Genomic DNA, 54358 nt, shown 5'->3' with positions numbered 1-54358 from the left:
AGTGCGGATTTCCCCGATTAGTCGGGTATGAGGGTGGAGGAGGCAAAATCCACCTCCTTCCTACCTCGTTACCATGTCTAGTTGTGTGATAACATTGATGAAAATGAATAAAAAAGAATTTCATAATTATGTTAAAATCATTATTTTTTGTTAAAATATATTTCAGAATAATGAGAGGCATAATTACTTATAATAATGCATTAATTGATATAAAATCAAATATGAATTAATGTTACACACACTCACGCAAACATGCGCGCACACACATACGACCTCCAATAAACTAGATATAACGTATACCGTATTTTCTTTTCATCATAAGAACATATATATTTCGGTTGACGAATAATTCGTTGTCCCTCTCTCTTTATCTATGGGTGCTCATTGCCCTTTTGTGTATGTATGTGTTTCAAAATTACAAGCGAGAGACTGTTAACTACAAATTCAAGCACTCCTAATGTTTTTTATCTATTAACTACAAACTCAAATACTCCTAATGTTTTTTATAAATTAACATGTCGTCAATCTTAAAGTTTTTAAGATTTTATGTGTTATTCTTAATATTTATTTATAAACATTTACTTAACTATGGATTAAATTTTCGTAATATAGTATATATACAAACATGTCTTTGTATATATTAATTATAAATTCACCCGAGTTCGATTTTTTACTCTAGTTATGTGCATAAATACTTTTTTGAGTCTTAATTAATCCACAGAATCTTTAAAAGAAATAACCCTTATAATTTAAAGTTCAGTCATAAACCCTTATAATGGGGACATGTTCATCGAGACCAGTGATCACTTGGTTTTATATGTGTATATATAGGCTCTAAGATGACCATTTAGTATATTTGACTTCACAAAATCCCCTTTATTAGTTTGATGTCAATTTCTGTAATTTAATTAGCTAAATTTTAAACTATATATAAGGACGTCTTTGTAATTTTCCATGCTCTGTCTTTTTTGTGGTGTTATTGAGCTTTCCTAATTGTTAAGCCTGTTGAGAACAAGTTGTTCTTTATGTACAAAATTGTCACTGTCAGTTGTAACCTTACCTTCATGATTCCATGAATTGAGTCTTTCTTACAATGTGGACTTGATTGTGATTTGTGACAGGGCAGGACCGATTATTTGGCAATGGAATTTAGTATTATATGGTCCAAACATTTTCCGCTGGATTTATGTTTGATCCATTTCCAAGGAAATTTTAATCAAAGAAAAAAATGAATTGCTGCTAAAACAAACGTTCAGATCATTAATTACGGATTTGCAAGTCAAACGAAACATAATATTGAAAGTAAAAGAAAACATATATGGAATCGCTATTGAGAGAAATATTTAACTTACTAAATATGGAATAACTTCATTTAACTTGAATAATATTTAACTTCAAAAATATTTAATTTCCATATTTAGTAAGTCATATATGTATTTAATATATTTTCTCAATTGTTGAAAAGCGATTTAATTGTTGAAAAGCGATTCAATTGTTGAAAAACATATATGGATTTATACCCGATCCTATGTAACTCATATACTAAATTGTTTACAAATGAATAACTTCATTTATAATATTATAACAATTTTATGTATTTAATATTTTTTTTTATGATTTCAATTTTAGAGTTAGAGACGAGCTTCAAATTATGAATGTGGCTACTATGTCATGTTACATTACATATGTTGAACATTGTAACATCGGGTATTGTTGATTCATAGATGCACGCGTATGTAAACTTTTTTCAAGTTATTATTGATTGTGTTTTTTTTTTTAAGTTCGTATGATAAAGAAATTACAAATTGTTATTGATTGTATTTTTTTAATTTTCGTATCATAAACAAATTATGATTCAATCGATATGGATTATTTTTTTTGTTCAGATACTTGAGAACACTTCTTCTGTACCAAATTAAATAAGTTCAAAAATGTTGTGTGAATTTTATTTTGGAATTAATTAAAGAAAATGACAATGCTTGAATATATGTCTATTGAATATTGTCACACTATGATTTTATAATTTTCTTAATGGACATTTAAATCATTTTGCGTATTGTCAAAAGTAGTCATAAATGAGAGACATCTTTTTTGTTTAATATTATATGGTTATATAAAATTATAGTTGCAAGTACAAAACTCTGATTTTAAATTTAGTACAAAATATTGTATGTATGTATGGAGCATGAACATAAAAAAAGTGAGAATTTTTTTTTTAAATAATTATTTTAATTGTATATTTATTAAGTCAGTTGATCAATAGAACCAACTTAAAAAAGATGATTTGTTAAAGATACGTAAGTCGGTTAAGGTGAACCAACTTAATATAATGAAGTTATGTTAAGTCAATTCATGAAACTAGTTAAAAAACATGTTTACTAAGTCAATTGTTGTTAACTTTAACTCGACACTGACCTAAAATATACATTTTAACCGACTTAAAAAAGTAAATTCTATTATTTATTAAATTTTTGTTGTTAACTTGGACACGAAACTGACTTAAAATATATATTTTAACCGAGTAAAATTCCACACACACACACACACATATATATATATATACAGCAAAATTTACACATACTAAGCGCGAAGTTTGAATATACACTCAACTATATTAAATGTCAATGTAGCTGCCATATAACTATATTAAAGTGTATTAAATTCAACAATCGATATCACCATTGTTTTTCATTAAATATTGTGTTAATTAATATCACAAGAGATACCTTAATGGTATAGTGTTATAATTGTTTTGGAAAAATATTTCATGGACACTTGTACTTTGGTTGAATTTTTTTAATATTATTTTTCTATTTAAAATTATTTATTATACTATATATTGAAACTTATATATTACTAGGCGGGGATGCGATTATATAAATGATATTATTTATATGATAGGAAGTCGTGGAGATGAGACTAGCTATTGCTTTTTTATTATTATTTTTAAAATAAATGATTAATGGTTAATTTAATTGATAAAAATAAAAATAAAAAATAAATTATATTAATGAAATCAAACAAAATATATTTAATGGAAAAAAATAATATAAAGTTAATGCGGTTGAGTAGATTTACCAAAACAAATAACGTATTATTATAATAATTTTCTCATATTTTGCAGCGATAGTGTTGCCAACACGTGTTATATTATTTTAACAACTTATTCCTGTCTTGCATATAAATTATTATTTTATTTTGTTAACAATTCTCTTATATTTCTTCTTCGGATCTATTAAATATAAAATAATAAAATAGAATGAGATTGTGAATTTATCTACAATAATATGTACATCGTTTGTTTTAACACATCTACTCAACTATAATAACTTTGATAATTTTTTTTTCATTATATGTATTTTATTTGATTTTATTAATATAATTTGGTTTTTTTAATTATTTTTTATTAATTAAATTAACAATTAATTATTTATTATAAAAAAATAAAAGGCAATGGTCGCATTTGAGGGTGGTCGTATCACTACCTTGCTACTACCTTGCTACTCTTAGGTAAAAAATAGGACATTTTAGTATATAAATTTTAATATAATATATAATATAGAGTTTTAAATAAAAATAATATATAAAAGTAAAATATCTCTTATATTCTCACATAATACCTAGAGAGAAAATAAATAAAGAGTGTAGTAATAGATGTGATCTGTTTATAATGCGATAGAGAGAGAAAAATAGAGAAAAATTAAATAAAGGAACAAAAAAAAGTTAAAGATGTTCAAACACCATTATTAGTTATTTTAACACCCAATAAAAAATTGGATTCTATACAGATGCACCATACCGCATATACCATTAAGATTTAGACAAGGATTTTTTTTAATTGTTTATTCCAAAATATGATAATTGAGATGTGATATTTAGAAACACAAAAGTTTGGACACTTTATAAAATACAATTGATGTATGTGGTGTAAGAACTGAGGAGAGAGAAAAATAATATAAAACTTAGGTATATATACATGATACAATGTTGATGTTTTCAACAAATATTTCTCATAACAATTGTATGAGTTTTTGTCTTTAAACCTAGCAACCTCTACCATACAACAACCTGAATCCAAATTTCTCCAACAAATCAATAAAATGATTTATTATATTCATGTTTTTTATGTCAAACTTACTAAAATGCAACATATATAATTACTAATTTGTCAAAATTTAACACTTGAAGGATTTAAGTATTTAAAATTAATTAATGTTTTTCAGTCGAAGGAAGATTGCTTAATATTGAAATAATTCATAATTCATTTCTTGTACTACTATTTCGAAGGAGAAATGATATTTTGGTACAAAACTTAACATCAACATTATATTTTTGTACGGTTTTTTGAATTTAATTTTATATTATACTTTCTTTTTCTTTGAATACTTTTTCTTCAAAATTGAATTTAATATTTATGTTAATTAATATAAATACAATGTGAAATATAATACTCATTTTAGTGTATTTAAATAATACATTTGTTTCCAAATTTCCAATTCCTAAGTGGCTAAGTCAGGGTAAAAGTGTTTGCAAGTGAGCTCAAATTAACGTGTCTCCGACACCTAGACACAATTAATTACACCCAAAGCTTGAAGGATTTGATAATTCAATGTTTGTTTAGAAGTTAAAACAACTCATGTGTTATATTTCAATACTTAACTAAGGAAAATATTACAAGAAATTAATATATATTTGACTTTATTAATCTTCTAAATACTCTTTACTCAATTAATTAACATGAGATTTTAGATCTCATAAATACAATTTAATTGATAATAGTAAAAACATTGATATATAAAAATTTGAGTTTGAATGATAAATTATCTATTTATCTACCTTTAAAATGTGTGAATATAATTATTAGACTAATTAAAAAAGTAAGACTTAACATTATAAAAAAATTTAAAATTTGAAATTTTTTACAAACCATAAGTCCAAGTTAAGTAAGATTATTTCTAATAAACAAAAAGTGGAATTCAATGTACAAGATTAAAATCTAAATTTACTATATTCAGAAAATTTAAACTCAACACTTTGTAAAATAAACCTAAATCCAAGAATCACACATGCAGATAAAAGTTTGTTACTTGTATTGATCTTCACACAAGTTACGTACATTTAGTTAATAATGTATATTAATTATAACTTTTATATCTCTGAATTTTGTCTCTCTTTTTTTTTTAAGAATAAACTTCATCTACCATATATTAACTTGAATGTTTTATTGTTTAAATTAGTTAACCATGCTATACATAATACTCCCTCCAATATCCCATATTTTATAAAAAGATTATAATATACTATTTATATCTACTACGTACCTTGCATATTAATTAAGTTAAAAATATATATTACTAATAGCTAACAGAATGATAGAAATTAAAAAATAATAATTAACATTATGTTAAAAATGACAGTTAAAACAGGGCAAATTTCTTACTAAAATGATACACATTTAGGGAGTAGTACTAGTAGCTAACAACTAAACTAATTGGTTAACAAATTAAATTGTGATGAATTGAATTCCAACAATTTGATTATTAATTATATTGCTTAGATTTTCTTTTGACAATATATATATATATATATATATATATATATATATATATATAAATGATATTGCTTAGTTTTGATTTTGTTACGGATTTGATTAACTAAGTTCCAATATGTATTACGGATTTATTAACAAAATGAAAGAATTTGAAGTACAAACTAAAAAGGACCTCTTATTGGACTTAATAGAAAGTTCAACTTTGAGACAAGATCTAATATATATTCATCAATTATTCAACAGACCATAATTTATTTGTACAAAATAAAAATTAATTGATTAAACATATAAAGTTTATTAATGATATTGCTTAGTTTATATTTTATAAAAAATAAATATTAATAACTAACTTAATACTATTCAAGTGTAACCAGAGATAAATTTCAGATGTAAATTAAACATTACAAAAACATAAAAAATGAAAGCTATGACAGTAAATACAAAAAAAATAAAAATATATATCTACCATTTATTATCTATATCAACAATTGATCTTATCTTGTTTTGCAATAGAACTTTTACAGTGAGCAATTGCAGCTTGAATAGCAGCTTGTAACTCTTCCATGGTACTATCATTATTATTATTACCACAAGGAATAGCACCACTTGTTGCAAGCAAAAGTCCACTATTTGTTGGTGATGTTCTCATTGAAGCTGGTGCTGAATATTCTCCTCTGCTTCCTCTTACTTCTGGCTTATTTTTTCTTATTAAGTTCCCTGAACGTGAATAAGCTTCTCCATGGAATCGATTTTTCTCTCTTTTTCCTCTGAAAAGTACTAGTGGCTGCACCATTCTTAAGTATTTTTTCAATGCATGAATCATATCATACCCAAGTTTCTTTTTTTGTTTCTCTTGATGACACCCTTTTGAATTTGAATTTCCTTTTGTTAATCCAAACAATGAGAAACTACTACTTTTGTTGTTTGATTTGTTGTAACTTTCTTCCTTTGTTCTGTTATTGTTGTTTTGTTCTCTGTTGCTGCAGCTTCCAATGTCTTTTCTTGTCTTTTCATCTTCTAGTAATAAATCTTTGATAGGGAGAGTGAAACTGTCCATGGAATTAGTCGAAAATCGAGGCGATGAAGGGAAGTGAGAGAGGAGGTGAAGAGGAAGTAAATGACCATGGAAGAAAATGTCATCAGCTGGTGATAAATCAAGTGCAAGAGAAGAAGGTTGAGGTTTGGATTTGTCATGGATTGTTGTGGAAGAAGAGTGAAGAGAGATTGTGAAGGAGAATTCATGAGAAGGTGAAGAGGAAGAAGAGGGTGATGAAGAAGGGTGTTTTGGGGATTCTAATAATTGGATTGAATGGTTGTTTTTTTCTCCTTCAAGTTGTTTTTCTATGATATTTTGTTGTTGTTGTTGTTGTTGTGTTTCCATAACGGTATTGAGGTTTTTTTTGTCTTGAAAGAGTGACAAGATTTGATGAAGTGTGTTTGAAATTGTATGGCTCTCTATAATGTTTTTTCTTTTTGGTGTGGAGAGAGAGAGAGAGAGAGAGAGATGGAAAGGTGTTGTGAATTTGTGTTTGTTGTATGGATGTTGAGAAAGGTTTCTAGGAGGGATAAGAGAACCTGAAAACAAGGAAAGGGAATGTCCTTGTCATAACTCTATTTGGACTTGGTATGCCTTTTTTTTAATACATTAGGCATTGCATCAATTAATTGATTGATTTATTTATTACTAAAAAAAATATTTATTCACATTCACTTAAATTAGTAGATATTACATTGACGAACAATAATATAATTCAAAATCGTTTTAAAAAAATAATCTATAACAAATTTATAATATTAAAGTTAATAGTAAAAAACTACAAAATATTAAAAAATGTGACAAATCTTATATATATATGTATATATGACAAAATTGTATAATACTTATATTTTTTAAATTGTAAGGTTGACGACACCGAAATCATTGATTGAATGTACATTAGATCGAAATTGATTTATCAAAACAACGAAAAAAACGTCACACTCGAATATCAAAATTACAAACAAAATGAGAGAAGAAAAACTAAATATATATAAAAACTACTTATTTAAATGAAATGAGAAAAAAAAAATAAATTAAAAAATGATTTCAGATAAAAAATAGTTTCAAATCACCTTTCTCCCATTAATGAAAAACAAGAGTTACTAAGAAGAAGGAGAAGAGGAGCTTGAAAACTAGGTTTTTTTTTTCCAAGTTAAATGTTAGCGTTTAATCAAATAATAATAATAGTAACAACAACTAATAACTAGGTTATTATTATTATTATATTTACAGGGATATATTAAGATGTAAAAAAAAAACTATGTTTGAATCCTCTATGGTATTCTATGGTGTAACATAATTGAGAATTATAAGATTAAGAGAGGTAAACTATCTCAATTTTTAATCTAATAGTTTTCAAAAATGTCAGTACCACTATACGACAGCTAGAATCTAGGTCAATAACATGTGATTAAAATGTTTTCAAACGAGTTAGTTTATTTTATAAAAAAAAAATTATTTATTGAAATAAGCTTAAATAATTTAAAGAATTTGATTTTTATAACTTCTCTAGTGTTTATATTATAAGATTAGATTAAGCAGTGAGATATTTTATCTAATTTAATTTTTTTTTATTGATGTGTAAATTTTGTGGGCAACTGAGAAAAATTAACTATAGTAGATATCAAAATTCTCTCTTAAATTTTTTAATACTATCGTATTTTTTTGAACATGATTCAAACTCAAGACATTTGATTAAATTAGAAGAGATTAGAATCATCTCATTCAAGAGTAATCTTGAATAATTAATTTAGATCGCCTTCATAGTATCTAACTGATTGTTTATGAATTTCTTGCGAGCACAATTATTGTATACGGACATTTATAACCCTCATTTACATTGTAATTATGTATATAGAAGGGTGTTGTGGGGGTGAGATTAGATTGTGTGTTAAGAAGAAGTTTGGTTAATTTGTTTTGTTGGGTCCATGTCAAGTCCAACAGCAATTGTTGTGCTGGTTTTGTTTGGAAATGAGGTCACAAAACTCCAAATTTGGCTACTAAAGGTAGACGCGATTGGCATGGCAGATTCCACTCAATTTTTTTGGATGTTTTTTCCCAATCAGTGATATGGTTTTCAGAGAATGAAGTTTCCATCATTCCATGTGATTGTGATGTACATTTATTTACAACAAGAATTAGAATAAATGAATCTATCTCAATTCATTTTAAGCCGACTAAGTGTCACTCAAGTGGTAGTTGCAAGTTGATAAACAAAGATCTAGATTATTTAAACCAAATTCAAAAATATATTATAACTAAGCTTTTGAGTTTCAATCTTGAATGTGCACCAAAGTTACACAATTCTTTGATTACCTGTATCACAAAGTTATAGAACAATACTATCTATCAAATTAATTTTAAAATCTTTCACTTATGAAAAAATATGTACCTATAATTTCATCATTTTTTATATTATCTGTAAATTTCAAATAAGAAACTAATGGGAGTAGTTTTAAAAATTAAGATGATGAAGATTAAATACCAAAAGTGCAATTCCTTTAATAAGTACAATTCAATAGAAAAAGGTATGTAATAATCCAAAAGATATCCTAAAATAATTCACCACTGTGCAAACAAATCCTAGTTAAAGGAATATACAAAACAGGATAAAGTATATATAATCACCCAAATAAATGCAAATAATTTATTTATTTACTTTTATCTATAGACGAGATAATAACTACTACAAAAAAATTTATATACAGAAGTGCGAACTTCAACTTAACAATATCATCATTTATCAATCAAATTAAAATTTGAATACCACAAATATTTTATTTAGTTTTATAAAAAAAGAAGAGAGTAGGAGCCGGAGGACCATCACTCATCGTCCAGCTGTTGGGAATTATTGACTTCACCCATTCACAAATCATTCATTGATGAGCACGAAAGTTCAATGAAACAGAACAACTAATGTCGTTTAGGGGGAATATCATGTGATTGTGAGCCCCAACACCTTAGTGTGTGTATATATCAACCTATCTAAATCTCTCACTATATATGTATACATGTATGTAATTCCACAAAAACATATATATTGACTACTAGTCATATATAGACCTGAAATTTAAAAAATGCGAATGAAGAAAATATATGAAAAAAGTAGTTACATCATCATGTACGTATAAATTTTATTGAGAATACAAAAACGTTTAAATGAAATGGATCGAACCTTTTTTAATTTATTCAGAAGTTTTAGATTTGAATTCAATTATAAAAAATACAATAATTAAAAACAACTCTATTCAATTTAAGAGTATGCATAGATGGTAATCAATATAGAACGATTAAAATAGGTTCATTGTAGCTATATAGGTTGTGGGGGTGGTAATAGACCCACACACACGTGTATATACGAGAGTGGTCCATTGAAAGGAATTTTGTATATGCATGGCTAAGGTCAACATCTTAATCATGGAGCCATTATTTGGTTGGATTGAAGTAACCTCACAACTTTCATTGCTCAAATATAATAATTGTTTTCTAAATTTTTCATCTTTGCTTTTCGTGACCGGAGAGATATAAAAGAGAACGTGGTATAAAACAAATATTTCACGATCGAACAACATAGAGATTCTTTTTTGTGGCAAAATTAACAAATTATTTTCTGTCTTTCATATTAGCCATTTAATATCTTTGATCAATCCATTTTTCCTCATAAATATGGCCAGTCTTAGGACAAACAGTCAATCAGCAAGCACATCAACAATAACCTTCTTGGGTCAATTAATTTAAGAGTTTAATTGATGGTTCACTTTTTTATACATGCATTTAGTTATATCTCATCACAAAGATACTTGTAGAGAAATTTTATGAACTACAATAAAGTGGCGTAATAATGAGATATTATTAAATGTACATGTAATATTTTTAATATAATAGATCATTTCACCTTACACTTTCCCTTCCACATTTTTCTTTTTCATTTTAACTAGCTGTGATCTTTCTCATAATTCGTTAAGAAAATATGATTGCAGCTTCATCTCGTATGTGTGCACATACCTAAAAACAATCATTGACTGGAATTACAACAATTGCTCTATACATAAATAGATCCATAAATCCATCGAACAATGGGCCAAATGAAAATTAATAATAAATTTTACATAGAATTAAATTACAATTGTTATTTTTCTAATTAAGAAAATAAAACAAAATAGTTGTATAATATATAAATAAATAAATAACATGATACATGATGATTATTAAATAATATGTAATAGTGCGTAATATATGTAATAATAGTTAAATAATATATTTATAATAAATGATTATTATTATAAATTAATATAAAGCATATCTAGGTAATTTTACATGAGAGAGAGGGAGGGGCTCAATCCATCTAGGGGCTCACCGGTGAATCTGTCTCTAAAAAAGATCAACAAATAATATAATTAATCGAACTCTTAAGTAAATAAGTATGACGTAGGTGTACTTGGAAGCTTCTTTTTCTATCCTCACATTTATTTTAGGAGTACACTTTTAAACAAAAACACAATTTTAAACCGTGTGAAACGAACACATGTAGTTTTCTAAAACCTAAAGGAATAAAAATAATTTCCGATGTAGAGTAGTTAGCTTTGTTGAACGTGTGTGTTAGCCATGTGCATCACATGTAAAAGTCCAAGTTAACACGGATATATGCTAGAAAGAATTATGGAAATATACACAAGATAGCATATTCTTTATAAGATTTATAGGTGTATCCCATTCCCATACTTTAACACTCCTACCCCACAATTCAGTATTGATCATTCTCTTGTGTTTTTTTGTCTGAGTTAAATTTGTCGTAAACTATTATTTTTTTATAAATGATATTTGTTTGTCCACAATAAATAGTCCATTTATGATGCTTATTTCTTCAAATATACACTTTAAATAGTAGTTTTCCGTGAACAAAATAAAATATATTTGTTAATCGTAAATTTCTGTTTATGGTATATATTAAAAAATATAAATTAATTATTAAATAAATATCAATATTATTAAATTACAGAAGAGTTTGAGGGAAAGATGAGTTTGGTGTGCAAACTGGACGCCTACGGTGGCCGCAAAATAGAGTTCGAGATGAGAGAACTGGAATTTGAGATAGTATTTAAAATCAACTTATTTATTCTACAAAACTTTGAATATATATTTTTGGTTTTAAAAGATATTATTTAAAAACGACTTTGCATATATTTGAGTAGCGCATCATATTGAAAAATTTAATATCTTAGTTATAACATTAAAAAATTTCAAGTTTATAATTAATGCCTTGGTATTCAAAATTTAAATGATTATAATTAAAATAAAACATGGCATATAAAAAGTTATTTTTTGCTGTAAAATTTTATGCGCATAAAACTGCAGATATAATCATTTATTAATCTATAATATATCTCAAGATACATATATATTTTATATTTGACAATTAACTAATTGTTAGTGTAAAATAATTTAGTATTGAAATTATATAGTATTTATCGCTTATGATTAAAACAAATCATAACTTATAAAAATGTTGCTATAAAATTTACGATACAAATGTTTAAAAGAATATTTTGTATATAATAATAATAATAATAATAATAATAATAATAATAATAATAATAATAATAATAATAATAATAATAATAAAATATTAACTCATATTTGTTAGACTTAAATATAATTTTAATTATTTATATTTTAATAAATATTCGTTTTAATCCTTTATATTTTTTGAATTTAAATGTATCTTTGACCTTTGTAATTATATTTTTATTTTATTTTGATAATCGTGAGTTTTTTTTGTTTGATTAACATCCTGATAAATATAGTTTCATTTTAATATAATTCTTCCATCCAATTTTTGTTACAAAAATTGTAATTTAAAACATAATCATCATCATAATTCTCATCACCATCACCAACATCTTCATCTATTTGAGATTCATCACCATAGTTAAATTCAAATTTATTTTTACCATAATCTTTTTATTTGTCTGGTGATACTTGTTGGATAATAGTAGGTTCTAAAGTTCACTCTCAATCAGAGTTTTTCTTATTGGCATGGAGATTAAGAGATTTTAGAAGAATAAATGAAAATGTCCAAAAATAAAAGTAGAATTTAGTTGTAGAAAGAGAAATGACATATAAGAAAGTCCAAGTACTAATCCTAGACCTAATAATGAAGAAGAATTTATGGTTTTTAAAGAAAGAAGACCAAAACATTTGAGATTAATTTTAACTTAAAAAAAATTATAATTTAATTATATTTTTATTTTTTTTTGGACTAAAATATGGTTATGTTTTAATAATATTATAATTTTTATAATAAAAATTAGATGAAATAACTATTTTAAAATAAAACTATATTAACAAAAGAAAAAAAATTTACGAGAACTAAAATAAATAAATAAAAAGTTATAATTACAAAAACCAAAGACATATTCAATCATATTCTTTTATAGACCCTTTCAAATAGTTGTATAATTATTATGAAGAACTCTTGAAGTTCAATCTTAGATCAATTATAAAATTATATAATAAAATACAATAAATCAGATCCCTCTGCATAACTTTTTCTTTTCTAAATTCTAATTGTAACTCCTCTACAAAGAGACAATATTGTTTGCTACTAATATTTCCCTCTCTCCTTACAAATTAACCACTGACAGTGACGTTTATCCATAAAATATAGTGAATGTTTGTGCTGCGTAATTACTAGCGACACCTTTTATAGAAATAATCCCATGCCATTATTCCTAACTGTGCATCTAACAGATCCAAAGAAACAAGGAAACTGGGCTGTAAGAAACATTCACTATTTCTAGTCATTTATATTACAAAATGTTAATATTCGTTTTGGTAAAAGGAACTAACAGAATGTAATGCTACAACAATAAATCATTCAGAAGGCTCAATGTACGTCTAATCTATTACTGGGTTTGTGGAATTGGTCTGTGATGTCTAAATAAACTTCTTATTGCGTAATACAGCAAGGGTTCTTCCATTTAAGATCCATTTTGTGATTTGACAAGATCCATATACAAATGAACGGATCTAGAAACAAAAAAGGAATATAAGACAAAGAATGAATCACCTCCGACATCATGTTGTGCATTCCAACTTTTAACAGAACCTTTCGACACGCTAGTGTGGTACATATTCCACATTTCCAAGTCACAGAAATATTCTAACAGGTTGGCTATTGTTAGTCTCCTGTCTCTGTACATTGAAAAACACATGAAAATCCATATGAACAATCTAAGAAGATTTCAAAATGAATTCGTATTCTGAGAAGCCCCCGAGGAAATAAAGGGAGTCACAGTCGCTTGGAAGTTTGACATTCGCGTTTTATGAACAATCTTTGTCACTCTCAAAATGCATATGTACATGATAATTCATTAGTCACTTCCACTGCTAAGTCTATCTGAAAGCAATAAATTAAAGGAGGGAATTAAATTATGGACACATACAACTCAAGGCATCAATGGATATATAAATGGGGAAGAGTTATAAAAAACCTGAGGTTCGTTTCCCTTCCATGGCTTCTTTCTTCTCTTGGCAACTTAAACAAAGGAAAGGTCCATCCCAGGGACGCAATTTTCCTGGTTTATCTGTACCTTCATGTACTGAAATACCCTCCCCAGGTTTAATCTCTATTTGACACACTGCACACACGAACAACTTGAACATGTTGCAGAGTGGATATTTTGTTTCTAACCTGCAGCTCGGACAAAGATGTTTCCATGTCAAGAGATACAAATAGAGAGCAAGATGCAAACGTTAACAACGCTAATAACATAATCAAACCTTTCTGAAAGCATAGCAGATCCTTCTTCGTATAGTTCCTGTACTATATCTGGTTCAACGTATTCTTTTTCAATATATGGTGACTGAGAGGATTTTTTGCGAAAAATGGCTTTCAACATTCCTTTGACCGGTCTCTTTAGTGTTGGTACAGAAGTAGGTGGCTTCTCCTGGGGTAATATGTCGACCACGATGCAGGTTGTGTCGTCTCTAAGTCCCTTTGCTTGCAGAGATTCCTGAAGAAAGAAAAAGCACAGGAATAAACGGTTGAAATAAGTTAACACATAAGTGACATTTGTGCCAAGGTGAAACTAGAAGATTCAAAAATTATTCAAAGGATGTCTGTCGAGCATACTTTTACAATATGTGGTGCGGCAGCCTCCGCTGACATCCCACGACAACAATCAAGGACCATTTCTGCAGTTAGAGCATCCCAGACTCCATCACTGCAGATAATAAGCCTTCCTCCAGCAGTGGAAAGCTGTATAAACCAAAACAAAGGAATTAGAATAATTAAGACAAAAATATCTTGTCAATTTCCTAAGAGGAAATGGCTAAAAAGTATTCAGTATATCCTATCAATGACTTAGAAATGCAAGTATTAAATGAATTTCACATAACTACTTAGTTTTCCATTAAATTACTTTCATTTTTGTTTCATCAATTAGTGTTCAAGATTAGTATGTTCAGAAAACGAAAGGACTTGCAGCAATTAAAAAAGAAAGATTCAATTTTGACTTTTAAAAGGCAGTACTTAATCTTATGAAAGTTCAGTTGCTCTTTTTAAGAGGGTAGAAAAATCATGCTGTAAAGAAGCTATCTGTAACTGTGATACAGAGATTAAAACAACATGAAACAAAAATAAGCCCTATATTGCTGCATGTGCAAGGGATATCATTGACCAACCTTCACTTGCTTTACATATGGTACAGGGACAATAAATTCGCCAACATCCATATCACCAATGGATCGAGAGAGACACAAGCCACCAGGCCAACATCTCAACGGACCAACCTATAACAGTCGTTAACCTAGTCAGGAAAATAAATTTGATACAAATACAAATTTCTCCTACAAAAATATTAATGAATCATAACAGGAGATAATCTAAATATTATCAAATATAGCCAGTACAACATCAAAAGTGTAAACAATTTTCTTAAAAGATTATAAAATTTAATGACCTAGACCTATATGATTAGTACTTTTAAGTAAAAATACATTATCCTATTACTAGCATCAATTATCTAGCCTCTTGATTCTCTATGATACGATTGACCTAATTTACTTTTGACTATCTGTTTATGTAGTTTATCTGTTAAAGCATTGTACACAAGAAATAAAAAATAGTATTACAAGAGACATCAAACCCATTCTACAAGCCATTGCTTTGTTGATTTTAGTAGTAGTGGTTTTTGTTGTTTTTTTCTTGGGCCAATACCATCAGAGATAAAAGGGATAAGTTTAATGGAAATGTACCTCTGCACCTCCACCTGTATTTAGCCGACCAACTTCACCTCCACTAGAACTGATGCGCACCCTCCTGTGGAAGAAAAAGAAAGGATGAGACTTTATTTCAATGTAACGGAGCAATTCCAGACAGTTGCTCACCAAAATATTCCACTAAAAACTTACTCCTCTTCATTGGTTTCTAGTCGATGATCTGCTGACAAGTCATGACTCCCACCTTCAGAAGGTTCAAGTACGCAACGGGAATCACCAACAGATGCAACTGTTATAACCCATCCTTCTATAATCACAAAGGTTACAGTTGTTCCAGATGTCCTTGCTGTAAAAGTGAAGATAATAAATTTGCATATCAACATATACCTTAAGAAAAAAATAACAAAAAATTCATAAATTCAGAGGTACAGGAATTTATGAACTTTTCATAATTTTGACATTCGGAATTACACAGACAAAAAAGAACAGGGCAAGTAGCAGACACCAATGGAGGTTAAAAAAATATTATCAAGGTTTCACAATACCAACATGTTCAACATGCATCAACCTGTTTTTTTTTTCTTCCTTTATTCTTTAAATTTTTACTCTGAGAATTGGAAAGAAGTTACTTTGATACTATTATTACGTTATTCATATGAAAAATTCCAGATGGAATTTATGAACTTGCCTCATAAACAAATATTTAATGGAGGCAAGATCATGTAATTATTAGCCATACCTTTCTGTTGAAAATCTTTATCAGTTTTTACAAAGCCAGCAACCAAAGCCCTGGGCAATGCTGCTACCCACTCATCTCTGTTGAGATCTGGAGGAATGGCACATAAAACATTGTTCAGAAGATTCTCCTTGGCATAAATAGCAGCAGCAGATCCATTGTGTCCATCAAATAGCTGTAAATTTTCTGCATCAGAAAATGCAACAAGAGAAAAAAACATGCCCAAGTAAAGAAAGATATGGCATTTCTGAGTCAAAATATATGCGATCACTGCTTAAAAGGCTACACCATTCTCGATAACCAACTAAAAAAAGTGAATTAGGAGAAATCACAATTGCTTTCTAAAAAATAACTCAGCAATATGGCCCTCCATGTAAATAGAGGCGTTGTACACAATTCACTAAATTATTTCGCATTTAGACCGTTTAAATCTGCAATGAACTAAAAGGCAAATAAATCATAGAATCAAATTTAAGTTAATTTGTAAGTCAACAACATAGTAGTTCAGTTTCTTTTCACCCAATCATTTACTTTTCTCGATCATCATGCCATGCCAAAATCATAAGACATAAAAACACATTGACTTTTGAAACCCCCCAATCGCATAAATATTTGCTGATCAATTACAATACAATCCATCACATGAGAATTTAAAAACCAAAATAAATAAATAAAAAAGCACGATTTGTTGAGTTTATTTAGAAAGAAACATACCCCAAAAACAGAATACGTAGAAACACCATCTGCCACAACTCTTTGGCATTCGGTCTTTAGTAAAATGAAATCCTCTCCTTTCTTGTTCTCACTAGCATGGCCATAAACAACTACCATATCAGGTTTCTCGATTTTCTCATTCGCCAATTCACGCTTCAAGAGAACCGAAAGGGGAACGGATTTTTGGTGTTCACTCCGACCAGACATTGTTCCTTCCGATCAACCTTAATTTCTTCAATTTAAGACAAAACCAGATTCCTCAACAACACGTTTTGCTTCAATTTAATTCTTCCCGAAATCGTTTCTTCGGTTACAACAAAATCCTAAATTAGAAAACGAATCAACAATGATAAATATTAACAGCGCTAATTCCGACGCTACTATAGCATTTTTTATTATGAAAAGAGATTGCAATGTACACCGTGAGGTTATGTGTACAATGCAATGGAGAAAAATGAAATTATAAAAACGGTTATGTCAATGAGTTAGTTAGTTAAATGAATTGGAAGATGGTTGAAAAATGCGAAGAAATAGGAAGAAATAGAAAAAATACTTGAAAATGGAACAAAAAGAGGTTAAGAGTAGCGATCAGGCGCAAAAGTATTGAGATGCGTTGAAATGCCGTGGTTGAAAAACGTTGATCGGTTCTGCAAAACTTGCATCGTTGGGAGAGAGAGAAAGAGAAAGAGGTTCTGAGATATAAAGACAATAAATAAAGCACAAAATGAACGAAAGAAAGAAATAATGCTTTTTTTTTCTTTGCCTAGAAAAACGAGATAAATAAACAGTGAAATTAAATGACTCGCCCAAACGCATCGTTTCTTTTCTCGGCGCGAGCTGTTTTTTGGAGCCAGCCAGCGACCGTAGGGGCCCAGTCAATATCAATGTATTTTTTATTACTATTCTCTACGCTATTATTTTTTATTTAAAAAAAAAATAGAATGAACATATAATTATTAATCTAAACTAAAGAAGATCTGCTTACTCATTATATTGATAAAATGATTTATATCAGTCTCCCTTCAGTATTAACATAGATCGAATTTACCATATACAAATTCAATATTTATTTTTTAAATATTAAATCAAAGAATTGAGGTTTGCTCATACTATTATTATAATTATATACACTACTTTTAAGTCATCAAATTTATTTTGTACTATAATAGTGATAAACATCCTAATAATTAATTTTTTTAATATTTTTTTATAGTCATTTTTTAATGTGTATGAAATAAACAAAAGTCACACTTATCATAAGATGAAGAAAATAGTAATTAATATTGTTAGGATTATATAAAATAGATGAGAAACACAACTACTCCTTAGCCTCCTCAACTTCATTCACCAATTCAATTTAAGATTCCTTGTTTTGTGTATATAAAATTCATAAATACTTCATCTGATTAAGTAGGTATGTTTGTTAAGTATACAAACGTAAGAAAATTATATTAAAAAAAAAATTTAAATATAAAATTTTCAATATATTTTTTATATAATATTTTTATTTTTAAATACTTAACAAATATCTTAAATTTCTTGATAATATTTCTCTTACTTTTTACCCTCATCAAAAAGCAAAGAGAATCGAGAGTGAAGGCGTTCCAAAGTATAGTCTATCTAGCTAAAGTAAAAGTAAAGTGATAACATCGGGATATCCATATTGGTCCACAAACAGACAATTATTTGGGTCCAACATTTTCTTTTTGGTATTTTCTTATCCACACAAGCTGATTGGCTCATCATCTCTTAATAACTCATTTTCTTCTTTTGTAAAAAAATATCATGCTCTCAATAATAAAAATATTCTAGTTCTTTTTTTTTCCGAAACAGGAGGTTATGCAACTTTCGCTGGCAATAGTCCGAAAGTAGTGTACACTAATTGGAGCATACGCGATGGTGATTTTTTATTGGCAAATGCTAATAAGAGCTTTAAATATACATTTTCATGAATTAAATATAGAAATTTTATTTTAGAAAGTGTGTATTTAACCTTTTTTTCAAAGTTTAAAAATAGTGTGCCCAACCTAAAATTTATATCTTTGATTGTTTGACATATTTTTTAATGACACTTGTTAGTAAATAATTTAATTTATATAATATTGATGTAAAATATTTAATAATAACAATTAATTATTATCGTTAAATCATTAATAATATTTAATTTTTACTAAAATTATTTATAACATTATTAGTCACATGGTTGATTTTGATTTGTTGATTATGCATACAAATTAAACTTATTAACAAAATCCTTTTTGATTTGGTTGTTTAAGTGAATACCATAGTTTTATTTTTTTTAATATTAGTATTTAATGATAACTTGATTTTCTAACTCAACAATTTTTACTAAATACTAATATTTTTGCTGATAATAAATATAAATAAAAGTCAAAAATGTATTTTGTATAGATTTTAAATAAAATATATTATGACTTTATTTAAATTATTGATTGAAAGAAATAAATTTCATTAATATTACATATTATTTTTCAAATAATTCAACAAATGTGTATGCAAAAGATGAAAAGAGATTATCTCCAGAACCGCATTCCTTTATAGACACCCATTCTTTTAATGCCTTAAGAGCTAAAATAACCCCATTAAAAATGCTCTTAGACCAATGGATGGTAACTTGATTTAAGTGACAATAATAATTACTAAAAATAAATTGACATTAATAATATTTTTACGATTATTTTTATAAAAAAGAGTTAAATTGATAAAAGTTAATGTATTTGATATATATTATATATTAAATAGAGAGTTAACGAGGGTGGTCTATATTTGGAACTTTATTGAATTAACATATATAATTTTTTAGAATTCATTTATTATTTTTATCTAACACATCCGTTATTAATAATATTAATTTATCATAAAAAATGAAAAGTTAAATTAAATATATTTATATATAAAAATATTTTTTATTATTTTACAATTTACGTTTTCTTATATATTTAAAAAAATAATAAAGATTTATAATTAGAGAATAGATGTGGTATATAGTTCAGAGTTTGTCTCTTTTAAAATAAAAAATTAATAAAATAAATCAATTCTTAATATTTTAGTCATTCATAATTGATTATATATTTATAGATTTATTTAATCATAAAAAAAAATTAATATTACTTATTTTATTTTTAAAAATAAATTACTCAGAGTAAAATTCTTATTATTTATATATGATTCCGACCAAAAGCTCTTTGATTTGGACTACCCGCAATTATCGGTGCCCCCGAGTTATTGCCCCAAGATAAACAAGTGCCGTGCCGCTTTCACATAGACGCGTCCACACTCCACCCACACCATCGCCAAAGGAGGAACAGCAGAACAATCAAACCCAAACAAATAGGGGTGTCACCTCCTTCTCTTTCATTTATAATATAATTCTATATTTTAAGATTTACTCTTTATATACTTTTTATGTATATATAATTTGGCTCCTCGGGGCTGCTAAGACTCAAAGTTGTAGCAAATTTCAAAGTTCAAAGACATTTTATGTATGTACTTATAGATGATTGACAATTGAAGTCTTCGTGCTGACAATAGAAATTAAATCTGTCCTTGTGAAAGCTTTTTTTTTTACAGAATTATTCACACTTCATTCATATTCATTACTATTTATACACATAATAACAAAGCATTTCCAAATGATTTTAATGAGAATACATTGTCCTGTAAATCAATTTTAAATGTTCAATAATATAAATTCAAAAATTTATAAGTCATATCATTAATTTCAAATTAAACTTATAAGAGGAAGGTGATGTAACATAATAATTAAATTTTATGAGATGTTAGTATAAAACTAGTTATGCAAATTGGACATATTCTTTAAATTACTAAAGAAAAACTTAATTTAATATAAAAGGAGAAATATCATACCAATCATACAATATAATATAATGTAATAATATATTTACATTGTATACATACTATAAATTATAGGATTTTGCTAATAAATGTTTTAATGACATATCTGATAGAACCAAAAATATATTTTGGATTGAAGGACTGACTTTCAAATTTTGAAATAATTAAACATATAATCTCTGAGATAATGTTTCTATGTTTGATTCTTTTACCATATGTAAGTTTTTATAACACTTATTAGTATTTGTCTAAATTATAGTATACAAAATGTAACGTTTATATCCCTCTTCCTGCACCAATTGCAACTTCTAGACCTTCAAATGATTCATATTCTTTGTATCAGAACTAGGCTTCTTAAAATGCAATGTTCACTTTGGTTTTTTCTTGCATCAAAGGCAGACAAGTTTTCACATGTACATTTGAGATGAGTTTGGAGTTTTAATCAATGGTAGATCATATTAGGTCCCTCTCAAAAGTTGACGGAGAGGGGTGGACCTACTAATTAAATTTAAGAGAAATTATTTTTTAATGTCAAATACCATGTAAAAAAATAAGATATATATAAAAATAAATATATATGTCACATTGTGTCTATATTTTGATGTTTAAATAACACAATTCTGAATTTAATAGCTATGTTCTTCACAATGTTATCTTTGAGATAAATTGATCAACTATGATCGTTATTTTAAGTCATGACTAATTTTTGAAGAAAATAAATGAATATTTTGATATTTGAATATATAAAACAATAACATTATAGTTCTTGAATATATCAAATTTACATGAAACACCCCCACAATGTGTCTTTCCTAAGTCACTCTATGCTCAAATGTGTCTTTCAAAAACTATAGTAATACTTTCTCACGCATTTAGGGACACAAATCTCGATTTACTCCTTTTAATGGCTTATTTGGCATAGCTATAGGGAGCGAGTGGCTGCTACCACAAAGAACACATAAAGATGAGTTGCTACTAATATAAAAACTAGAAGTAATTAGGAAGCCAAAAGGACTTGTACATGCTTTTTGCAAGCTGTAAACACCCTACAAGTGTTGTTATCTAATCTAATATATCATCAAATTTCAAATACGCGTAGTAGTCTTCTACAGTTATTCACGGAACCCCCCATCACATGTGCTATTTTGAGCATCTTGGCCATAATCAATAAAGTATTTTTTTTCCTATAACATTTTGGTTTTATACTTGTTCTCCAAGAAAACAAAGTAGTAACTTGACTTTCAATGAACGGAGGTAAAGTAGTTTGCTAGTGATCTTGTTGTCAAAAAGGTACATAATAATTCATCAATGATTACAAGATAAATCTCCCCCAACTTATGTATTTCAATTGGATTACAAAGCACATGATCGTGACACATTATTGGACCATGGCCCCATGTGCCCCGAGTCTGACTTCTTCCTTTGTGGTATGTGCCCCTGGTTTATCCATAAACTCAGGCAAAGCCAGCTAGCTATTTGTTGAAGTCAACAATACTTCAGTATTTACCACTCAATCCCAAGTCTCAATTTAGTGCATGTTTGTATAAGTTAAACAAAATTAGTGTACTTTCCTAATTTTGAGTTAAATTATATTTTAATACTTCACCAAAATTTCGGTGTTAGTGCTTTCATCAAATTCACTGTGATTTCAAACATGCACTATATGTTTTCAAAGGAATGATGAAACATTGATTTTCAAAGTAAATATTTAAGATTATAAGGGACCGGATTCAAGAAAGTCCTTTGAGAGATAGCTCTATTCATTTATACATATGCTGAAGAGTTCACTTCACATGTAGGACCTCAAAAAATACACAAAAACACAAGTTAGACATCATACGTCAACAATACTACAACACCAAAAACTGAATCCAGGATGAGCATATTAGAACCTGCAAAACAAGAAAAATAAATAAAGGCTTTTTATGAGAGAGCACCAAACAAACGTTCACTCTCATGCTACTCTGGCAGTCTCCTAGAAGAAATCGTAATTAAATAAAAACCAAAACATAAGGCAACGTTTCACATTTTCAAGACTCAAATAAGAACAAAGAAAGATAATGACAAAATGGAACCAACTACGAATCTGACACCCCACACACAAAATACCCACATGTCTCTTTAAGACTACTCATATGATGATCAAATTTTCAAATTGCTATATCTTGCATCCCCAGAGGAATAAGACAGAATTTGATAGGAAAGTTCGAATGAAGCCAGGCCAACTTTAGCGTGTCTAATCTAACACTAAGCCTAGGAAGCAACAAAGAAACTCAATGATTTCAAAATAATAATAATAAGAGGGGAAATTTATTCACTGTTTTAATGAACTCCTATTAAAAAAATAGTTGTACTTCAAAAGGATACGAATTACAAGCCTAGAGGGTCGTGTATTAAAAACACTCATTTCCCATATTGACTTGAGATTGAAAAGAATTTATAAAGAATAGACACAACTCACTTTTGGATCCTATTGCAAGTCAGTTTTAAATATATACTTCAGACATAAGTCTTCATTAACATAAACTGATAACAAGTATCAAATGAGAATGACAGTGATTCCATTCATAACCTTAATCATAAAATAACCACCTTAGATTAGTTTGTGTCATTTTAATGGGTCTTCAAGCAACTTGTTTGGGCCCCCAACAGATTTGTATCCTTTAATACGTTACAGGTTTACTGCTTAATTTTTCATCTAGGCTTGTAATTCATATCTCTGAAGTTTTATAAAAAAAATACCTTCTGTTTAAAAACAACATTCCATGGGTTCGCTGTCCAAAAGGCCTAGGACTAACTAACAAAACTATAGTTGACCATACATCAGCAACAAGCGACCCAAGTAGTTACCATGTGACCATACCCCAAGCATATAATAAGAAAAAAAATATTAGTATAAAGACAGTATACTCATCACTTATGATGTGTTTTATAATTTGGTTGTGTATACCGAGAAAACAATACCTAGATTAACTTTACTGCCTCCAATCTCCAACTGCAATTAACTCGAGCTATTTACCCTCTGAAGGACTATTCACTCTAATAATGTACACCTGAAAGAAAGTTATAGCAACCTCACTATTCAATGATTAATATATCTAGAACATAGAGATTGCTAACTATATGAATTCATGTTTCAGAAAACAATATTAAATTTCCTAAGTATTTTAACATTCATCTTTTATTTTGATTCATTCTATTTAATTGCCACTACAAGTAAGTGCTAATATTACTGTGTTTAGATCTATGTTTTAAAAACATAACCGACCAGACAATTCAACCAGTTGAATCGTGAACCAACATTGAGTACGGTTTGGTTATTTGAGAAACCGTGACTCAGAGGTCTCACCAGTTTGATGTCCGACTCATTTTCTAAAACATTGGTTCAGATAGACCAAAAGGGAAATAGTTAACAAAGATAATCAATAACTAAATGGTCTTGGTCTTGCCAATGGATGTCCTAAAGTTACTTACCGAAGTATTACAAAAAAATGGTAAAATTTACAACATTAAATACATTATTTATTTATATTGTTTAAAAATTGTTTTTTTAAAACATTTTTTCAGTTTTAAATTTTTAATAAGTAACAACCCTCCATAAATTTTGAAATACCTATCTATAATGCTTTATACATAGTAACAGAACATGGACGGAAAAATGCTTTGGAATATTATAAAGATTACAAAAGGAGGTCAAGAACTCCATTATCAATCAGATGCATGTTAGCATGATTTGCGTGATATCATGAAGACCAGTAGCATGATTAAATATGGTGAACGAGTTAAACACCAAGGCATGAATGAGCAATAATCAAAATTTATTCACCTTGAATACAGTGCGTTTAACTAATTCAAAAATTAAAGCGTCGCCATCAGCAAGCTTATGAGCAATAGCAAAACCTCTCCATCCAGCGCTAAGTCCAGTTTTTTGAGCCAAATATGTTGTTGGATACTCATCCCCATCCTCATCAATCAAGGTCATCATTGCATCCCGTAGTGGAAGGTTTTTCTTGCAGAAATGATTTGGAAGGCCCTGTTGTCAAGAATTACCAAAATGATTAGCCCTGTTGGTTGCGACTACATTGATAGGTATAATTTAATTTATTTGTACAAGACTCCAGCTAAGCTACGTTGTTTAGCCATGATTAATCTCCGTTGAAATGATATAATTTGATTAACACGAGTTGAGCATCTCAGATGTAATTTAATTTTGAAAAATAATTTTTGTTGTAAAGGAGCAAAAAATATATATAAACCTCCAAAGTGCTCCTAGGCATTCAAAGCCTTATTCCCTTAAAAAGCTTTGGAATACTTTCAAAACATACAACATACCACATATTTCAAAAAGTTTTAAGGAAAACATTAGCGAAAACCTGGGAAAAAATAACTACTTTAGGTAATCATCATAGACTTGAATGTGTTGAAACTATATCTTTTAAACTTAAATGAGACTTAGACTAATAAAACACAAGACATAACATACAAGTCTGAAACAAACTTTACGAACTAAAATACATAGGTTTACATTAGAGGTGTACCAATCACACTACAACATCACACAGTTCTTGCAACGTACATTAGAGGTAGGGGTGTTCCGAAGAACCAAACTACATAACTGAACTGAACCGAACTGTTTTTGAACTGAACTGGTTTATAAAAATTGAGAACCAAACTATTTTCGAACTGATTTTTTATAACTAGAACCGAACCGAACCAGTTTTCAATTCGAAAAAATCAAACCGAACCGATTTTCAGTTTGAAAAAACTGAACCAAACTATTTCTTAGTTCGAAAAAACTAGAACCGAATTTGTTGTGTAGAAGTAATTAAGGGTAATTATGTAAAATTTGGCCTATAGGAACAAAAAAACTAAATTAAACCAGTTCAGTTCTGTTCAAGTAATAAACCGCTTCACTAATTTGTAAAACGGTTTGGTTCGATTTTTTAAACTGAAAATTGGTTCGTTTTAGTTTTTTTAATTTGAAAATCGGTTCGGTTCAGTTTTCAAACGGTTCTGATTCAGAACTGAACTTTGTCCACCCTTAATTAGAGGTGTCCACTAATTCACGAGTGTTTTAGACATTTTGTCTTAATGTCATACAAACAATCCACCTAACACTCCTATAGGTGACTCATAAGGGGATATATGTAAATTATTAACAACTTTAAGTTTGTCCTCTCAAGAATATAGTACAGCACATTTGGCATAATAGGATGGGACAAATATTAATAGCTGTAGCAGAACTAACAAAAGACTTGTTTTTATCCACTGAACCATCTTTATGAGGTCTTCAATCACAAAGATTGGTTAATTTCAAATTGATTTAAGTCTCGTTCCATGTTTCATATGTCATTTTTCTTCCCAAAGTTAATCACAAATTCATTCCTGACTTTGCATAATCAATGTAGATTATTCCATCTTTCATCAAATACATAACATATTTCTTAATTGATTATGTCTATTTTAATCATTAAAATTCTTATTATTTGTAATGAGTAATGCAGCTTGCCAATCACACTTACCAACTCTAATGATAAGGAGTGGGAGCAAATAATCTAACGTAAGTGGGGGATTGATCGATTGAGATGTAAACACTAAACAAACTTTTGTTGAACATTTTTCTTTGTATTTGAGAACTAATGTTATCAATAAGTATTTTTAAACCCCTACTAACATGCATTGGACAATGAAGAGAAAAATCTCAAGTTTATAAAACAAATGTTTCAAAACTTAATTTTGTTATATCATGAAAAAAGAATAATAAAATATTCAAAGTTAGTTGTCAGCAATACTGCAAACGTGAAGAGAAAAGACAGTTTGCTTTAGAAAGCGCGGTTGTAATTGTTCACTAACACAAAAGGTTTGTGTACATTAAAAAAGATATAAAAGTTCAATACATACTAGTATTACTTTTCACTCAAGAAAGAGTAGTATAGGTTTTCAAAATATAAAGAAAGAAAATGTAATTTGAACTTTAACTCACATTTAAAATTAATATTCTCCCTCTTAATTGTTATTTTTGATGAGGTATCCTATTTTAATTAAAGGGATTTGGAAGAGTGTAACCGTTGATGTGTAGTAAATGCCAAAGAGCTAATGCTCCCATTGAGTAAAAGAGCATAAGCTACAAATTAATAGACTGATGCCAATCTACCCCCAACAACTTCCATTGAAAAGCATTAAAATCAATAACTAAAGCAGCAATTTAATTTTCACTTATGAAATACAAAGATGTGTTCAATCAAGCAAAGCCCCATTTTGTGAAATAGCATAGCTTAAAGTGAACAGACATGAAAATAGGCAACACAAATCACAAATACTTCCATTTCAAATTACCTTGCAAATTGTAAACTTATAATGATGATGCAAGTATGCAGCCCCATTTCAAAAGCCACAACAATAAAAAAAAAAAAAAAAGTGAACTTGCATCAACAAAAACTAAAACTCAAAACTCAAAAAATGTATGAAAAATTCAGAATAGATATAGATATTACCAGCCAGAATCCACCAGTGACGTGAGATTGGAGCATTGATTTAATAAAAATTGGATGTTTAGAATTCAAATCTGACTGCAACTTATCTGCTTTCTGCAATGCCTCCTCTCTAGCTTCATCTGAGGCATATACCCTCTTTGAATAATCCCTATACATATTATAACCTCCTCTGTATACAACAAAAAACAAATAGAAATGTAATTCCACAAAATAATATTTGGTTAAATAAATTTTTAATCCCTATAAATTTTTTAAAAAAATTATTTTAATTCCTGTAAAACAATTCAAAACTTTTTAGTCCTTATTTTTTACTTCACTTTTAGTGTCTATTTTGAAAGCTTTAATAAAAAACTGATACTTTTGATCTCTAAAAAATGTCAAATAAGGACTAAAAGTAAATAATATTTTGAGGGATAAACTTGAAAGGTGATAACAATAATAATACTGTAACGAGAAAGTTTGGGTGAAAAGAAAGAACCTTGAAGTTCTATTTCTAGGTATTATAACGCGATCAATAAGAACCTGTGAAGAGAAATAAGAAATGAAATTAGGTTAGAGAGAAAGAGAAAATTGATAGAAGAAATGAAGAAGGTGAGTTTTGTGAGTTACTTCTTTGTAAATGGGAGCGGGCAAGTTGGCGACACGGCCGGATCTTCTGACAACAACAAGCTCTTTCTGGATGATGCGAGGTTTCGACTGTTTACGCAAAAGAGAAGAAGATGATGATGGAGAGAATGAAAAGTAGAGAGAGAGAGAGAGAAAGAGATTTGTTAGTAGTACTGACCGGTGAGGGTTTTTTAATGGGAGAAGATGATTTGTGAAGGGATTGGGAGAGCTGAGGAAGATTAAGAGCTTCCATTCTCTTTCGATTTTCTTCCATTCTTTTGCGACGACTATCTTCATATGATGATGACACCATTTTAATTTTCAACAGGACTCTCAGCTTTCTGTGTAACTCTACTCAAAATCAAAATGGCGTTGCTTTGCCCGTCGACCGTTGGGTTTGCACTTCCCTCCTCTCTATATATAATACAATCTTGTCATTTATATCTATATTTATAGATATGTAATTTTGGGAATTTCTAATTCTAATTTTCTTCGGATTTTTTTTAAATCATTTTTTTTCTTCACTGAGTGATAAAATTACAAAGAAAATTAAATTTAAATATATATAATACGAATATTGATACTAAAATTTAGATGAATGGATATTAATAAAAGCTAAAACAAAACATTTTAAAAAAATTAATATTATACAACAGAGTTTATTTACTAATAGACACACGTCAATATTCGTCTTAATAATAAAGAATTTTATTTTTAAATATTTCAATTAAGTTTATACCACGGTGTGAAATGTGACTTGAGATGTTGTACAGAAAAATATTATATTGATATTATATATAAATTAATAAACTAAATTCATAAAAGATAGAGAGAAAAGTTTAAATTCATTTAAAGTCAAAATGACTTTATATAGATATTTAATCATGTCTGTTTATAATGACACGTTCTTGTGATTTGTCCTATAATATATGAATGATTGAAATATTCTCTAAAATATAATTTTTTGTTAAAAACTAGATATATTTAGTAAATATTTGATACTCTTTGATATAATTGACATTGACTAATAGATCTATAAAAAAATGTTTGATATCTAACTTTTTTTTTTATAAAATTTCTCTAACCGAGGTGATCATGTTGTTAGATATTATTGTAAATTTAAACATTAAATCATCGTATCGTATGAGATTGTCTTTGTTCATAAAAATAAAAATATAGATATCATTTTTTTACTTTCATAAATTCATTAATAAAATATAAATATATATAATTTTGATACCTTTCATACATTAATTAATAAAAATGTAGACAATATTTTATATGTAATTTTATTTTAATATTAAATATTCCTTACTCAATATTTAAATAATACTCGTTGAATTTGTATTTGGAAGAAAAGAAATGTGAAGTTGTTTGTGGGATGAAAAATTGCGGGGGTGCATCACGCTACTAATATGCTCCACGCTTGGCAGTTTGCACGCCAAATTGCGGCCTATTGTCCTCTCAGTAGCAAAATGCTAGCATTCCATGGACACCACCTCGAAATGGTTTTCTCAAAGTATATTGATCATTTCAACTATTTTCCAAAAGCATATAAGTATATTGATCATTCGGGTGCTTTTGAGTTGGCTTAAACATATCGGTGGCAATAGAAAGTGGGGCATGGAGACTTCTACAAGCTCTTAGATTATTTCTATTTGCCTTCAAAGTGTTATACTCGAAATAGATAAGTGGCTCATGATGAGCACAACGAAAAACTTATTCACGCAGAATATGGACCTAAATTGCATGAGTGCATCTTTGCTTCAACCGTGTAGCAACTTCAAAGTTGCTTTTACTAGGCAATCAACTAATTATAGCGCCCTTTCTCTTGCCGGAACATCTATATCTCTTATAGCTAATGAATCTATCAGCTCAAACTGGTAAATGGAGATAATATTGTGGTTTCATTACGATCATACTTTTTTTTTAAAACAAGTTTCCGATTGTGTTATTGGTCTTGCGAAAAGTGATACACTATGAAGTAGTAGAACATGCCACTAATATCTTATTAATCCCAAGTTCTTCAACCAGAGTAGTACCTCCGCAAGCCCTTCTCTCAGGCTTCTGGGCTTATAGTCTAGCTCCCTTTTAGCTTTCTCGCAGGAATACCCCCACTGATGTCTTAAAACATTCACCGTCTGATTCAATATTAAAAGCACAAAAATGAGAACAAGGAAGACAATATGCTTTATTAATTTGTCTGCTAACAATTTCTAATAAGAGTAAGACATATGATTTGGATGCATGAAAAACAAACTGGAGAAAGGAAGCTTACCGGTGGACTAATGAAAGGTAACGTTCCAGTGATTCGAGAGTATAAAACTAACAACCACCCATACGCTTCAATCACCCACAAAGGGATTCTAATCATTGGTTTTCTAGTATTAGTGATCACAGCAACCATATCAAAAACTTGATTAAACGATGCATTTTCACCCGTGAGTAAATACCTCTCCCCAATTTGTCCCTTTTTCATCGCAGCAATGTGCCCCTCCACCACATCATCAACGTGACTGAACGAATATTTGTCATTTCCATTGCCTATGTAACCAGGTAATCGACCACTAAATCGTTCTACAAGCTGACAAAAAATCAAACAACATTTCATTTCTGTTTAGATGTTACAAAAAATTAAAGTTAAAGTTGGTTATGGGTAATTATAAGTATGTTATTATTAATTTAGGTTAGTTATGATTTATTAGTTTAGTTATAATCAAAGTGTATAATATTCTTATTTTAGTGTATATCACGGTAGGTTTGTGAGAATTTCAGTGAGCCACATGATTTTACAAAAGTTACTATTTTCAAATCATAATGGCTCAACGTAATTAAAATAAATGCATCCTGATACCAAACATATATGCAATCATCATTTCTCATTGAATTAATTCCAAATAATTCAATCTTTTTTTTTTTTTTGATCTTTTTACATCAATTGGGTGATCCAAGTAATTCAATTTTTCTCTCAATTATATTTCTCTTTTGTTGGATTCTATCATGCTTCTCAAGATACCGTGCATCTTTAGAATCACAGTTAGAGTATCACAAAATCTCAGTCACACGGTGCTTTTGTGTAATGTAGTTTTTGCCAAAAAAATCAGAGTAGTCAGCCAAATTCACAGTGAATTCAAATTCAAACATGCTGTATAAAACAAAACACAAAAAGAAATGAACCAGTACCATCTTTGCAACAACGTTTCCTGCAGTGACTTTACCAGGTCCATAAATAACCCCAGGATAAAGCAACACTATTGGCACACCCTCAGATGCAGCTTGTAGTGCAATTTTATCTGTTGTAACCTTTGATTTCTCATATTCCGAGCAGAAAAATTTCTCATGATGAACCTATAATTCGGATTTTGAGAAACAAACACATCAATCACAATCACAAAATCTAGAAGAAAAACAAAAATAAAAAAATCAAAATATTGATTGGTTTGTACTTGATTCTCATCGGCAATGGTTCCATCGGTTGGTCCAAGAGCGAAAAACGACGACGTATATATGAGTTTCTCCACCGTCTTGGTTTGCTTCACTGCTTCCAGCACATTCTTCAAACCTTCAACGTTGACCTAATTTGAAAGAAAATGAATTGAATTAACAGAATAATAGGATTAAGGAAAATTTTAGTGCTGGATGAGGGAAAATTAAGGCTCTTACGGTGATGAATTTAGAGGGATCGGGGAGCCAGGGTTCAACGAGAGCGGCGACGTGGAAGACAACGGAGCAGTCGGAGAAAGCGGAGAGGAGAGAGGAAGAGTCGGTGATGTCACCGTAGACGATTTCGGATGAGGGAGGAAGGGCGGAAAGATCGCTGGTGGGTCTGACGAGGACCTTAACGGAGTAACCTTGTCGGACGAGGGCGTTGCACAGCTTTCCCCCAAGGTAACCGGATGCACCGGTCACCAATACTTTCTTCATTCCTTTTTTACAACCAACTTAATGTTCCACTTTTAGCTTTTCTTCAACATTGTTCCTTTTCTTGTCTTCCTCAATATTCCACTTTCATAAGTATACCAACTAATTACGTTAGAATTACTGAACTAATTAAAATTTTATTTAGTTTTTTATGAATATTTTTATTAGTATTTAACTGATTGAAATTTAAAGTGATTTATTCGAATCTTATGCTTTGAACAAAATAAAAAAACGCAACCAACCTTGCCACCGTGATCAAGGACAAGCTGCTGGTGACTGTGCAGGTGGGGTCTCACTATTAAGAGGAGGATGGGTGCTTAAGTTGGCAGATTTTTGGCAAGTTCTGTGTAAAATGTTATTTTCTTATTTTAAGCCAAGGTTTGAATTTTATTTTTCTTTCACCTTTTAATGAGTGTGTTTGGATACTTAATCATTATACGACTCTTTTTTTCCAATTTGTTAGTATTGAGCTCGGGTCAATATTCATGGGTGAATGCAATTTTGTGTGAAATTTGAGTTATATAGAAAGGATGAAAAATTCCATAATGCAGTACAGTAGCATAAAATCTGGTTGCCTGACTTTGCCTTGGCCAACCACAAGTTCACATGATAAGGACAATTTAAACCAAACCAGTGTTTGGAGTGGGTCTACATCTAATGTGCTCTAAATAATGTGCACTAAATATTTGACAACACCGAATAGAGTTTCATTTTTATTATTTATTAAAGTGAACTAGTAGTCATTTTACAAATATTTCTGGAGAAAGTTAAACATACAAGGTTAAGCTCTTATATATAGGATTTCATAGACAGTAAAATTCCATTTTTTTTAACACACCAAACCTATATATTCTGATGAGGTTGATGATGAGCTCTGAAGCAATGGTTAAGACTACTTAGAGAACAGGATTTGTCAACTTAATTTTAAGGGTATTATTATTACATTTACAACTCCATTTGAGTCAAGACATAAAATATACTCCGTTGAAGTAACTGTACAATTCACGCAGGAAAAATCCAGCTGCTCAATTACATTATTCGGTAATTAAACACACAGCTGAGAGGGAATTTACAAGTCATTAGGGTCTCTTATTTCAGGTACTACTACATGTCTAGACCTATAAGATCTCTCTTAAGTTTTTTATGAAGCAAACATGGAACCTTCAAACCCACCTGAAACTTGTGTGTGAACATTCAACAATGTTACAATCTCGAGCGCCTGATACATTTTATAGGATTGAAAGGAGTGTGCTTCCGTGTACCAAATATTATTTGAGCATTTTTGGAATTTGATCTGACATCCCAATCCTCAACTGTCTTAGGAACGCAAACATCAAATAATATTTGGCCAAGAACCCCATTAGCGTTGATGCTTGGGCGGCTTGGAAGATGAATGAAACTTCCTTTCTGTTCATCTGCTACGGAGCTAACATCTTTACCATCATAAAACTCCACTGAACTAGGAGAAAGATTCTCACTTGGAGCAACAGCGAAACCCTGAAAACTAGTTGAGGTTGCTGCTGCTTTCCGAAGCTCAGAGAATGGATCTGTGATCACATCTCTTGTTCCCTCTATGCCTAGTTTCTCATCTTCGATTCTTCTGTTTTTGTGGCGATAAATTGCAACTGCCTTGCCAAGGATCTCAGCGGTTGCAGCTTCGTATTCATCCGCATGATGCCGAAAATGACCTGACATATTCAAATGGAATTTAACACATTTTCCCCTCTGTACAATGATCCAAATGAATTTCATCCAAGAATAAAATATTGAAAAGAGTGTTTTAATATGCCTTATGCAGAAGGCAACGTACACTTGCTTAAATAATAATCACACCAACATTTGCAGAATGAATCATATTGACCAAGAAAACTAGCATTAACAAAGCTTTAATATATCTGTTAAGTTTTGAAGTACAAAGTCACATCAAGAGCTACAAGGCATCTGCTGAATCATATTATCTCATCCATGTGATATTACGTATAACTGATTACTAGTTAGTCAAGATACTGACCTACATGAGGAGAATCACTCCATTTTATCAGTTTGACATCTCCGCCGAGGTCTTTCAGTCGACGGAAAAAATTTGAAATAACCTCAAAAGTAGCAAGACCATCAGCTTCTGAACAAAAAATGAGATATGGGACCTGCATACTCTGCAAAAGAAAATAAAACTTGATTAGAAGATAATTCAAGATGCCTAACAAAAAAAAACAGAGGTAATCTGTTGATTATATGCGACGTAGTCATGTGTTTTTAGCTGGCTGCTTACGGTGGTGGAGTAAAGTGTTCGCCAATACTCTGCACGGTGGGATTCAAATCTTGTGAGGAAAAGGGAATCAAGACCAGATGCTATACCATTGGCAATCCATAAAGCAAATCTTGGTGGACGGGACACTTTTAAAACAGATGGGTTCAGAAGAAACCGAACGCCCAAATCACTGGTAAAATCAACTGGACTGGAATCATAAATGTAGCCAGAAATACAGTCTCTAACAAGCTGGTAATCATCCTGTGGCATGAAAATAGTTAAGAAGCAGAGAAGAACACAAGATAAAACTTGAACAGAGACGCCTATATTGCAAGAACTTGGGAAAAATACTTAATAAAAGGTAATAATGATCGATTAAATTGTGTATCACGAAGGGCAAGCTAGTGATCCAACACTGTATACCTTGATTCACACATAAACATTATTGAAAAAAGTCAAGAGTTAAGACATTGATGAGTTTACTAACTGTGCAATCTATGTAACTCAATCAAACTCTAAACTACTACTGGCAAAAAACATACCATATTATGTGTTTCGCACTTCCCACTAATTATCTGGATCAAAGGAAAACAGAGTCATCAGCTCTCAGAATTTAAAACTTTTACAGACCAATGATGAAAATGAAAAAATCAAAACAAAAAATGAAGCCCATGGTCTGAGATAAAATACCTGAAGAACCTTTAACATACAAGCTTTTGAACCACCTGAAAAAGATGCAAAGACAACGGGACAAGGCCTTATTTTCAGCACCTGCATATTGAACAGACAGCAGTATTTGTGAGTTTGATCCTATGAGTCAATCTTTTTTTTAGTTTAAAAAAGATTACAAATTCAGAAGTCGTTTAAATTTTCAAATATAGTCAGTTTACTTTGTGAGTTCCAGATAGTATAGAAACAGTAGAAGAGTGAGAGAATTCAAGAGAGGAGCATTTGTGAAGAGTTGTATTTGCGCAATGACTAACTGCCCTAACTGACTTTCAAACAAAATGTGCCGCCTCAGTACATTCTATCTAAGTTCTAGAACATAGCCTAGCTGTACTAGCCATGCAATGCTCCAATACTGTATTTCAGATTATTTTAGACAGGTTCTAATCAATGGGACGTGAAACAAGAAGAGATGTTACAATTATGCTTATTATCTCATTCAGAATCATTTTGTCTAAAATCTGAACACAGGATCATAGACCACTTGAGAATGCATGAAAATGAGACTTTAGCCGACTTCAATTCAGGTTGTCTGACCCACAAAATGGAAGGACTGCAGTAAAACTTACCTCGACAAGTTCATTTAGAATATCAACAGCAAGAATTGTGGCTTTCTCAGGGAAGAACCTGCAAATAATAGCAATGTTATAATCACCAACTCTCTTCTGCTTCAAAATCTTTTGGCATAAAATATTCATATAGCACCCATTATTACACAATAAAGCTTTAGTAGCAGTGGTAGTAGTAGTAAGTCCCTACTTCATATTTAGTTTTGGAGTTGTTTATAACTCCAACACATTCTGCATACCTCGCATCATGTATCCTACTGCTGTTGTTCTGTAGTCCTTTATCCCACACGTAGCCAAGACAAGAAGACTACATTATCTCAATAGCTTAGCTTAGGTTGATTATTCATTCATATAGAGTTTTAAGTTTTCTTGATAAGTAGACAAACAATTTAACCGAAATAATTCGCATTCATCTATTAATACTATTTTTCTTTTGCAACAGCTAATGTTGATAATTAGTACTGTTATCAAAACTGATTACCTATGCAATAGTTTGTGACATACTCCCTCCCATCTTAGGAGAATTTTTGGAGAACTTTTTTATTGTATATATAAGAAAAAGTCACTTCTGTTAAAGTACATTTCTTGTTTAAATTACTTTTATACACTTATTTAAGATGTTTGCCTCTTTAATATTATTAATGAGAACATTGGTTTTGATGTTTTTGTTGTTGTTATTTTCTCTTAAATGGGATTAGAGGGAGTACTTCTATACCACTAATATGGTCTAAATCAAAGTATTATTATTTATGACTACAAAGATGATGATCAATATGAAAATCATGAATTGAAGGGAATCCAAATACAAATTAAGAACTCACATATTGAGAAATTGAGAGTGGCAAACAAGTGAATTCCATCCAAGAGAGGAGTAGAGATCCACATATTTCATCAAGTGCTTTTCCTCACTTGACATCCATGCGAACACCACAACTATCCCATTCTCTTTCTCACAATTTACCTTTCTTCCCCAATAATATCTACCACCAAACCCCCACATTTTCCCTCTTCTTATTCTTCAAACACTACAAAAATTACAGAACTCCGAGCATTTAATTTCGAAAATTTGTGGAAAATTTGATAGGGTTCAATAATTGAGGAGGAAACCAAAGAAGGGGTTAAGTACATGCAATTTCAGCTTTCCCTTGATGAAACACGAAAACGAGGTCGGAGAGATTTGAGGAGTAACTTGTGTAGATTAAGGTTTTGAGCTCACGCTACGCCATCAGAGATTGGAACACAAATGACAAAACTTCGACTTTTTCTCCTTCTATTGGTTAACTTGACTTCACCCCTTTTCTACCTATAAATGGTGCCGTGTCCCACAACTAGTGAAGATTTATCGGGATTCACACGATAAATGTCAAACATAACCTTGAATTAAACCCCGATATTGTTTTTTTTTTTTACTATTTTTCTTAGTCGTTTCCGTTTATTTTTTTATTTTAGCATATCGTAGAATAAAGATAAATAGGAGTATTGCTACTATCATTGTCCTTATCTATCAGCACACCTGGTCCATTCGATTGGTAGCTATTGCACGGAAGGTTGAAGTTTAATCATTGTTGTCGTATATAAACCAACAAGTAATATTTTATTTTATTTTCAATAATCCAATGTTTTTTAAAGTAAGACTGTAATGGATTAGGTATAATAATTTCTTTAACCTCATTTATAGTTGAATTTAACCTGTCAATATAGCTGAGTCATCTTAGTGATTTTACGAATTGAGATTGAAAAGGTGTAGTCATCCACGTAACATATCTACCATCAGATATATTAATATTATTATTATTAAAAAAAATGTATAAATTAATGTGAGATAATAGTATTTTTTGTTAATATATTTCTATTAGATTTATTCACTATTACTATTAATATAAATTGTAAGATGATGAATATAGAGGAGTATATGTAATATTAATTAGTGTTTAATTAAAAAAATAATTTTAATATTACATTCAAAGTTAAATGAGTCGGACAACTTTATTTTGTAAATAAATAAATTATTATGAGATTGATAGAGTAATATTTTTAAATACAATCCTACTATTTATGCGCAAAATACAACACCAACTTTATATATCGTAAGAATTTACGTGGTTAATTTTTTTTAACAAAATTAATTTTTATTACCGGTACTAAAATGTAACTTGTTAACAACTCATAAATACTTGATTAATTAATTCAACTGAGGTTAATGAGTTATTAATTTCTTTTAACACAATTAGTTTCTATTCTTTGCAATCACTTATAGATATATGGTTAATGACATAAAAAGTTGGTTAATTCAATTTATTACGTGGCTATTGAATTATTTTATCAATCCATTTTTCACAACTCGCTAAAAAGTGTATATTTAATGACTCGTAAATAATTGGTTAATTTAGTTCCTTTTGTGATGGGTTAATTTTGGTGAATGACATAAATAATTGGTTAATTTTGATGCAAATCAGCATGGCATTTCAAACAGGGATATATAATAGTAAGGACAAGCATGTTGCTATTATTATCAAAATAATAGTATTTCAAAAATTTAAAGCAAGCAAACAAAAGGCAACACAAATAAGAAAGTGATAATCACGAAGGAATGAAACATCATTGGTACTTTTATTTAACTATATTATTGACAAAGAATACTAAAATGGACTGGGGAGGGTTATCATCAATCAATGTGCATTTTGAAAGGTCCCCTCTCAATGCCATAAGACAGCAGCAGTGGACAGCGAATATTTGAATGCTTTGCCGAGTTCTTGTCTTTGGTTGTAATGTCATAACTTATCCATTAAGATGAGGTAATCCTACTCCTCTGGAAAATTTGGGGAAATAAAAGGAAATTGACTGAAACAAAATCATAATTAACAATTTCTTGTCGACTTCAAAGCAAAAATATCAAAGTTGATCAATAATTGCTTTTGTGAATTCCGTTGTCTTTGAACTGCCACCAAGATCAGCTGTTCGATACTTCCCTTCTGCAATTGTGTTGAGGATGGCATTTTGAATCCGATCCGCTTTATCATGGAGATCCAAATGGCGCAACATTGTAACAGAACTCAACAGCAAAGCAGTTGGATTTGCCAAATTCTGTATAAATCCACAGGAAAACAAGTGTATTTAATTAAAGGTTTTACGAATTTAAAAAAAAAATGTGTTTCTCGATCTTTTTTCAAGTTGTCATTAATGCAAGTCTCTACAAAGACTTTAACGCTAGGCCGGTATCCGGAGAAAAAAACAATGATAGATTAATAGGTGATACAGCACAGGCCAAGATTTATGTATTTGACAAAGCCTAATCTAGCTTAGCCCATTTACGGATTGATTAGGATGGTGCAAAAAGCTTGTCTAAGTAGTTTTCCCCAATGCCTTACAAAGGGCATATGGTGCACAAGTACAGAACAGGAACTCAAAAACATACAATCCATGAAAACAAGCAAAATAGTTTAGAATATATGGTTGAAAAGTACTTCCACAACTCACCTTCCCAGCAATATCAGGTGCTGAACCATGTACAGCCTCAGCAAGTGCAATACCTCCCTCACCAATGTTGCAGCTGCAAAATACGTAAATGCTCAGACGATATAATTGTGACAACTATATTTCTTTTCCCAATTGAAAACAAAAAATAAAAACCTGGGTGTCAAGCCTAATCCTCCAATCAAGCCAGCACAAAGGTCGCTGATTATATCGCCATAAAGGTTAGGCATCACCAATACATCAAAAAGTGCAGGATTCTTCACAAGCTGTGGATGGTCCAAAAATTAACAAGTGTATCATTTCCAGATAGACAAAATGAATTTCCAAATGCAGTTGTATACAAATGAAGTTGACCAATATTACCATCATGCAGCAATTGTCAATGACAACTTCCTCGTACTTTATCTCTGGATATTTCTCTGCAACCTCACGGCAACACTATAAATAATCCAAAATAAACAGTCAATATTTGTATTCAAGAATAAAATTCAAGACCGAATATTTATAGACATTTGTATGTATAAGCGAACCTTCAGGAAAAGACCGTCAGTCTTTTGCATAATGTTGGCTTTGTGTATAGCAGACACCCTCTCTCTTCCATGTGCCTTGGCATAGTGGAAAGCATACTCAGCCACTCTTAAACTTGCTTGACGTGTAATGATTTTGAGACTTTCTACTACACCCCTCACGACCTGTAACCCAAAAATGCTAAATAAAATATACTGACAAGAATTTGGGTGATAGTATGTAATATTGATTATTGTGAAATTTACCTGGTGTTCAAGTCCACTGTACTCGCCTTCTGTATTTTCACGGATTGTGATGAGATCTACATTATCATATCGAGTTTTGTAGCCAGGAAGGCTGTAACAAGGTCGGACATTGGCATATAAATTAAGTTCTTTTCTCAGGGTAAGGTTTAATGATCGGTGCCCTTTTCCAATAGGAGTGGCCATTGGCCCTTTCAAGCCAACCCTATTTCTCCTCACTGATTCTAAACTTTCCCATGTAAGAAAGCTCTGTGTTCTAGGGTCAATTTCAGTCCCTACATAATGCTCTTCCCATTCAATTGGAACTTCAGCAGCTTGGAATATCTAATTATTGCAATAGTAATAATTGACAGCACATTACATTTGATTCAAGTCAATTATTATGAATATACAAACACACATAATGCATAAAAAAAAAAAAAAGAAAGAGACAGTGTTATAGATGGCGGGCCATGGCGGAAAGCAAAAAACTGCCTTTTTAGCCACTGAATCCGCCCTAAAACGCCATGGCTCCGCCATCCTTCACAAATTGGCCATGGCAGTTGTGAAAAAAATCTGCCACTGCAATCTGGCCATGGCGATATTTGACAAATGACAACACTGCAAGAAACATAAGGAAGAACAAAGTATCACAAACATTAGAAAGTGACCACTCAGCAAGACAGACTCCACATCCATGGCAAAGAAAGAAACGAAAAACAAAACAATATACTGACGGGAACCCAATGAAAGGAAACTGAATGGAAATGTATTATTATAAAAAGGTAACAATTACAGAAACAAGAACCCCGTAACCCAGAGCAGAACTCCTCACACAAAAAACTATAGTCTCTGGTGACCAATAGCAGCAATCTCAGTAAAAAGAAATCACACAGGTCATGGCTAGTTTCGAAGCAATCAGCACCCATGGGTGCAAACAGAACAAGCCAATAAGAAACACAATTAAAATATTAACAGAATTATATTGGATATTATATTCTTAATATTAAATGGGACTAAAAAGCATCTGAAACAAAAGCATCATACACATGAAGCACTCCAAAATGCATATCGAACAATTTGAAAAAATCCGAGAGAGATGAAGAATTGAAAAGGAACCTGTTTGACGGATTCAGCAATCTCAGGACCAATACCATCTCCGGGGAAAAGAGTGGCCCGAATGGGAGTGGAAGCAGAAGAGAAGGCCCTAGCGTTTGCCAGATAGCGACTTCCGAGGGTTCGTCTCAGGATCTGAGAAGCCATACTTGACCACACTCCCTTTTATATTCTAATTCACACATAAAATAAATACAACACAGAAACCAGATTATTGATCAGAATTATGGAAGTACAGTTTAAATAAAATATATTGCTTTGACAATATGGAGTTGACATGTACTGTATAGCAATATTTCACAACACTAATGTGTGTGTTTGGAATAACAGTGAATCGCATTGGCACCAATTATGTTAAAGCTCAGAAGTGTAATTTTTGGCAGAGTATGATTCTGCCAAATTCACCGTGAATCCAAACATATACATATACTAAAATAACAGAAACGTGAATCCGCAATAGTATTTGTATACTATATATTGTAAATCAAAGTTTAATAAGTAAAAAAAATGTGGACATAAATTGCAGAGAAACAAAGAAAACGAAAAATAAAAACCTTAGGAAATAAAGAAAATTCGGTAAAATGAGAGAAGAGAAGTGTAAAACGAAAACAGGGAGAGAATCGAGATTGAAGGAGAAAACAAGGTTGCAAAGTGAAAAAAGGGATGATACCTGGAAGCTGTGAAGATCGATGCGGAGTTAACGTGGACGCTGCCCAATCAAAGTTGGGGGTTCGATGGCTGAGTTGAGTTTAGTTTAGGGTTGAAGATTCTGACGCGGAGTGCGCATAAGCTGTATGGCCAATTCTAACGTTTACAACTTTTTTTTTTTTTTTTTACATAAACATTTAGTACTACTTTCTTTCCGCTTTTCTCTTTTTTTTTTTTAATCTTGTCTTGGCCGTGTTAGAATTTAGAGTTCGCTCGCGCAGTCACATATTTTTAGGCATGTTCGAAAAAACGCGTGTTTATTAAAAAAGTTTGTTGTGCTTTTTAAATGTTGTTAAGGTTCTTTTTGGACAAATTAACTTATAATTTACAACTAAAACTTGCAAAATTACTTAAAATATTTGATAAAGTTAACAATTTAATTAGTTTAAAACTATAATATTACATCAAATAGTATTTATAATTAAAAATAAATTTTACTAATTAATGTTTAAAATAAAAAAAGTATTTAGAACTTTTTATTAATTTAAAAAATTCTAATATATTTTTATTTATGTTAAATTAATATAAATAAATAAATTATTTCTTTTAAAATATTACTTATGAAAATTATTTTAAATTATATAAATTATTTAAACATTATTTATTTAAATTATAATGGATAAAAGATGATTTTAGTTACAGTAATAAAAGTAAAATTAAAAAAATTATTATTATAAAATATTTGAATTAGTTTATGAAAAAATGTTATAAATTCATAAATAACAATTATCAAATTTAACTTTAAACTACTTTATTGATTTTACTATACAGAGTTTTAAGAATATTATAAAAGGTATATATAATTATTTATAAAAATATCAAAATTTAATAATTGTATTGATCCGTGTAAACAATGTTAAAATAACAATTAAAAATGAATAGAATTCATAAATGACTATTTTCAAACTAAATTTGAAGTTCGTTTATTGGTTTTATCAAAAATCTTACGAATATTATAATATATATATATATATATATATAATTATTTAAAAAAAATATCAAAATTTAATAATTTTCTTAATTTGTGTAAACAATGTTAAAATGATATATAATTACAAATGAACGGAATTTATAGTATATTTAATTTTTTAATTTTAAATTTATAGGATGAGGAAGTAGGGCTTCTAAATGAGGAAGTAGCTTGTATGGTTCAAAAGGGATTACTTTTTTTCACTCTTAGAACAATTATAACATTAATGAGAGTTATGATTGTTATTGAAAAATAAGGAAATCATACATATGAGGGATATTACACACATACTATTTATTTATAAGGTGGAGGTATGGAACATAGGGTGTGTCCTAAAGGGTATTTCAATATTGTAAATGAGGAAGAACGCATACAAATTTAACCACCACACACGTGTGTGGGCCGCCGTTCGTCCAACTGGCTTGGCCGAGCGGGGCTTTGGTTATGTGGTGTATTATTTTTTAGCATATGAAAATTAATAATATTATTTCTTTAATTAATTAAATGAATGTTTGCGTTTTTATCTTTTATTAATACTTAATTACGTAATTGCCCTCCACCGAGTTAACATTCAACATTTGATCCAATAAGTTCTTTACCCCGATTTTCGCGCTTCAACATAGGTTATTGCCTGGTCAAAAACCTATGTCAAAACCCTAAGTTTGGAGCGCACCTTTTTGTAGTCAAATAGATTGAAGCGCATGTTTATGTGGTCAAAACCTAAATATTGAAGCGCACGTTTAGTGTATTAGACCTAATTGATCACACTTTTCTCTCTAATGCAGTTGCATAATTTCTCTATAAATATAGGGTTCTCCTCAATTGAAAAAACACATAAAAAATACTATGAATATGAAACTTTTCTCTTTTCTCCCCTTTCTTAATCACTTCTTCTTTTTCTTTTGAGTGGTCTTATAAGTACCATATTACGAGTGACAATCATTCGACCGCCATATTGAGGGTATAATTCTAGAACGGTTTTCTACGGTATAGTAGAACTCCGATATAGTATATCTGAGTTGTTTTTATTCTGGGGACTTTATGGTTGATAGTCTGTTTTGCACAATTTGAGCAGTGTATCGAAACGTCTTAAAGAGAATGATCTAGTTGTGACTTCTCTCAGTAATATTTTCGGTGGCATAATTTTTTTTTTCAAAGTTTTTTCTATGTTTAAAAATAACAGTGAATGTAAGGGGGAGGAGAGATGGGTTATGCCTGCTGTTGTGGTACTCTTCTAGTGCAAACATGGTTGCAAATTTGCGTCGACAAATGCTATTGTCGTAAGGGATAACGAGACTAGATCAAGACTTGTCTGGATGTGGCAGAGTTTGAGTGACATGGTTGTTACAGATTATGACGGAGAATGGCTAAAAAAATAATGGGAAAAATATAATATAGAGATTGCATCATATGATCACGAGAATTACTTTGAACTAATGATCGAAAAAATTGGTCCATTATATGGGACACTTCCCTACTAGAGGATTTGCCTTTTCATATGGTAATAACTTTTTTTATTAAATAGTTATAGTAATATATAATTCGATCAAAAATAAATAAAATTTAATAAAAAATTGTTTTATTTAAAATTTGAATTCAGGTTTTTGTGAATGTCTTTTTATATGGAAATTAATATGAATATGTGATATATTTTAAGCAAAATACTTCATGTGGTCATTAACTTAATTTCAAGTAATAATTAAGTCGTTTATTTTTTGTATTTGATCATTTATTTAATTTTAATTAACAATTTGATCATATGTCTTGAAATGTCAATAATATTATTATTATTTTATTTTTTACAAAAACTTAAAAAATTCATCATCATCTTCAAACAAAATACAGAAAATTCATTATCAATTTAAATAAAGTTCATATATTTATCAAGTCCAAAATCCAAATATTCAAATAAACTCATATTTTTATATCAACTAACATCAAATCAATCAAATAAAGAACTCACATTTTAATATTTGATCCTCAAATCACAATGACAATATCTATTTTTTCTCTCTATCCTTCTCCAAACCAAATATCTAATTTAAATATTAAAATGTGAGTTCTTTATTTGATGTTGTTGTTGTTGGAGATGAAAATATGAATTTTATTAAAGATGATTGTTAATTTTTTGAATTTTGTTTGAAGATGATGATAAATTAAAAAAAATTACATTGTTAATATTTTAAGACACACTAAGTTTACTTAAACTAAACAAAAGATCAAATCTAAAAGAAAAAATAAAAGACTAAATTTAGAATTAAATTAAAGAAAATTATTTTTATTTTATTTTATTATCACAATAATATTTGGAGTGGAACACCGCTCAGAGTATTTTGAGTGGTTTCATTAAATAGAGTTCACTCTGCCACATATTTGAATTTGAAGTAACCCATTCATTTTTAATACTAACGATCATAAAATTATTATTATTAATAAATTAATAAAAAAAATGTAACGATTATAATTTTATTATTATTAAATTATGAAAGTACCATAACTACATACCGGACGAACTTATTTGGTTATCATTTGAGATACTCTCATATAAATACATTCATCATTTAAAACTAATAAAATTAAATCGAAATAATAAAAATATAGATTAAATTTTAGGTGTGTTTGTTTGAGTTTAATTAAAAATAATTTTTAATTTAAAAATTTAAAAATTATTTTGTAGAAATTTTTTAAAGATTATTTTTTAATTTTTTGACACCCATGGATAATTTTTCTCTCTCTGCCACTGCTTATTCACATGGCCGGAACTTTCCAATGTGATATGTAAGAATGACAATATAACCTACATATGTAGGTAGCCACTCGAACTCGTCTTGATTTGGACAGGAACAATCTCTTTTAATTGAGGAAGAGAGCGGGTTTTCTTAGAAATTAAAATTAGGGAACATGGACTTATTTAAGATATTGATATCTATCATGTATCTGAACCAATTCAATTAGTAATATTATTGTAATTTTTAAATTTTATATACAAATATATATTGAATATACTACATTTTTTTTAAATATTAAAAATTATAATTTTATCTCTATAAAAATATTTTTTTAACTAATTTTATTATTGTTTAATAATTATTATTTAACCATATTAATTATAAGATATAATTTTAAATTTATAATTATATATATATATATATATATATATATGCATCATTACGAGCGTGTAAGGAGAAACTCAAATTCCAATGATAGAGTCTAAATTTCAATCTGACTACAAACGAAAACGAATATGCAATTTTCTTCGATTAATCATATGCAAAAATGAAGTAGACAAAATTCATCCCCACACTTAACTCACTTGTTGCTATATGGCGTATGAGTGAAATACAGATACAATACTGCTATTAATAGAGTAACAATATCTAGAATAACATGTGTGGGCAAAAACTTTCCATTTATTTGTACAGAAATTAACCACTACCATTCATCAACAAATATTTGAAAAAGAAAAAATTTCAACTAACAACCCAGGACTAAACATATATTTTTATTAGTATTATTTTATATGAGAGGAGATCAAATGAAATAAATTTTAAAATAAGATGGTTAAATTTTGATTATATATATAATAATGATTAAAAATTATTTAAATAATATATAATTATTTAAAAAAATCACATGACTTTTTTTACATAATTTCAATATCTATGGTCAAGATTTAATTATTTTGATATAAAATTATTTTTGTATATATATATATATATATATATATTTGTTGGACAAATTTGTATTTATATAGGCAGCCCTAGTCTCTTTTATTTTTGAATGACGATTTCATGTTTATTCAACGTTAAATTTGCTTTATCTCATTATCACATATCTTACCGGTGCTATTTTTTATTTCTCAATCTCTTACCGGTTATATGAGTAGTTGGATGTACACCAAAAAATATCTATAAATTTGTTTTGACCAAAATGAAGCGTTGTAAAGAGTGTCATTTGTGTTCTCATTCTCACAGCAAGACTCCCTTCATTTTCCATCTCTGTTGGTGTGAGTATTCTCCCAAAAATGGATGCAACCAATCCAGAAATATCAGTGAGCGTTCCACCTTACCTTCGAGTACACAAAAACGGAACCATAGAAAGACTAGCCGGCACCCAAACAACAATACTTGAATAGCTGAGTTTTATGAGACTCAAGGGGAAGATCATGTATTTCATATTTTCAACCCAGATTGTGATAAAGCTAAGAGTTTGATTAAACGCATAGCTGCTTTCATCAATGAATAGTGAAGATTTAATATCATACAAGTATTTGTCTTTGTGTGTGTGGAAGCATCATAGGAATAATGATTTGTATTTTTGACATTTTGTGTTAATAAAGTCAAACCACATTTTGAAGTTTGAACTTTTTACCTCCACTTGTGAACGGTATTACTTCCGTTTCTTTTTAAGATTAGTATTTGTACTAGTCAAGAAAATCAATAAATATTATTATTTTTTGTGTAATTATTTGTCTTTTTTTAAAAAAATAATATTAATTAATATTATTTAAAACTTTCTAAAATGACAAATAAAACAGAAAAAAAGACACCTAAAAAATTACCAACAAAGGAGATCTAATTTGAGCTTCTCATTTTTCACTGTTGAAAGTTGTTTAGCTTGCCTGTTTCAAACCAGTCGGTTTATGCTATAGTAAATCGCTGTATTACAGTATTAGTGCATTGTATATTCTATAATCTACAAACAAGTTGATATGTAAGCTTCATGGTATGGTGTTTTAACTTTATACCAAATTAATATACTCATGTAGTATATAGTTTGGTGGCTACGTAGGGTTGGATGCTGGGCACTCCAAGACATTTATTTATAGAACTTAATTAAAATAAAGAGAGATCCATTTAGTACATATAAATAATCTCAACTAATAAAAAATCTATTCATAATTATCTTCTAGACATATAAAAAGTCATCTAGACTAGACATATAAAAAGTCACGTGTTAACTTGAAAATAAAAATTAAAAAAAATAATGTAAATAACTTTTTATCAAAAAAAATATAAACTTTTTAATCAGATAATTTTGAGGAAAAAATTTATTTTGTGGAAAAAAATCAAAAAAGAAAAAAAAAATATGGACCCACAAGTTCCACTTAACCCACAAATTTTTAAGGATTTTTTAATTTTGGAACTTCTTTTTTTTAGACTTTAATAACTATAAATTTTTTGTCTCTTTCAAAATGTAGACTTGAGACCAATAATTAACGAACTTGTGAAATTGACGATCCATTTCGTACTTATTAATATTAGAGATAAAATTATATATTAGGAGTTAGTTAATTAATCTTTAATTAGCCTATATATATAGACATATATAATGTAATATTTTCACATTTATTAATACTAAGGAATTTTGAACTTTTCTGTCTTCTCTTCGATGAATGTCACAATTAAGGTTAAGCAACACTTTCTCTTAATGGGCATGAGATAATGATGTTAACTAAAACCATGGATTATAATAAGAACCTAAAATGATCCATTCTAAAGCAGAGCTGATGCTCACTTCAAGAGTTACATTTTTCATATTGATTTTATCATTCAAAAGTTTACTTCCAAAACAATTTTTACTCGTAATAAAATAAACTTCAAAAATGTAGTGGGAAAAAAGAGGGTGTAGAAATTCCTTTCAAGAAATATTTGTACACAGTCCTCAAAGGGTGGTTGATCTAACACTTCCTCCCCTCGAGAATTGGCTTTTGTACCTCCCCATTTAAACTTATACCCCCCAATTTGTTAAAAATTCAATTTTATCCTTAAAAAATTCATTTACGTGAGCAATTAAAAAAAATTACTCTAAAATCTGGACCTTGCTGAAATTTTCGGTAAGTCAACTTTTGCATCAAAATTTCCGGTAGTTATAATTGTTACCGGAAATTTGGAAAATGAAATTTACGGTAGTTGTAATTTCAATACCGGAAATTTCAAATTTCCGGAAGCTACTGGAAATTTCAAAAAATTTGAAAAATCCGGTAGTCATTTTTTGTTCACCGGAAATTTGGTTTTTTGAAATTTCCGGTAGTTAATCCGGAAATTTCAAAAATCCGGTACTTAATTTTTTTTTTGAATATGCTTTTAATTTGTTTGTTATTTTATTTGAATTGTTTTTTTGAACTAGGGATGGAAAACACACGACCAGTATTTATAGATTTAACTGAAGCATTTACAACTGATCAAATTTTTGAGTCACGAGAAGCTGTCATATCATGGGCAAGAGAGATAGGTCGACAAAATCGAGTAGCAGTTATCATTACTCGATCAGACGTAGAGACTGGAAAGAGAGGAAGAAAGACAAAAGTAATTCTTGGTTGTGATAGAGGTGGACAATATAAGTCAAATACAAATGACACAGGTACTTCAACTAAAAAGTGTGGATGTCCGTTTAAACTTAAAGCGAGACCACTGAAAAATGATGAAGGATGGATTATTAGTTTAATCTGTGGACTTCACAACCATGAGTTAGTAGCTACTTTTGAGAATAATGCATTTATGGGACGCTTAACAGAAGAAGATAAGAAACATGTTGACGAGTTGACAAAGTATCACGTTGCACCGAGACATATCTTGTCATCTTTGAGAGATCGAGATACGGAGAATGTGACTAGTATCTATCAAATTTACAAGCGACGAAGTACATACAGGAAGAATTTGATGGGACCTAGAACTGATATGCAACACTTGTTGAAGTTACTTGAAGCTGAGAAATATACTTGTTGGAGTAGGACTCATGAGGACTCCAACGTTGTGAGGGATATGTTTTGGACGCACACAGATTCCATAACTTTGCTTAACATGTTCCCTCTTGTATTGATCATGGATAGCACCTACAAAACCAACAAGTATAGGTTACCGTTGTTTGAAATTGTTGGTGTAACTTCAACTTGGTTGACATTTAATGTTGCATTTGCTTATATGGATTCTGAACGTCAAGACAACTTTTGGTGGGCATTGGAGAAGTTAAAAGAGTTGTTTTTTTCAAACACGCCATTTCCTCAGGTGATTGTGACTGACAGAGAACTGGCTTTAATGAATGCAATTAAAGTTGTATTTCCATCTTCAACAAATTTACTTTGTCAACTTCATATTAACAAAAATGTTGGAGCCAAATGCAAACAGTATATATTAAAGAAAGACATGCAAGAACCCATTCTTGAGTTGTGGAGGAAAATTGTTTATTGTTCTGAAGAGAAGGAGTACGAGGAACTTTTGCAAGTATTTGAGCAAGCATGTGTCGATAATATTATTTTCTTTGACTACGTCAGAGACACATGGTTGAATCCTCATAAGGAAAGATTTGTTGAAGCATGGACCAATCGAGTATTGCATCTAGGAAATACTACGACTAATAGGTATGTCATTAAAATTTCACATTTTGTATGATATATGATATATGATTTATGCATGATATATGATCATTACTTCACATTTTGTATTTTTTTTGTTTAAATATTAGGGTTGAGTCTGCTCATTGGTCATTGAAGAGATTTTTGGAACACAGTAAAGGAGATTTTTGTAAGGCATGGAATGGTATGAATGACATGTTGAAGTTTCAAATTATTAAGATCAAAGGTTCATTTGAGATAAGTAAAGGTCGCAAAGAGCATATACACAACAATCCATTCTTTGAGAAATTGACTTGGGTGGTATCCAAGAAAGCCTTAGGTGATATTGTTGAAGAATACAAGAGAGTCAGTTATGTCGGTAACGACAAAGATGTGTGTTGTTGTATACTTAGAAAGACTCATGGATTACCTTGTGCATGTGAGTTAGCAGGATACAAGATGAAAGGTGTTCCAATCCCATTAGATGTTGTTCATATACATTGGAGGAAATTAACCTTGAATAGTGATCAAGAGAATGAACAGTTGACAAATGATTCAGAGTTGGACATTACATCGGAGATGGATATAATTTGGAAAAAATGGAAAACACTTAATATTGCTGGAAGAAGGGCTTTAAAGAGCAAGTTGCGTGAAATAGCATATCCGGAGACAACATCAATGTGTGCACCAGTGGATAAAATCAAAACAAAAGGTGGTGTTAAGAAAAAAGGCAATAAGCCGAAGGGATATGACGTATATCGCGACCCATCATACTTTGAGCATGTTGATACTCAAGTCTCCCAGCAGGTATCCAAACAAGTCTCCCATCAAGCATCCAAACAAGTCTCCCATCAGGCACCCAAACAAGTCTCCCACCAGGTTAAAAAATATTTCCACGAGTTTCCTTCTTTAATTCATCCATATATTGAAGACATAGTTAATGTTAAAACAGATGGAAACTGTGGATATCGTGCTATTGCTGCTTTACTTGGTTATGATGAAGAATACTGGAGCATTATACGTCGGCAGTTGTATACAGAGATTAAGTCCAAACTTGATTTATATGCTGCATTATTCAAGGAACGTTTGCAAGAAGTGACAGAGTCTTTACTGTAACTGAGTTGGAAAACCAAGCTAACGAGAAGTGGATGACCATTCCTGATATGGGTTACGTGATAGCAACAAAATATAATCTCGTTCTTGTTACATTAGCAAAAACTTTTTGTTTGACTTTTTTCCCATTGAGGGGTGCACATAATGGAGATTTGTCACGTGATCGTGTTATCAGCATTGGTTTTGTTAACGAAAATCATTGGGTTCAAGTTAAATTGAAATCTGCATGTCCGTTACCTCCACTTGCATGGCATTGGAAGAAGCATCGTAGCGATGAGTCTACATCATGGGCTATCGCTTATGCAGGACGTCTACAACATTGGGGTTCTTTAGATTTAGAAAATAATTCAGATTATATGTCTTTGGCAGATGATTGATACTTTTGAGTTGTATGTTGTTTTAAATGATATGATTGACACTTTAAATGTTGTTTTAAATTTAGATGCTTGCCACTTTTAATTTGTATGTTGCTTTAAATGATAAGATTACCACTTTAAATGTTGTTTGGAATTTAGTCGCTAATAATAACTCTGAATAATAAATAAATTGCTAATAATAACTCAGAATAATAAATAAATCACTAATAACTCAGAATAATAAATAAATCGCTAATAATAACTCAGAATAATAAATAAATCGCTAATAACTCAGAATAATAAATAAATCGCTAATAAATCTGAATAATAAATCGCTAATAACTCTGAATAATAAATCGCTAATAATAAATAAGTCTGAATACGTCGCTAATAATAACTCTGAATAATAATAGCTCTGAATAATAATAAATCGCTAATAACTCTGAATAATAAATCGCTAATAATAAATAAGTCTGAATATGTCGCTAATAATAATAACTCTGAATAATAAATCGCTAATAACTCTGAATAATAATAACTCTGAATAATAATAAATCGCTAATAACTCTGAATAATAATAACTCTGAATAATAAATCGCTAATAACTCTGAATAATAATAACTCTGAATAATAATAAATCGCTAATAACTCTGAATAATAAATCGCTAATAATAAATAAGTCTGAATACGTCGCTAATAATAACTCAGTGTCAATCATCTAATAAATATATAAATCGCTAATAAATAAGTCTGAATAAGTCGCTAATACAATAAGTCTGAATAACAAATAACCCACGAATAATAAAATAAGTCTGAATAATACAACTATGATACTACTGATAATCTCCTCCTCTAGAAATATATAAAGCTCTCTCCAATAAGACACGCATCTCATCTTCAGGACCACCCATATGTAAATCTAAACTCTGCTGTATAAGACCACCAACTGCGTGACACCGTGTACAACTAGTATCGGGACCAGCATCATGACTAGGACCAGCATCAGCATCATAACTAGGACCAGCATCAACATCATAACTAGGACCAACATATGCAGCAACATAAGGGATCATCCGAGGATGAGATATCCTATAATACCACTGGATGTATCCCTCAACACACTCATGTGGATATGCAGCTGGATGCAATCTAGCTCGAAGTGATCGTACAGAATTCCGGTACATACTCCATTCAACGTCGACATCACGTGCAACAAGCATCGGTGGTGTAGGAGGAATGTGTTGAGTATACCCAAACTGCCGTATGCACCTCTCAGGTAAATACGGAACCATCGTGAAACACCAACGAATGTATCCTGTAAATAATGACACAGACTGAAATCGTGTCACAGCGTTCTGATCGTAATCTGGTGCCCAGATAATATCTGTATCCCTCAAAGCATCCAACTTTGCCCTGTAATATGCCACATTCTCAGATGTTTGTTTTGTCGTCCAACGAAACATCCGTGGCATCGAGGAAATATGCTCATCCATATCCCGTTTACAAATATCAGGGAAATGTTCATAAATCCAAGTCTGTAAATAATTGAAATTTAGTAAAATTATTAAGGTGATGAAATAATTAAAAAATAATGATAAGTATAATAAATATAATAAATATAATAGTACAGACAAATATCCTCCAATCTGTTTGGTTGCAGGCAATGTACTGTCTCTAAGATAGTCATATAGCACAACAAGTGCAGCCGGTCCCCATGCCCATTTACCACAACTATCAAGATCTTGAAACAGAAAGAGATATTTTGCAGATACAAGTGTAAAACTTTTATCCGCAAGAATGGTACATCCTACCAAATGAAGTAGATATGCCCTAGCTGCACAGTCATATCTTCGTTCATGAAGTTTCTTATAAAATACCTCTTTCAACCACTCAAAACTATACGAAGCCCCTCTATTGGTCCTAGTCTCAGTGACAGCTTCATCATATGTAACCCCCAACAACTCAACAGCAGCAGCAATTGCCAAATCTTCATTGACATTTGCGGGAGGTGTGAAAAACTCTCCAGTACACGGGATGCTCAAAAGACCCCTGACGTCGTCAAGAGTAATAGTCATTTCACCGAATGGCAGATGAAATGAACTAGTCTCTGCGTGCCATCTCTCAGCAAAAGCAGATATCATGTTACCATCAATCATATGCAAACTACATCTTCTCAGAGGACGTAATCCAGATATATTAATCCAATGATCTATTTGAGCAGGTAAATGATATCTAATATCAATAAATTTGTCTTGCTTTTTGCCATTGGAAACAACTTTCAAGGCACGTCTTTCCTGTTTAATTAAAAATAACACAATTAAAAATATATTATAATCTTATACTACAAATAAATTATAATGTGTAATAAAATAACCTATACTACAAATATATTATAATATGTAATAAAATAAATTATTTACTAACATCTCCATTCCACACATTAATTGCAATATGATGCTCATAATCTGTAAGGACAGAAAGATCATAAGGACCTCCAAGAAACATGGGTTCATCAGGCTGGTGCTGCTGACCATGTTCATCATCAAAATGTTGCTGCTGCTGGTCATATTCATCATAAAACTCATGATCGTGCTGAGGCTGCTCATCATGGGGCTGCTCATCCTGTTCTGCATCAAACATAAGATTTTGCTGTGCCTGCTCATCCTGGGGCTGCTCGTCCTGAGGCGCCTGCCTTTCCTCATTTCTCTTTCTCCTTTTTTCAACAGCAGCTCTCCTATTTGATTGTGTAGGAGGCCGAACTCGCGAATAATCACCACCGTCAGATTTTCCTCCTCTAGTCCTCACTAACAAAATTCAATAAACAAAAATAAAAAAAA

The 54358-nt window shown here is 30.0% G+C and overlaps 6 protein-coding genes across 9 annotated transcripts; all 6 read right to left on the bottom strand.

The window, feature by feature from the left end:
* Positions 1-5910: 5910 nt before the first annotated feature.
* On the bottom strand, positions 5911-7153 carry LOC101491149 (BRI1 kinase inhibitor 1). The gene has a single exon (XM_004501517.4). It carries the CDS (start codon positions 6930-6932, stop codon positions 6033-6035), a length of 900 nt encoding a protein of 299 aa, XP_004501574.1. The 5' UTR covers positions 6933-7153; the 3' UTR covers positions 5911-6032.
* A 6207-nt stretch (positions 7154-13360) lies between these two features.
* On the bottom strand, positions 13361-17952 carry LOC101491462 (probable protein phosphatase 2C 12). 2 transcript variants are annotated; one of them, XM_012716250.3, is made up of 10 exons: positions 17816-17952; positions 17263-17585; positions 16552-16723; positions 16005-16158; positions 15849-15912; positions 15276-15383; positions 14725-14850; positions 14373-14605; positions 14084-14283; positions 13361-13989 (listed from the first exon to the last, which is right to left on the bottom strand). In XM_012716250.3, exons 2-10 carry the CDS (start codon positions 17467-17469, stop codon positions 13964-13966), a joined length of 1290 nt encoding a protein of 429 aa, XP_012571704.1. In that variant the 5' UTR covers positions 17470-17585; positions 17816-17952; the 3' UTR covers positions 13361-13963. The 2 variants fall into 2 exon arrangements, with proteins under 2 accessions (XP_012571704.1, XP_004501576.2); XM_004501519.3 differs by lacking the exon at positions 17816-17952 and having other exon boundaries at positions 16552-16734; positions 17263-17462.
* A 4878-nt stretch (positions 17953-22830) lies between these two features.
* Positions 22831-28662, bottom strand: LOC101492099 (B3 domain-containing protein At5g42700-like). The gene is made up of 7 exons (XM_004501520.4): positions 28417-28662; positions 28242-28328; positions 28111-28154; positions 27633-27801; positions 24965-25171; positions 24103-24191; positions 22831-23030 (listed from the first exon to the last, which is right to left on the bottom strand). Exons 1-6 carry the CDS (start codon positions 28549-28551, stop codon positions 24150-24152), a joined length of 684 nt encoding a protein of 227 aa, XP_004501577.1. The 5' UTR covers positions 28552-28662; the 3' UTR covers positions 22831-23030; positions 24103-24149.
* A 1464-nt stretch (positions 28663-30126) lies between these two features.
* On the bottom strand, positions 30127-32542 carry LOC101492439 (uncharacterized). Of its 2 annotated transcripts, XM_027334460.2 has the most exons (7): positions 32402-32542; positions 31902-32243; positions 31685-31813; positions 31422-31586; positions 30692-30822; positions 30517-30604; positions 30127-30379 (listed from the first exon to the last, which is right to left on the bottom strand). In XM_027334460.2, the coding sequence occupies exons 2-7, from the start codon at positions 32160-32162 to the stop codon at positions 30239-30241; spliced, it is 915 nt and encodes a 304-aa protein (XP_027190261.1). In that variant the 5' UTR covers positions 32163-32243; positions 32402-32542; the 3' UTR covers positions 30127-30238. The 2 variants fall into 2 exon arrangements, with proteins under 2 accessions (XP_027190261.1, XP_004501579.1); XM_004501522.4 differs by having other exon boundaries at positions 30517-30822.
* A 513-nt stretch (positions 32543-33055) lies between these two features.
* LOC101493217 (uncharacterized) lies at positions 33056-36981 on the bottom strand. Its single transcript, XM_004501525.4, has 8 exons — positions 36829-36981; positions 36524-36727; positions 35703-35760; positions 35098-35178; positions 34950-34982; positions 34429-34668; positions 34171-34312; positions 33056-33847 (listed from the first exon to the last, which is right to left on the bottom strand). Exons 2-8 carry the CDS (start codon positions 36700-36702, stop codon positions 33363-33365), a joined length of 1218 nt encoding a protein of 405 aa, XP_004501582.1. The 5' UTR covers positions 36703-36727; positions 36829-36981; the 3' UTR covers positions 33056-33362.
* A 1201-nt stretch (positions 36982-38182) lies between these two features.
* On the bottom strand, positions 38183-41946 carry LOC101493754 (isocitrate dehydrogenase [NAD] catalytic subunit 5, mitochondrial). 2 transcript variants are annotated; one of them, XM_004501527.4, is made up of 8 exons: positions 41712-41946; positions 41045-41213; positions 39950-40270; positions 39707-39868; positions 39540-39614; positions 39333-39442; positions 39180-39252; positions 38183-38786 (listed from the first exon to the last, which is right to left on the bottom strand). In XM_004501527.4, the coding sequence occupies exons 2-8, from the start codon at positions 41186-41188 to the stop codon at positions 38595-38597; spliced, it is 1077 nt and encodes a 358-aa protein (XP_004501584.1). In that variant the 5' UTR covers positions 41189-41213; positions 41712-41946; the 3' UTR covers positions 38183-38594. The 2 variants fall into 2 exon arrangements, with proteins under 2 accessions (XP_004501584.1, XP_027190666.1); XM_027334865.2 differs by lacking the exon at positions 41712-41946 and adding an exon at positions 41596-41698.
* Positions 41947-54358: the final 12412 nt, after the last annotated feature.

This window comes from Cicer arietinum, chromosome 5, assembly GCF_000331145.2.
Source record: "Cicer arietinum cultivar CDC Frontier isolate Library 1 chromosome 5, Cicar.CDCFrontier_v2.0, whole genome shotgun sequence".
Lineage (NCBI taxonomy): Eukaryota > Viridiplantae > Streptophyta > Magnoliopsida > Fabales > Fabaceae > Cicer > Cicer arietinum.
The sequence above is the reverse complement of the archived record's forward strand: the minus strand, read 5'-3'. Positions and strand labels throughout refer to the sequence as shown.

Bases quoted from the DNA above. Each gene is read 5' to 3' on its own strand.
- LOC101491149 (XM_004501517.4), bottom strand. From the start codon at position 6,932: ATGGAAACACAACAACAACAACAACAACAAAATATCATAGAAAAACAA.
- LOC101492439 (XM_004501522.4), bottom strand. From the start codon at position 32,162: ATGAAGAAAGTATTGGTGACCGGTGCATCCGGTTACCTTGGGGGAAAG. The intron at 31,587-31,684 runs GTACAAACCAAT...TCCGAATTATAG, and splicing joins CCATTGCCGATGAGAATCAA to GTTCATCATGAGAAATTTTT. The intron at 30,380-30,516 runs GTAAGCTTCCTT...ATATTGAATCAG, and splicing joins TACCTTTCATTAGTCCACCG to ACGGTGAATGTTTTAAGACA.
- LOC101493217 (XM_004501525.4), bottom strand. From the start codon at position 36,702: ATGTGGGGGTTTGGTGGTAGATATTATTGGGGAAGAAAGGTAAATTGT. The intron at 34,313-34,428 runs GTAAGCAGCCAG...TTTCTTTTGCAG, and splicing joins GAACACTTTACTCCACCACC to AGTATGCAGGTCCCATATCT. The intron at 33,848-34,170 runs GTCAGTATCTTG...TGAATATGTCAG, and splicing joins GAGTGATTCTCCTCATGTAG to GTCATTTTCGGCATCATGCG.
- LOC101491462 (XM_012716250.3), bottom strand. From the start codon at position 17,469: ATGTCTGGTCGGAGTGAACACCAAAAATCCGTTCCCCTTTCGGTTCTC. The intron at 14,284-14,372 runs GTTTGATTATGT...TCCGAGCTGCAG, and splicing joins TCTGCTATGCTTTCAGAAAG to GTTAGAAACAAAATATCCAC. The intron at 13,990-14,083 runs GTTTTTTATAAC...TATTGCTTTCAG, and splicing joins GGAAGGGAAACGAACCTCAG to ATAGACTTAGCAGTGGAAGT.
- LOC101493754 (XM_004501527.4), bottom strand. From the start codon at position 41,188: ATGGCTTCTCAGATCCTGAGACGAACCCTCGGAAGTCGCTATCTGGCA. The intron at 40,271-41,044 runs GTTCCTTTTCAA...TGCAATAATTAG, and splicing joins TTGCTGAATCCGTCAAACAG to ATATTCCAAGCTGCTGAAGT. The intron at 39,443-39,539 runs GTAATATTGGTC...GACCATCCACAG, and splicing joins TTGACAATTGCTGCATGATG to CTTGTGAAGAATCCTGCACT.
- LOC101492099 (XM_004501520.4), bottom strand. From the start codon at position 28,551: ATGGTGTCATCATCATATGAAGATAGTCGTCGCAAAAGAATGGAAGAA. The intron at 28,329-28,416 runs GTCAGTACTACT...TTGCGTAAACAG, and splicing joins CCATTAAAAAACCCTCACCG to TCGAAACCTCGCATCATCCA. The intron at 27,802-28,110 runs GTTCTTTCTTTT...TGTTGTATACAG, and splicing joins CCTAGAAATAGAACTTCAAG to AGGAGGTTATAATATGTATA.